This window comes from Electrophorus electricus, chromosome 15, assembly GCF_013358815.1.
Source record: "Electrophorus electricus isolate fEleEle1 chromosome 15, fEleEle1.pri, whole genome shotgun sequence".
NCBI lineage: Eukaryota > Metazoa > Chordata > Actinopteri > Gymnotiformes > Gymnotidae > Electrophorus > Electrophorus electricus.
Window position 1 is genome coordinate 7,063,907 of NC_049549.1, and position 62,911 is coordinate 7,126,817.

General features: G+C 40.6%; 3 protein-coding genes across 6 annotated transcripts; 1 reads left to right on the top strand and 2 right to left on the bottom strand.

Annotated features, from left to right (window-relative positions):
* Window positions 1-342: 342 nt before the first annotated feature.
* Window positions 343-4,927, bottom strand: msl2a (MSL complex subunit 2a). The gene is made up of 2 exons (XM_027008604.2): window positions 3,770-4,927; window positions 343-3,657 (listed from the first exon to the last, which is right to left on the bottom strand). The coding sequence occupies exons 1-2, from the start codon at window positions 3,909-3,911 to the stop codon at window positions 2,177-2,179; spliced, it is 1,623 nt and encodes a 540-aa protein (XP_026864405.2). The 5' UTR covers window positions 3,912-4,927; the 3' UTR covers window positions 343-2,176.
* Window positions 4,928-5,155: 228 nt separating this feature from the next.
* On the top strand, window positions 5,156-15,636 carry pccb (propionyl-CoA carboxylase subunit beta). 2 transcript variants are annotated; one of them, XM_027008541.2, is made up of 15 exons: window positions 5,156-5,418; window positions 5,525-5,644; window positions 8,098-8,166; window positions 8,277-8,333; window positions 8,791-8,904; window positions 8,994-9,104; window positions 9,644-9,752; window positions 11,068-11,188; window positions 11,615-11,696; window positions 11,789-11,912; window positions 12,162-12,269; window positions 12,457-12,557; window positions 13,935-14,033; window positions 14,960-15,059; window positions 15,333-15,636. In XM_027008541.2, exons 1-15 carry the CDS (start codon window positions 5,179-5,181, stop codon window positions 15,452-15,454), a joined length of 1,677 nt encoding a protein of 558 aa, XP_026864342.2. In that variant the 5' UTR covers window positions 5,156-5,178; the 3' UTR covers window positions 15,455-15,636. The 2 variants fall into 2 exon arrangements, with proteins under 2 accessions (XP_026864342.2, XP_026864343.2); XM_027008542.2 differs by lacking the exon at window positions 8,098-8,166.
* A 102-nt stretch (window positions 15,637-15,738) lies between these two features.
* Window positions 15,739-52,261, bottom strand: stag1a (stromal antigen 1a). 3 transcript variants are annotated; one of them, XM_027008540.2, is made up of 34 exons: window positions 52,118-52,261; window positions 28,723-28,880; window positions 28,147-28,255; window positions 27,382-27,525; window positions 27,016-27,112; window positions 26,552-26,628; window positions 26,059-26,092; window positions 25,543-25,694; window positions 25,249-25,322; window positions 25,032-25,155; window positions 24,844-24,942; window positions 24,682-24,761; window positions 24,469-24,576; window positions 24,261-24,375; window positions 23,957-24,074; window positions 23,470-23,573; window positions 23,274-23,366; window positions 23,094-23,183; window positions 22,740-22,943; window positions 22,388-22,458; window positions 22,201-22,288; window positions 21,742-21,822; window positions 21,475-21,567; window positions 21,208-21,382; window positions 20,879-21,018; window positions 20,384-20,485; window positions 20,016-20,164; window positions 19,081-19,209; window positions 18,499-18,701; window positions 17,985-18,222; window positions 17,727-17,840; window positions 17,265-17,379; window positions 16,999-17,079; window positions 15,739-16,813 (listed from the first exon to the last, which is right to left on the bottom strand). In XM_027008540.2, the coding sequence occupies exons 2-34, from the start codon at window positions 28,749-28,751 to the stop codon at window positions 16,790-16,792; spliced, it is 3,654 nt and encodes a 1,217-aa protein (XP_026864341.2). In that variant the 5' UTR covers window positions 28,752-28,880; window positions 52,118-52,261; the 3' UTR covers window positions 15,739-16,789. The 3 variants fall into 3 exon arrangements, with proteins under 3 accessions (XP_026864341.2, XP_026864339.2, XP_026864340.2); XM_027008538.2 differs by having other exon boundaries at window positions 26,059-26,263; XM_027008539.2 differs by lacking the exon at window positions 19,081-19,209 and having other exon boundaries at window positions 26,059-26,263.
* Between the last annotated feature and the right edge of the window lie 10,650 nt (window positions 52,262-62,911).

The following is a 62,911-nucleotide window of genomic DNA, read 5'->3' on the forward strand; positions in this document are numbered from 1 at the left end:
CCAGTTAGTCAGTTTTACCAGAACTGTCAGTTTATCTTTTACTCACTCAAACACAAATGGCTCACTGAATGTAGCAAGAATAGCAACCTCCATTTTAGGAGATGCCGCAACTCCTTTCACCACTCCATAGTTTTGTTTTGTTTTTTTAATCACAAAAAGCCCACATTGCTTTGTGTTACGGAAATTTCCATTTCTATTGTCACATTGGACCAATTATTGGCCAGATATTAAAGCAATAATACCCTTGAGTTGTAGTTGTGGATAACTGCAGCTAAGTAAAATTAATGCTGTCTGAACTTGGTTCTATATTCTCAGTGTAATAAAAAGGAGCCAGACACACACTTGAAAAACAAGAAATAAAAAACTATAATTTATTTTTGGAGCATTCCATAATTTTCAATAAAGGTGGCAGTGAATAAATGAACATCAGGTTCCATGTAATTAGAAAAAAATCAAGTAATGAGTTCAAGTAATGACCAAACAAAAAAGTAAAAGAAGAATGAAACAATGCTAGTTTCCTAACTAACTGTGTTTTATAGTGGCCTAAGATCTACCTAAAAGAATATTTTCAATATTTGGTCAAAGCACTACTGATAGTGTTTCATACATAAGGTTGAGACTTAACCTACCCTGTCTATGTATAATACTGAACAGCACAGTGTAACAGTAACATCTCAGCATCTGGTCACTGAACAGGAATTGCAACTGCAGGACATGATCAGAGTGAACAAACTTCAATATAGTGAGGTGATCAAGGTGCTTATGTCCAAACAGGTTTAAATACTCAAACTTGAGGAGAAAAAAAAAGAGATTTTTAATCATAAATCACACTAGCATTGATTGTGATTCATGTATTGCTTAAAAATAAGCATCTGAGAAATATTCACTGGCAACAAAACAGCAAAATGAATACTCCAGTATTTGCAACCATAAAGTGTGTCTACATTCCTACATTTGCCTGCATTCAGGCATTTGTGACATCATGCTGGCAATGTGGTGAGGTGGTTCAAACCAGCTCAACCATCATGTCACAGAGAGGAGTCTGCCATGAATTAGCTTATCATACGATTTGCTGTCAATAGACATAAAGCTGACAATGGAGGAGGATTATACAACACAAGACCATGTCTTCTCTACGTGAAGGCTCCAACTATTAACTTCCTGGAAATCTGGAACAAAAGGCCTTATGTCCTCTATGTGACAATTCCAGAACACATGGCCATGTATTTGCTACCTGACAACCCCCTGGGTTTGGAACATCATTAGGATTGATGTTCCTTATGTTCAAACCCCTTACATTATACAGAAAAAATTTCTTTCTCCTCATTACATTAATAACCAGGGTACATTTACCGGAATAGGGTCATTTTATAATATGAAATCTGACCATTTTTAAGGTAAATAATTGTATTGCTCTTTTGCATTTTCTGCAGTAAATCTGACTTTATCCCAACAGTTCTGGAGACTGACAGAACTGGCTTTACTGAGTATAAGTGCTAGATTTCAGATAACTTTTTGCATCCTACATTTTTTCACAGTAAAATTTACCCATGACAGACAAACCAGCTGGAAAACCAGTGAATGTCATCACTTCTTTTTATGAAACAAACAAAAAAACATTTGATAGTCTTAATTCTAAAAACCTGCAGGTATTAAGAATTTTCTAAAAACAGATTGTTACTCTCCTAGTGATTAAGTGTTCAATTATTAAATGATTAAAAAAATCTTTAAATGGCAGTATGACTAGATACTGGGGAGTAGTTATGAATTTATGAAAACTGTTGGACTCCTGGCCAAACAAAAATACTGGCTTTTTAAACTGTTTTATCATCACTATAAAATCACTGAAACAGATCAAGAGAATTAATGTCTAATAATACAACTAACAACCACTTTTTTGACTGCCACCTGGAGAAAAAAAAAAGTTCATTCCTTTTCACACTTGTTCAAAATTTAAAAACAAGAATGAATAAAAGAATGCAATTAGCAACCACCTTCACATGCTCAGTACAGTACAGTTGTGAGTATGACAGTTACAGGCTACAACAGCCTGACAAATGAAAGGTTGGAAAAATCAAAATCAGTTAAGCGGAATATGGACATGACCATAGCTGCCCAATTGCTACCCCCATCCTGTATAAGACAGACACTGTTTCAGTAGGGACAGCCTTTAACACTAAAAATGCATTTCAATGGGCTCTTTAAAGTTGGCTTCCTTCTCTGGGCTGCCGGAAAGGAAGGATGCCATGGGTGAGGCTGCTGACAGGCTGAGTACACCTGCCGCACTGCCAGCACTCATCACTGAAATGCTGGTGAGGTTGATGCCCAGTGTCAGCCGGGTCTGCTCCAGGGCTTTCTCCGGCACAGCAAACGCCTCCAGCTTTTTCTCACCGTTTGCCATGTAGGAGTTCTGGCAACCGCGGCAGATGCAGTCTTGGCAGGCCTTACGGTTGGAGTAGCATGGACAACGCTGGCCCCTGCAGGTAAGGACACTTGGGTTCTGAGTGGCTCTGCCACACTTGCAGCCTTTCTTTTCTTGGGACTTTTTGTACACCACTTTGGTAGGATTCCCAGGCACAACCCTGTCCTTGGCCTTAACCTTGGCCTTAGGGGCTCCAAATTTAGACTTTGATGGCACCTTTTTAGTGCCAACATCTGTGTTCTTCTGAATGTTCTTAGTGGAGTCCAGCAGTGTCCTGCTGGCCTCCAGAACTCCACCGTTGGGCACTGACATGGGTGGACACTGCTCTCGGGGTACAGTCGCTACCTGTGGAGGCACGGTGGCAGCCACGCAGGGTTTCTGCATGAAGCAGGCAATGGGCAGAGGCTGCAGCATCTCGCTGTCACTCTCTGATCGCGAGCGCTTCCGGCACAGCCGTACCTTCCTGTGAGCTGGGGCCAGGCAGGTGATGCCCGTCTGAGGCTGCTGTGGGTGAGCAAGCGGCAGGGCGCCACTGGTCACACTCTGGGAGTCCTGCTCACACAACTGGGCTGCGATGCAGCTCACACTGACGAATGCTTGCGACTTGGCCTTTGCACAACTGGACTTCAGGCTGCCAAGAACCTCCTCCTTACTGGGGAGGACAGGGCTGGTGGTAGCAGCCTGTCTCATGCTGCCATCTGAGATGTTTGATGTTTGCTGTGGTGTAGCCAGATCACCACTGCCAGGGGTTGCTTCTGGACTGCATGAGACTAATTCAGACTTCTCATTCTTGAAAGAGGGCACACCTTTCATGTGCTGGCCCGAAGACACACCACTGGAATCAGTCTGTCTTAGGCAGCTTGCCAATGTTTTAGGCTGAGGACTGTCTGTAGGACAGCCCTGCTGTGGGAAAATTATCCTGGGCTCTTCCAACACACCAGACTCCATGTGCTCCTCTTTCACACCCAGCACCTCATCCAACATGCACATTACTTCGTCATAGCCTCTGACTCGTGATGCTGTCTGTTCAGCTGTTGTGAATGCTGCAATGTATTCGCACAGACTTCTGTAGCAGTCCACTAGAACCTTGAGCTGCTTGTTCTCTTCAAACTGCTGGGGGTTCCTGCAGCAGCTGCATGGTGGCTTCAGCTTTAGCATTTTGCCTTTACAGTCTCTGCAGACACAGTGCTGGCAAGCAGAACTGCATGAGACCAAAGGATCGTGGAGCAAATTGCCTGTTAATGAGAGGCATGCCAGGGAGACATTTTAATAGCTATCCATCAAAAGACAAAATTCTGGTAAATGTTAAAATGCATGCAATATATTACATTTGTTAGGGCTACCTACCACAGACAAGACAGGAGAGGGAGTCTCTGAAGAAAGGCAAGACGTTAAACAGATCTCCGTAAGATTCTGGGGCTTGTGGATCACACTGAAGCACTGCACGACACGCAGACACATACAGCGCGGTAGCGTTCACTGGGTTCATTTTGCGCGGTATAACAGAACGAAAGAGCAGATTTGGTGATTAAAGAGAACGTTGGTGTGTATCTTCGTGTAGAACGAGATTCCCAGTGTACAGTGATGCCGATAATGCATTCAACCTGGCTTGATCCCACACCTCGAACGATGTGCACAAGAAAATCCAAGCATGATTTACTGGCTGCAAAGGCAGTTGGAATCGTTTACTGACTAACATATTAACGTTTAATATTTGCTATTAGTAATAGGGTGTGTAAACTCCCACTTCTCGTATATTCTGAGTGTTACTTCTGTCAATGATCAAAATGCATCTCTGGTTTAAAATGTGCAGCTAGCCTAGCCAAAACAGGAAATACAAATTTACAATCCAAACAAACAAAAAAGCGTCGCGTGTTCTCTAGCTAGGTAACCTAGCTAGCCAGCCAATATATACAATGGAGCTACGTAACGCCCAAACGGATACTATATATACATATATCTTCTCTTAAATATGATTCGAAGTCATTTATTGCTGCAGTAGCTAAAATAGTATAAGCTAGCTAACGTTAGCGTTATATATTACTGGATCGATAGACCCGCAGCACGTAGGGAAAGCTTGATGGCTGGCTAACGTTAGCTAGCTAGCAAGTACTATCGCATAAGGTTTAGCCTAGCAACAATATTGTTGGCCACAATGTTAACCTTTTCCTTTTTGTTTAACCTGACAGGCATCTGTTCTGTGGAAAGGTGTGTTACAAATGTTATTGATATATCCGCACTTTCAAATATCCAGCTCGTTCAGCAAGGGTTAAGCTGCCATTCCGTTGGTTATCAATTCCATAGATACTAGTGACTTTCGCACGAGCATGAAAAACGAGAGCATTTCAAAAGAGAAGTGTTAGCTATGATGTTTACTGCCCCTGGTGGCTAATACCATGAACTCACCAACCACAACCTAGCTTAGCTTTAGAAAGCGAAAGCCAGTTGTGTCTTTCAGCGTAAATATGACCATAGATACTTTAAACGGAGCTGATGCATCAGTTAATAACAATTGATATTGTTGGCGTCTAATTAATTTAATACATGCTTCGTTGGCGTAGCCGATTCATACGAGCGAGCTAGCTCGCAGTACTTGGTATTTAGATAACATACGTAAACTGCAGTCTCTAGCACATCTTTGATTGGTTCCCTTAATAACGCCCCCACAAAAAGCATTAATGATTGGCTGTAAAAGCCTGGTAGCTTGTGATTGGTTCAGATGCATTACGTCCGTGTGTCCTCCTCGGTGCATAGCAATGGCGACCTATACCCTTGTACGAAGTAGCAGGTTTTTAGCAGGCATCAAATGCCCCTTTACTTCACTAGTCCATGTTACGAAAGGTACTGTTGCTACTGCTGTTATAGGATCTAGACTGCTACACAATTCACGATGGTATTCTATTAGTCACCTCTCTGTGCAAGACAGAATCGAAGAGAAACGCAGGGCTGCGCTGGTGGGAGGTGGACAGAAGAGAATAGACGCACAGCATAAAAGGGTAATCTAAACTAAACCAAAATCTAAACCCGTACACAGCATCGACCGTTCAATTCAGAAACTATTAACTGGATTTTTGAGTAATTTTAGTAATGAAACTTTCGCAGGGTAAACTAACCGCTCGAGAAAGAATCGATCTGTTAATGGACCCCGAATCCTTCGTTGAATATGACATGTTTGTTGAACATCGCTGTGCTGACTTTGGGATGGAGGCGGATCACAACAAGGTAGACTTACGTGGTGTTCTCCTAATTTTAACGTGTGAAGCAAACATTTGATGTGGCCATTTTTGCTCAGCTGTGAGTGATCTGGCATTGCTGTGTACAGTCATGGCAAAAAGTTGAGTTTGACAGATTTGGGATTTCACAAAGTTTACTGCCCACTTTAAAAAAAAAATGCTTTTGTCAGATGTTTATGGTATAGTGAAGTACAATACTATCATACGTTTAACCTTTATTGACAAATGCATCCAGTTTAAGCGAAGACATTTATAGTGTTGACCCTTCTTTAAGACTTCTGCAAGTCACCTTGGCATGCTGGATATCAGCTTGTGGGCAAAATCTTGACAGATGGCAACTCATTCTTGCCTAATCAGTGCTTGGAGTTGGTCAGTTTCTGCATTTGTTTGTCCACTGTTTGAGGATTGACCACAGGTTCTCAGTGGGATTGAAATCCGGGAAGTTTCCTAGCCATGGACTCAAAACGTCAATGTTTTGTTCACAGAACCACTTGATCACTTTTGCCTTGGTGCTTGTCATGCTGAAAAAAGCATTGTTCAGCACCAAATTGCACCTGGATTGTTGGGAGAAGTTGCTCTTGGAGGTTGATACCATTCCTTATTCATGGTAGTGTTCTTAGGCAAAATTGAGTAAACCCACTCCCTTGGATGAGAAGCAACCCCACCTAAGAATGGTCTCAGGATGCCTCACTGTTGGCATGACAAGCTGAGTGCTACCACGAATCCTTTCTTCTCCAGACAATCCTTTGTCCAGATGTCCCAAACAGTGTGAAGGGGGCTTCATCAAAGAAAAATAACTTTACCCCAATCCTCTGCAGTCCAATCCCTATACTTCCTGCACAATGTTAGTCTGTCCTTGATGTTTTTCTTGGAGAGAAGTGGCTTCATTGCTGCCCTTCTTGACACCAAGCCATCCTCCCAAAGCCTTCGCCTCTCTGTACATGCAGATGCCTTCTGCCATTCCTGAGCAAGCTCTGCACTGGTGATGACCCAATTCTGTAGCTGCATCCTCTTCAGGAGATGGTCTTGGTGTTAGCTTCAGGGTGCCTAGGAAAGTCAAGCATTCTTAACTGCAATTGAACTTCTCTCCTTGATGTTCTTGATTCAATAAATGGTTGATTTAGGTGTTATCTTATAAGCAGCAATGTCCTTGTCTGTGAAGCCATTTTGATGCACATATTTCCTTGGAGGTAACCATGGTTAACAGAAGAAAGCATCAACCACCACCACCCTTTTAAAGCAACCAGTCTGCTCTTCTAATCAGTATGACAGAGTGATATCAGCTGCCTTGTTCTCGTTAACACTTTCTCCTGAACGAGATCATCACTGAAATGATGTTAGCAGACCATTTTGTGGCAAGGCTGAAATGCAGTGGCTGGAATGCAGTAATTCTTGTGATTAAGTTAATTTTCATGGCAAGGAATGACATTGCAATTCATCTGATCACTCTTCAGAATCTAGAGTTAATGCAAATTGCCACCATATAAAAACTGAAGCAGCAAATTCTGTGAAAACCAAAATTTGTGCTAGTCTCAAAAACGTTTGGCCATGACTGTATTTCAATATAACAAGCAGACCTGGTATGGTTACTTAAAAAATGTGTGTGTGTGTGTGTGTGTGTATATGTGTGTGTATATATATATATATATATATATATATCTCTAGTGTGTGTGTGTGTGTGTGTGTGTGCAACCTATTCAAAGCATTACTATATTAAAGTAACACAATCTGATTACTTTGTGTTACTTTTGGATTGTTATCCCATTTAACTGCCAAAGTTTGGGAAAACTGGTCCCCTGCAGTATGGCCACATAAAGCTCCCATAAGTATTTGTTCTGTGTAGACTCATGAACAACTTATCAGATATGTAAAGTTCTGATTATAAATGTCTCTTTCTGGCAGTGCAACACTGATCAGAAGGCCATTTGCTGTACAATGTCAAAATTTGACATTCTTGTCAAATTAGGCTCTACCATTATAAACTTTCTAGATAGATATAGAATGTTTTGGAATCAGTGAGAACAAAGGTCCTCATACAGAACATATGGTTGGAATATATAAATTAAAACACAATAAGAGATCATGCACTCATTTAAAAATTTTGCTGAAATTGAATGGTTCTTGAATCCCACCCATTTTAACTAAACTGTACACAGGAGTTTATCATATGATAATGACTGCAGGACATAACATGAGAGAAATTCAGAGTGAATGACTGACTTTCTGAGCTTCAGTAGCATAAACTGATTACAAAGAAATCATTTAAGCAAGATAACTTTTGCTTAACATGCATAATGTCATATGAAACACATCCAAGACTCAGAAGATACCCTGGGCTGAACAAAATGAATGGGGCACATTTTAAACCTTTAAGATGCTAGCTGTTGAACTTTAAAAAACAAAAAAAACAAAACATTTTGTTGACATTGTACCTGGGTGCAGTATCCAGGTGACAGTGTGGTAACAGGACAGGGCAGAATCAATGGAAGACTGGCGTACGTTTTCAGTCAGGTGTGTATCTGTATCTGCACTACACATTTCCTCTGTACATGCAGTTTTTTGTTTTTGAGATTAACTGATGTCATGGGATGAAGCCTGTCATGTCTGTTCTTTCATTTCAGGACTTCACTGTGTTTGGAGGCAGTTTGTCTGGAGCCCATGCTCAGAAGATTTGCAAGGTGAGCTCTGATCAACTGCAGGTCCTGGTTTCAATATAAGCTGTGCTTTGTGCTGGCCCAGAGCAGAGGCACCAAAGACATAACAGTGTTATCTTTGGTTGTAAAGTGTGGCTGGATCCTTTCTCACTTGTGATTGTGCAGCCAATCAGGCATCTACATTGTCACACTTTAAAACAGTCTGACAGAAAAATGCAGTGACCTTTCAGCAGACGCCTGCTAAAAGTGTCTTTCACTAAGGTGGCAGAAAAGGAAGAAAAATCTATAAATTGTTTTTTTTTTTTTAAGTGATTCAAGTTAAACATCTAAATTCTGAAATGGCAGTCAATGAAGTTTGACTCATGTTCATGTCCCAATATTTTTTTTCCCTGTCAGTCTATTAGTTCATTACTTAATCAGCTACACGTCAGCTCAGATTTTTCTGATGTGTGTTGTAGTAAAGTTTAGTTTTGATTGGTAGATTATGGATCAGGCGATGATGGTGGGAGCTCCTGTTATCGGTCTCAACGACTCAGGTGGTGCCCGTATCCAGGAAGGGGTAGAGTCTCTCGCAGGTTATGCAGACATCTTCTTAGTAAGTGGAATGACTCAAACATACTGTGTAGCTGAACAGAAGTGTGCAAGGTGTGATCTTGACCTCTCATTTCCCTTTTTGTATCCCAGCGGAACGTGATGGCTTCAGGTGTAGTCCCACAGATTTCTCTCATCATGGGCCCGTGTGCAGGTGGAGCTGTGTACTCACCTGCACTAACAGACTTCACCTTCATGGTTAAGGTAAAAGGTCATATTGAAGGTGACATTAGCTGATGGCCGTGTTCATACACAGTCTTGCCTTGATAGCCTGTGAAGAGAAAAGATAAACACAGTTGTTTTGTAAATACAAGGAGAACTGAACATTAAGGTTTAAGGTTAAATTTATTTGCAGAACTTAAAAGAATTTAATCTAAACACACAACAAAACTTTTAGAATATCTCTTTATAGTGGTAGATATAGATTAAAAATATAATTATCATGGTTTATCAGGAATATATGAAATTTTTGTTTTATTAATATTAATTAATACTTAAAGTTTTTTTTATATAACTGCCTTTAGACCCATGATCAGTTGGGGTATTTTCTTGGGCCAAATGTACAATTCTTCTTCTTCTTCTTTGTCTTTTTCTTCTTAGTATTACACTTTATTATTATTATTATTATTATTATTAGTAGTAGTAGTAGTAGTAGTAGTAGTAGTAGTAGTAGTAGTAGTAGTAGTAGTATTATTAATAAATATATTGTTATATATTGTTAAATTAACTGAATTTTTTGTCAGGACACATCATACCTCTTCATCACAGGACCTGATGTGGTGAAGTCAGTCACTAATGAGGATGTGACACAGGAGGAGCTGGGTGGAGCAAGGACCCACACTGCTGTGTCTGGCAAGTATTCTGCCCAACAGGGCTTCATGTTAGTGGTAGGAATAATTAGTGTGAGCTCATTAACATAATTTCAGCTTTTTACAGGGCAAAGTTTTGTTTTGTTTTCTTTTTAACAACAAGCAGTTTGTGACTGAGATGAGAGACATTTTAATAAATGGTTTCATTGGACCTGCTCCTCTTTTACCTTAAGGAAAATGGATACAGTAGTATGCGAATGTTTGGGAACCAATGGTCAAATTACACATTTTGTTGTTGGTGGTTTTATTACTGAGAAGTAGTAAACAGCCTCTCTAGCTAATTAAACATAAAACACAACATTTTCGGCAAATCATAATGCAGTTACTCTTTCATAACATAGAAAAAGAACCTTCTTCCAGGTTCTTGACCATTAGGTGGAAGTTTTGATTTGCCTTTCTTACCAGTATTCAAGTTCTCTCTTTGTCCGTGTGGACACTGATTACTTTCAGATCTTTAGAGAGTTGCTTCGAAGAGTGGTTGCTGAGTGTTAGCAAATGGTTTAAAGAGTTAGAGAATCTGTAAAGCTTGGAAATTGTTTTCCACTAAATGTTACTGTATAATTTATGATATGCATGAAACCTAATTTCATAATCAAGGTCTGAGACCTTGTCAAAAGAAAAGTGAGTCTTGGGTGGTTATTTTTATTATTATTATTATTATTAGTTGCATTTATATAGCGCCTTTCTCAAACTCAAAGTCGCTTTAAAATGTTTGTTTTTTTTTAACACACTTACACACCTGATGAGAAGCGGCAGCCAATTTGCGCACAGCGTACTCTCGATCAGAAACCACAGCCTCACAGGTTGTCCAAACATTTGCCCAGGCCACATTGATGATTTTGAATTTATGTTATAAAAGACAGAGGAACTGTGTATTAGTATTTCCTAAAATATTGTGATTTTTGTTTGACTAGCAAAAGAGGCTACTACTTCTCAATTACAAAAACGCCAAAATGTGTAATTTGCCCATGGGTGCCTCAATCATGTACGTCATATATGTAGACCTATATGCTGGTCATCCCTAAAACCTGTACAAAAGAGCAAAATTTAGCTATAATGACCCCAAACTTTGGTGTTCTGTCCTTGACACCTGTTCACAAAATTTGCGCTATTAAAATTAATCTCAAGATGCATAGGTTTTTCTTTGTCTTTTTATTTAATAGTTGATTTTACATTTTTGTATGTTTTTAATTTTTTTTACTGTTTTAAATGTAATGTTTTAAAAAGTGCTATAGAGAACTTTTATTCGTAATACTTTATAATTAACGGGAACACGTCTGTCCCTCTGTGTCTGTTAGGTGTGGCTCATAGGGCCTTTGAGAATGATGTTGATGCTCTGCTGAATCTCAGAAACTTTTTCAACTTCCTTCCACTGAGTAACAAAGACCCAGCACCTGTTACTGAGTGTCATGATCCCAGGTAAAGGGACTGGCTACTGGTGTACTTTTTATAAATCCAATACTGTTAGGAGGACATCTAAAGCTTCCTTGGGTTTGTGAAAGCCACTATATAAATGTATTATTATTATTATTATTATTATTATTATTATTATTATTATTATTATTATTATTATTATTGTGTGTTCATATGTTGATCCACCAGTCTTAGAAGGATATGTTAGGATGTATTTGTTAATCCATGGTCATGTGAATCCCTCAGGAGTCACATTGTATTAGTATTTCTTTCAGTCCTGCACTGCAATAAAATTGATTATGCACCCTTTGTGAAGGAGGAGGGAGTCATTATTTAACTTGCGAGGCTTTATGCAGTTAATTAATTGACAGTCTTTTTCCTGGACTTGTCTATCACTCTGCTGTTAACTGTTGTCCACTCTTGTGTTCTTAGCGATCGTCTGGTCCCTGGGCTCGACACCCTGGTCCCCTTTGAAAGCACAAAGGCATATGACATGCTGGACATCATTCACGGTGTATGTTTGCCTTACTTGTAGATAGGTGTGATGTTTAAACCTTGTACATTTGAATGCAGAGCTGCTATCGTGCCTGTCTATCTGTCTCACAGATAGTGGATGAAAGGGATTTTTTTGAAATCATGCCAAACTATGCCAAGAACATTGTGGTGGGCTTTGCCAGGATGAATGGTCGTACTGTTGGCATTGTGGGAAACCAGCCAAAAGTTGCATCAGGTACAGGTGCTGCTTACTGCAGAGCCTGCTCCCACACCTTGCTCCCACACCTTACTCAGTAATTCCTCTATACTGATATAGCCCATTCCAGCATTACTAATAATTACTAATGTAATCCTGGGATGGAGCTACAATTTAATGGTCTAAATTCACTTTTTTTACCTATTATTTTGCATTTTCTTCCTGTCTCACCATGTCTACCCCTGGCATTCTCTGTCTGTCTGTTCTTACTGTCATTGAAACATTGAGGCTGCTTGGACATCAACTCTTCAGTAAAGGGCGCACGGTTCGTCAGGTTTTGTGATGCTTTTAACATTCCCATCATCACTTTTGTGGATGTTCCTGGATTCCTCCCAGGTAAGAAAAGAGCAAAACCTATTACATGCTTTTAAAATTTTTTTGAAATCTTTTTAAATGGCTTTAATGTCTCATTATGAACATCTTCATGATGGTGTTCTCCTTGCATGCCACAGTCACACACTTCTAATGGCCTAAATTAAATTGCTCGTTTACACATTTTCATTAGCATTCTGTGACTCTGCAGGCACTGCTCAGGAATATGGAGGCATTATCAGGCACGGAGCCAAACTGCTTTTTGCTTTTGCAGAGGCAACAGTTCCTAAAATTACTGTAATCACGAGAAAGGTAAGGGACATAGTTGGGTGCATACGCACACACGCATACACTATTGGTAAGCATGCATACACAGAAGTTTTAGAACACCCACATTTTTCTAGTTGTCATTGACCTTCAAGTAATCCAAGTCTTATTAATAACCTGAAATGGTACGATTGTACGAGGTAAACTGTCAAAGGATAAAAATTTTTTTAAAATAAACTGAAAGCTGAGATGTACAAAAATTGCATTTTAAGGGAGCGAGTCACTGGTGAACAATGTACAGATTTTCTGTACCAATGTAAGTAAATTAAGCTTTGAAAATTGATGAAAACAATTCCTACAAGTCTCCCAACCTTTGCTGTTTAACTTACAAACCCTCTGTCTATATAAAAGCATTGTTGGAACAGACTGTTACTCCACTATCTAGGGCAGGTTTTAGATGTTGTTGGACTGCAGTATGTAGTATATTGCTACTGTAATTCAGAAAAACTAAGTAATTAACAAGGGAAGCCATTATAAAGAAGTACAGGTCTTTCCTTTTAAAGAAACTGCAAATAAGCCAGCATGTTGGTGAGTGGTTTCCCACACCATCAAAACACACTTGGAGGAAAAAAAAAATTAGTTGTATCCAATTCCTTCCCATCAGGTTAGTCTCCCCGGACACATAGCAGCTACCAGTCAGGGAGGGCGAGGGCTGTCATATGCTTTCTCCAACTGCACATCACATCTTTTCGAGTTGTGGCTCATGCAGCATCCGGGGGTAGAGTAACACTTTTGCCAATCATAGTTGTGTGACGGTGCTATCCTTCAATGTCACTGTAATGGACAGCAGCGAGAGTATACCACCCCTCCCTCACTGAGAGCATTTGTTTTCTGAGACTCTTGGCCATAGAGAGCTGTGGCATTATTACAGGACCACACTTTTCTGTTGCAAATCTCAATTTCAACTGTGAAGCGAAGACTTCAAGCTGCAGGTTTGAAGAAGCATGAAGATGGCAATAAAAAAGAAAAAAAGAGACTTGCCTAGGCCATGCAGCACTGCCAGTGAACTGCTGAAGGATGGAAAGTCTTCTAGACCAATGAATCAAAATTTTAAATCTTCTGTTCATCACAAACAGGTGAAAGGATGACTCCTCAATTTGTGAGCCCCACTGTCAAGCACAAAGGAGAAAGTGTGATGTTTTGTTGTATCCAGAGTTGGCAATGGACAAAGAATGACTGGCACCCTGAACGAACAGGATTAGCACAGTATTTTGCATTGTTAATCAAAGTCCATGATTTCTTTTTTTCCCCTCAGATCGTCTTTGTTCTATACTTTAGTTTCAGCGTACACCGAGACATCTAACACTTTTGAATGATAGTGTATGTATGTGGTTGTTAGCTGAATCCCGTTGATCCCTGCAGGCTTATGGAGGAGCATATGATGTGATGAGCTCCAAACACTTGCGAGGAGATGTAAATTATGCCTGGCCATCAGCTGAAGTGGCAGTGATGGGTGCCAAGGTAAAGCCGTTCAACTTCTGCTCCCTCCACCCTCTAAATGATTGTTTCCTCCAAATTGTAAATTAAAGGTGCCAAAGAATGCATTTGTGCAGTTTTTTAAATTGTTCGCTGATGTCTACATAGAAGATATGTGACCTTGAATGACCATTATTGGTAATGCATGGTGCATTTGCCAGAGGGGTGATTGAACCACTGCCCCACACACTATATCTAAGCAACTGAAGTACTTAGCTTCTCAATTATATTGATGAAATATAAATTAGGAATTTACATGACAATGGGAAACTGGCAGGAGAATAAAATTAATCTCCATGTGACTAGGTTATCATACTATTTAGTTAGCTTTGTTTGGAGCTTCCTAGTAGCCAATATTACCTATACTAGCTCGTTTTCAATTTTGAAAACAACAACGTTGTCGGCTCACTGAAACTTTGTGTAACTGGCACAAAATGGATAATAGCATGACTAGCTACTTACAGGTTGCAGTTGTGATTGTGATGCCATTAAAGTTGAAACTGCCCCTCTTCAGTGTGAAACACAGAGCGAATCTTATGTCAGTGTTCTCCAAAAGTAATGTTTTTCCTTATCCATTCTACAATACCAAAGCTATGGTTTCAGAGTTTCACTTTGAAGAGTGTGTTCCAAAAGAAGTGTTTTCAGTGGTGAAAGGAAATGACTTGAAACACAGACAAGTCATTGTATATTTGGAAAAAGATTTAGGCCAGTTGCTGTTACCAAGTTAGCCTTGAAGCCTAAGTGCAAAAATGAAAACCATGCCAGAGACATCACACACCAAACATGTTCTGGATGATGTACTATAAATGGATAATTGTGTGCATTCCATTTTTTTTTGCTGTAGCATTCTTTAAATAAAACAGTGGAAAAGCTGTACAATGTGATTACCATGTTTCTGACTCTCTTCCCAGGGTGCTGTGCAGATCATTTTCAGGGGTAAGGAGAACCAGGCAGAGGCAGAGGCTGAGTATGTGGAGACGTTTGCCAATCCCTTCCCCGCTGCTGTCAGAGGTACGACCGACACACAGGCTTGTGTGTCTCCTCCCCTAGCATGCTATTATGATGCAGGAGCCTTTGGAAGTGTGTGAATGTGAGAGTGAGAGTAAGTGTAAGGGGGAAGAAGAAGAGAGAAAGAAACTATGAAAATGATGACAGGGAAGGATATTTTTATGCACAATTGGACATGTCAGCATGAGTGTACAGGTGCTGTAGTCAGTAGCAGCAGGTATGGATGATTTCAGCGGGTGAGGGCAGTGACATATATAAACTTTTTTTTCCCCTCAGGCTTTGTGGATGACATCATCCAGCCATCTACCACCCGTAAGAGGATCTGCCGAGACCTGGAGGTGCTGGCTAGCAAAAAACAGACTAATCCCTGGAAAAAGCATGCCAACATTCCCTTGTAAATCGCAACCCTAGATTCTCTTTACTGATATCCTGAAAACATTGTACATTTTCATAAATCATAATGAGAAAAAAAAATCATATCATGAATTTTTCACTGTGCCTTACTCAAAATATGATCGTTGGGTACACATGTAATAATGTACAGTATGTGTTATTGCAATAAACACTCCAAAAGTCAGTATCCAAGTTTTTTAAACTGGGTTTTCATAAATGTGCAGGAGTAAAAATAGTTTCCCTTTGAATTAACATCACATCAGCTCTAAGTTGTACAAAAGAACACTGTATATACCAAAATATACAATTTACAGGTAAATACCTAAAAGTATATAGAATATACAGAGTATAGAAAAGTGCTTAATTTTGTAACTATTTTGTAGCTAGTCTGATATGATGTGTAATTTGTTGACAGTATATGTCTCATAAGACAGACAAATAAAGCACAAGGTATTACACTGGAAATTAATTCTGTTATACCCACATGATATGTTTTATTTGCCTGGTGGAATGATATTACAGGGCTTCATCATTCCAGGCCAGACAACATTAAAATCCTTCCTCCGTTTGGCAAAAATATGTTCAAACAGATTCGTATAAACTTGTGACAAAAATGTAACTTTCTTACATCAACAAGAACTGACAGCAGGGGTTTACAGAAAACCAAAGTACACAATGTAATGCATTTTGAAAAGTTATAAGAAAGAGAAATGCATCTTGATCTTTGAATATTTACATGACCATGTAATTTTGAACCAAATCTACCCATGTATACAGGGATGACCAGAAAGGTAGGTTACTGCAGTGGGAAACTAAAACATTTTGAGAAGTGATTAGTGACGTGACATACTACTGATTTCAATAATTTACATGGCAGAATGGGTTTGGTGATGCAACAGACAACTACAATAAGGTCTGATTGCACCAGGGATCTTAAGAGGATAGTTGAAACAGACCTGTAGGTGTGTGATATGACTCCAGCATGAAGAAAACTGAACCACAATATAAACAAACCCCAATATGACTGGACTGAGACAAAGTAGGAAATTTACCACTTAAACTAATTGGATCCTCCAAAACATCACAGGATCATGGTCATCCACAGTGGAGTACAAACACTCTCCGAGCAGATGAATTAAATGGATTGCATTAAAACTACAGCACTTTTAAATGGGCATTGCCTTTACTTGTTGGTTAAAACTTGTCTTCCTGTTTGAAATCCAACATGGCAGAAAGACCAGGTTCTGCTGCAGGAAATGAACACCAGGGCTTTAAGACAGAGGTTTGTGTGTGTCCTTGGTGGCAAGAGCCCTTGCAGGAGAGTATATTTGATATGCATTTCAGAACATAGGCATCGTAAAACCCTGGGAGAAAAAATACACGAATTAGAAAATGTTACCTTTCCAAACTAAGCTATTTTTATTTAAATTAATGTATATTGCAGAAATCCACTTGAACAGATCCCCTGAGGGATTGAAATTAAACCATGCTGAGGAAATAATTTTAGAGAGGCTCCATAACATAGGATAACATCTCTATAACATCTTACCGATTCATCCTCTATCATGCCGGCAGATTCGAAGAAGTCAGGTCTCAGTTCAACCCTCTCACGCCGATTCCGAGATGGAGGCTGGCAACATAGGACCACAATATATCAACCAGGATTCACAGAATATCAATCAGTCAGTCATACCAGGATTCACAGAATATTAACTAGTCAGTCATACCAGGAGTCAGTCACAAATAAACTTTACTACATACTCAGAAAATCAGAGTTTTGGCAGAATAATTAACAAAAACTAAAGCAGAACAGACCAGGTCAATGACTATTGTGTCCTCAAATTCTTCATTCATGTCTTCTAGCTGTCCGTGAGATGACATCATGACATCCTCAAAAATGGGCTCAGCATCATCTTCCATCATACCTCTTCTACACACACAACACATGCAGCCCATCTTATCACATAACGCACCATCTGTTACTAAAAAAAGCTTCAATAAACATTTAGTTTTAATGTGCAATCATATGCCATATTTTCCTACTTCTATCCAAATTATATTAAAATAATAATTCACCAATAAAATATAATAATAAAACATACTATTACTACTAGTAATAATAATAATTTCTCACATGTATACTGCCTTACTTTTTTGTTTTGTTTTAATTTTTTTTTGCTTTTCTTCCACCCCTTTTCATATCTTATACTATTTTCTGATTGGGGGCATCACTCATGGGTGTGGCAGTGTGTGTGATGGAAGGGGAATGTTAGTTACACTGTGTGCCGAACTGCTCCACTCCTGGACTTCATGTAGTTCACAGCTGTGTGCTCCTTCCTGTTCAGCTCCTCCGGTTTGTGTTGACCAAGCCAAGACATCTGCATTTGTGTACTACGAGAGATAGGATAGTGAGAGTGACTATTAGATATAGAGAGACAGAGACATCTGATATGTCTGTATTTTGGTAGTTTGGCTATTAAAGTTAAATACTGTCTTATAAAGCAGGTGCTGAGCTCATGCTGATTCTTTCATTACCCGTGGACGTAGTCAGGCTCGGGGCTGTGCTCAGACTCCTGCTCTGGAGTGTGATCAGGGACGTGGCCAGGGACATGGTCGAGGGCATGTTGTGGTTTCTCTCGCAGTACTGTGGATGTGAGCTTGGTTGCGGGAAGCACTGTGGATGTGAACTGGGGTGGGGGCAGCACTGTGGATGTGAGCTGGGTGAGTGGCAGCTGGTCACCTCTCATCACCCATAAGCTCTCCACACTCTCCTCTGAAAAATCATAACCCACCCCAACATGGCACAAAACACAAAATATTCATGAATACTAAATATTCATGAAGACTGAATGTTCATGAATACTGAACTTGATATTGACCTTTTTTTGCAATGATGCCAAAGCAGAGCATGACATACTATTATAATACTTTATTTTAAATCTCTATTTATTAAGTGTCATCTAGAGCACATCATTAGAACCATGAACTTATTAAACTGGCTGCAGGTTATAGTAAAACTCGTAATGACAGAGACCTCCATGTCTCTCACCCTCTGTGCGTTTCTTGTGTACCAGGGGCCGGCCCTTCTTGCTGCGGAGTGAGCCCGTCTTGCTGCTACCACCGCTGGTGATGGACAGACGGTCGTCATCGCCACCCGTCAGCAGTGAGTTGCGGTAGGATATGAGAGGCAGCCACACATCCTCCCGCCTCTGTGCCATCTGCTCTGACAGGAATTTCTCCAGGTACGAGTGGCTGAACACACCAGGCACACAGATTGACACACACACGGCAAGAACTTACGTGGCATTTGTAGTGTCTGCATTTTTACTGACAGGTATACAGCATACTGCAAGAATCTTCTTTACAAAGAGCAAAATACAATGGAATCAAATCATATCTATTATTCGTGGTCTGGGTGATCTTTCTATATATAGGTGGGTCATTTTTGATAGCTAAACCGCTTGTGCATACTGTAGGTAAGATGTATAGAATACCACTTGCACAACTACATCAAAACTAGCAGAGAATGAATTTTATCTGCAAATACTAACTAAATCCTGGCACAGTACAGACGCACACAGAGAGATGCACAAACATGCACACTTGCACATGAAACAGCTGAGAAATGTACACTGTTTTTTTGTCTTGCCGAAGCAGCTTAGAGGAAAATTCACAGAGGACTTCCAGGAAGGCCAGATTCAGGGGTGGGTAGTCAGGACCTTTTGGGTTCTGGTACTTGAAGGCAAACTCAATACCATCCCTGAGAAAAGCAAAGAGGGCTACAGTAACCTCAATGTCAGGGCAATACAGTACAGCACCCCACAACACTGTAAAACACAACACAACACAGCTCACTGCAGCACAATATTACATAAACTATGCATAACGGTTATGAAGAAGACTGCACAAGGGCATGATAAATTGGGAGAGTACACCTTGTTATTGGTCACTGTTCTTCCCCTTGGTGTGAAGCCACAGTGTTACAGTTCACAGCTCTGTTCTGAGCTCGTTCACTTATATCATCCCTCTCGCACCCTTATATCCTCCAACTCTGGTCTTCTTATTGTCTCTCAAAATCGAAACTTAACTTTGGGTGGCAAATCCTTTAGTGTTGTTTCTCCTAAACATTGGAATGCTCACCATAACTGCTATATTGTCTTCCATCAAAATTCATCTTAAAACATACCTCTTTACTATGCTTTATTCTTCCTAGTTCTTTTTCCACTCAATGTAAAGCATCCTTGGGTTTGTGAAAGGCACTATATAAATCTAGCTTATTATTACTATAATTATTGTTGATCTACACACTGACCATCGGGACTCTGTGTGGAAAACAAGAATGTGTGTAGTGTTGTGGTTCTCTAGCTGGAGCTGGAGAGCACTGCTTTCTTGCACAGGGAATTCTGCTTTCCTACACTGGGAATTCTGATTTTCTATGCTGGTAATTCTGCTTTCCTACATTGGGAACTCTTCTTTCCTGCACTGGGAATTCTGCTTTCCTGTGTTGGGATCTCTGCTTTCCTGTACTGTATTTCCTCCACTGAGAGCCATTTGTACCCATCTTACTTATGTAGTGTGGCCACGGCCTCCCTGGTCTTGATCTGGTCGAGGCCAAAGGTTAGGGCAAAGCGTCGTGCCAGCTCCTTAATGCCGGTGACAGGTGAAGACGTGTGGTCCAGACATGGGCCCTGCTCCGGGACCAGCTCATTAAAGAGCTATGGCACACAAGCAAAGATGAAGTCTTTACTAAAAACTCCAGCAAAAAAGAATTAAACAACAGGCTCCACAAACTGTCATGTGAATCTGTGACTCAGTAGGATCAACATTAAGCAGTTTTATCAATGAAATCACTGGAAATAAATAAAACAATGATGAGGAAATCTAGCAGAAGAAGAAGAAGAAGAAGAAGAAGCCAACTCTGTGCACACAGATACCTGCTGCAGACTCAGGATGAGCGTCTTGGCACACAAGATCTTGTCCATTTGTCTTGTCTTGCTTAGTGTCTCCTTAATAATGTCTCCATAGTCATTGCAGTACTGAAGGCAGTTTAACAACAACTGATTACAGACTCATTATAGCTGTATCATACTAGCTGTTTCTTGGCTGATGAATTTATTTAATTCTACACCATGCTATGTGATCTTGGATTATTTATTTTATATCAGTAGCATGCTATGTGATCTTGGATTATTTATTTTATATCAGTAGCATGCTATGTGATCTTGGATTATTTATTTTATATCAGTAGCATGCTATGTGATCTTGGATTATTTATTTTATATCAGTAGCATGCTATGTGATCTTGGATTATTTATTTTATATCGGTAGCATGCTATGTGATCTTGGATTATTTATTTTATATCAGTAGCATGCTATGTGATCTGGGATTATTTATTTTATATCAGTAGCATGCTATATGAGCTTGGCACCTTCATGTAGTGCTTGAAGATGTCTGCAGCTGCGGGCATGTCTACAATGTCGTAGATTATGAGTTTGCTGAAGGCAGCCAGCAGGTTCCTTCTCTTGTGTAAAGCCTCAATCTTGTTGGCTTCATCTTCCTCATCACCCTCTGTGAACAAGCAGTACCATTTGTTTAGTGGCTTCTTCTACAAAACAAGAATCTGGGTCACATACTGGCATAAGCCAGCTAAGAAAAGAGGTGCCTCTTAGTTAAACGATTATTGTTCTTCCTTGAACTCATCTGTACCTGAGATACCTGAGACTATGGCCTATGGAATTATGAGCCTAAGACACTTACCCATGCTCTGGTTCTCATCATCCTGCTCGATGAAGACATGGTCCAGGACGAAGCTAAGCAGCTCATTTTGCAGTGTGGCATCTGGATTGAAGACAAGCGGATGCAGCGCCTCCCTGCTCCCCGCAGTTAGCTGGTGACTGTACACCATCAGCAGGTCACACAGCAGCATGAAGGCCTGGAGGAAGAGGGGGTGGAAGACGCTATGATGTCCATGGCAGTGCAGTGTTTCAGACATCCGCTTGGACCAGCAGCACCTCTGCTGCTCACCTGTTCTTTAACCAGCGTGTTGACATTGGATAAACACTGCTGACACACGAACAGAAAAGATTTGATCACTCTTCTAAGTGCTGCTAGATCATCCTGAGAGAAAGGAAAAACAAAAATAAATAAATTATGAAGTTGCTGTAGCCATGAATATTTTATTATCTTCTGTTTCTCAGGTGTATATACTGCTGTTCAACCACCAAATCACGTTTGCAAAACAAGAACTAATATAAAAAAAGACTTTTATTCTGGCAGAAGGGTGGGATAAACCTTAGATGGGGAGCCTTCTGTGATCTTCACCAGCTGCCACAGGATTGAGTAATGGGAGCACTGAAGAGCCTGAACTGCAATCTACAGTACAGACAATGTAGCAAAGACAAAATGAAACGGACAACATGGAGCAGACTATACATGCTAGAGAATACTGGTCAGAAGCCATCAGCTAGATACAGCAAGTTTAGCAAGTTTCAAGGATCAGGGATGACACTCCTCCCTGATCCTTGGTTAAGACATACTACATCCCTCCAAGCTAAATATGGGTAGTTATATATGTCCTGAATAAGATCTTATTGACCAGCAATTGGAATCATTGTGAAAACTGTAGCTGGAATTGCAGAGTTGTCAATGTAGCTTTCAAGTTATTAAGTGGTTGGTATTTGCCTGAATTAGCATGCTGGTTTGCTCAGGTGGACGTGTATGCATTACTTGAACAAAATCAAACTTTTGTACCTGTTCTGGCATTGACCCCTGTTCTATACCTGCTCTTAACAGCCGGTAACAGTTCCGAAACAGGTCCCACCTGGTCAGATCGTGGGCACTAGCAGATAAATACAGTACAAAACATCAAATATCTCACACAATTCAGCTTGCAATTGTGGATAACAATTGAAAGGCTCAGAGAAAACCTGGGACCCACTTGTGAAAAGCAGTGAGTCTCTTGAGGTTGGACAGAACATTGTAAATGTCATCATCATCTGCGTCATCCCCCTGTAGGTAAGACAGGTGCAGGAAAGAAACAAGTGTTGGAGCAAAACACAGACACACACACACACACACACTCTACATGAATTTACACTCATGACATGACTGTGATAATCTGGCTGTTAAAAGCAAGATTTTAATTAGCTTGTTCTAAAGCGTCCTCCTTTGTTCAGTCTACTTATTTCAATTATCATATTTACTGCCAAAGCAAATACTGCATATATGTGTAAGAATATGTTCTGTTATGTGTGTGTGTATGTGTGTGTGTGCATGGAAATCCATGTAACCTCCTGCAGCAGGTCCTCCACTGCATGACTGAAGCGATCTGTCATCTCGTCGATGAGCTGGCTGCGGGCAATGCCTACACGGTTCATGATTGTGAACTCCTCACTGCACAGGATGCTGTAGGTCTTACTACATGCCTCCAGCACATCTGCTTCCGTGTGCTTTTCCACCACAAACCTGATCTGCTTCAGCAGACCGTCCAGGTGCTGTGCAAACACGCACACACATATATGCACACACACGCATGCAAACACAAGGTGCTGGTGAAACTTTGACCAATGTCCTATGTTAGTGTTTAACAAATGTTATTGGTTAACATTAAATGTGTCAAGTCTTGTGATTGAAGCTTTTCTGACCTTCTCCATCCTCCCAGCACTATAAACTTCCAGATCGAAGAACTGGGGAATCTGTAGCAGGTTGGCCACCTTCTCAGATTCAGCCTGGTACTACACAAAGCACACACAAGTGTTATTTAAATCGCACACCAAATGTAGCTAAAGAACAGAGACAGCATATGACCTTGAATCAGATCTTACCTTTGACAGTAGCATTGGGAGAGCCATGATAAAGTGCTCTGTGAGCTTGTTCTTGTCATCAATCTGTGTCTTCCTCTCTTTGGCAGTCAGCACCTACACACCATCAAGATTAAAAAGATCAAGACCAAGATCCAGCAGAATTGGGAGTACGACTGATCAACACCCCCAGTGTGATGAGAGGTGCATGTGGGCTGACCCGTTTGCCTGCTCCCCTGCCCACGGGTGGATGGGCCTCTGCAGCTTGGCGAATGGTGCAGACGATGACCTCGATCAGAGCACTCTCCTGTCTGTCTGACAGAACTGCAAATAGGGTGAGACACATTGAAGTGGTCTGACAGAAGGTGATGTGTGAGGAGAGAGTATGATAATCAGTGTACGTTCTGTCCACTCTGCAATAGTGTAGCAATATGCAGAAGTATTTATGTAACTGAATATAACAGGGTTCTCCCTGCTGTACAAGTTCAAGATGAGTATAGGAGTAAGGGATAGTGTAATACCAGTGCAGTAGTACAATAAATTATCATACCCTGCCTGCTGTAAAAGTATAAGTGTAGCAGTAGGGGCTATTGTAGTACGAGTGTAGTAGTATACTGAATGATCATACACTCCCTGCTGTAAATGAATGAGTGTAGCAGTAGGGGCTAGTGTAGTATGAGTGCAGTAATACTACTGAATGATCATACTCTCCTCTCCCTGCGTAGGCTCCTCCAGCAGCAGCTCAGTCATACACTCCCAGTCCTTCAGCAGCTCCTGAGAACACTCCCACAGGCTGTCCACCAGATATGCAGCATGCTCGTGGAGCTGAACACGTAAACAGAATCGAAAAAAATCGATTCTGCAGTTATGCTATTATGTGTTCATTTATGGAGGTTGCAGATTAAGTTTGTGATCTCAGTATGATGAATGTATGACATAAGTGTGAAAGGTGGGTATGGTAAGTATGCATCTGTCTATGAGTGTGTTTGTAAGTTTGTGGTTTGTGTGTACCTCACTCTCCAGGAAAAAGAGCACTAACATCCTGATGAGGCTCCCGTTTGGACTGCACCTCCCCCTGCGTTTTGCCAGAGCCTCCTCAACCTGGGGGTCATGTCTGCTGAACAATCTATACACGCACACACACACACACACACACACACACACATTATAGGGTGGTACTGAGCCAAGGGGAGGAAGGGAGGGAGGGAGGCTAACATACTTGCTGTGGAGGAACTCTCCTGCTGCGACTGCCATGGGTCTGTGTGCAGAATACACCAGGTGATACACATTCTCACAGTCCTCATTGGACAGCGCATCCTTACTGTCACTGCAAACACACACATACACAGAATATGTCATCCAAGAGAAGGGAAGGATAAAGCCAGAAGTTCAGCTGTGTGTCTGCCTATCTGCCTGTGACACTGTAACTCACTGCAGAATTAGGGTGACTAATCTGATTGCCTCCACTGCCACATCAAATTCTTTATCTAGTGTCATCGACACTATCCGGTCCTGTGGGAAGGTATAACATTACAATCAAGCACACACAAAGGGATGGACAATTCCGATGGGTACAAATGACACTTTTCATCACCTTAAAACGGTTTGTGAATAGCTCCAGCTTTGGAAAGAGCTCCTGGTTGGTGTAGAGGCTCTGTAAGGCTCTCAAGCATTTCAAACGTACTTCACCTTGCTGTGAGGACAGCAAAGAAGATTACTCATCTGAAAGAAGCACAGGTCAGAGTAAAAGCTCATGGAGATATGGTTTTGTGGGATGCATACCCGGTCATGTAAAGTCCACCCTACATACTTAAGGTAACTGTCGTTGAGGAAGGCATCACTGTACATTTTCATCCACACTCCAATCTCCTCAATGCAGATGGCTCTGATTTCAGCAATCGCATCCCTTCATGTCACACACAAGATCCAGGGACTAGCTCATGATTATGCAGTTACACTGAGTATGCAATTAGTGTGCTGCTCTGTAAAGCTAATGGACCTGTAACGATGAACAAATATTCCCTTGAAGATTGAGTTCATCATGTTTTCAATTTCATCTTGGTTTTCTTGGAGCTGCAGACATGAGACAAATACACATTTAGAAGTTACTAAAGTTACTAATTGCATGTTATTCTGGTGGTGATAAGAGCATTTTTGTTGGTTTCCATGAAGCAAAGGAAAGCTTGATTTACAGAAGCTTAAAATAAGTCTCTATTTTCAGTGTGTGCTGGGAGCAGTGTAAGGGTGGAGGTGCAGGGGGGTGGAGTACTGCTGGGGGCTCACTATACCACACCTCCTTCCTTTTCTGCAGTAGCAGCTCAAGCTTCTCGTTGGCTCGCTTGCCAATTATTTTGTTGCGCTCGACCTCATACTGTCTCTGGGCGTTGTCTTGGTGGATGCTAAGGTTCAGTGCCACACTCACAACAGCTGTCATCAGCTTCATCGCTGAAAATCAGGAAACACAAGAGAAAAAGATGTCTTTTGATCACCAGCCTAAAATATTATCATAAACAAAAAAGATATGTTCAGAAGCCATGTAAAGCATGAACAGGTCATTGTTGACCTATATGATCAATATCATTAATATTTTGACTACCATGTGATGATTAAACCACAATCCACTGTGAACCTCTAGGGGGGTCAGTTTAAGAACCTCTACATACATCCATGTCCATCTGAACCTAGTCCAGCTCAGCTCCACCCACACCAACTAGCCTCTGCCTAGCCTAACTCAGCTTTGTACAGTCTAGCTCAGTTCTGTTCAACTTATGCATGCCTCCACCCATCACAGCACAGCAGTGCTGGTTACCTGCGAGGGTGCTGGTGTGTCGGAATGCTCGGACCTGTGAGTCAGAGAGGCCGGTCAACAGTGAGATGACTGTGTCCATCATGTACTCATCATAGATAATGCTGTACTGGCACTGCCGAACCAGAACCGCGATGAACTCGCAAAAATTGTACCGGAACTTCTTCCACACTGGGCCAGATATGGTGAGGGGGTAATCCCCACTGTCCTTTTGAGCACAAAGAGGGATGTGACAGTGATAACTACTTATTACTGCTTATTATTAATTATTTTCTGAAAACCTATATTACAGCAGCTTTTTCCCACAAACTGAAAAATGACCATCATTCAGCTCTTGAAATCAAAATGCTCACATTTTTGAAAGAAGAGGTGAAACACAGTGTTAAACACAAATGCTATTCAGTCTCTCATAAAAGGTTTAGAGAAGTGTTGACATTAAAAACTATTGGCACAGGAAGCTGTGACAGCCATGTTAACACATCGTGTTGGTAAATACCTCATCAAACTCCTCTGTCATTTTATGGATGATCTCTGCATTTTGCATGTTGCGAAACATTTCAATTCTCACAGCACCTTTAAAGAAAACAGAAAAAGATTTCATTGCAGATCAAAAAGGAAAACTGCTTTATCATTGTCACATCTCAACCTAGCAATCTATCTTATCGCCTGCCTCATCGTCACTCTTTCATAAATACTTAATGCTGGCACACATCTGTTTCCAAGCTAAGCTCCTTCTAGAACCATGTATAGCCCAGGGTGATTCTTAGGGACTTTGCAAAATTTTGCTTTGGGTTTCATTGCAATTCTGAATGTTTCTGTCTGAATGTTTCTGTCTACTGTTTGTTATTCATGATGCCTGCATGTTTGTGTGTGTCAATGTAATAAAAGCATTCATTTGGATCCAAGTCTCCTGGCTGCCGTACAATCACTATTGCTCCTAAATGAGTGTGTCATTTGTACCTTTACAGCCAGAACACTGAATGAAGAAGTTGATGAGGTCCAGGAGGGCAAGATCCCGGTCCAGCTTATAAGATTCTATCCAGTCATCCACAACTGACTGTAAGAAACATATTCAAGAAAAGGTGAGACAGGAGACAGAATCATTTTACTTTTATAAGACTCTATCCAGTCATCCACCACAGACTGTAAGAAACATATTCAAGAAAAGGTGAGACACAAGACAGAATCATTTTAGTCTTACAAAGCACACTGCACTATTTTGTAGTTAGAGCAAAGTAATATACATAATATACATACAATATGGCAAGATGTTTTTGATATCAGTGCTGTAATGTGGGTGTATAACTCCTAACCCTAGTCCAGTACCTGCATGGCACTCTTTCCTTGTTTGACCACCTCAAACAGGGTGACGGGATTCCCCTCCCCATTCTGCTCGACGGCTCCACTGGCCTTGCGCCCCATCAACACCCCCACTGGGCACTTCTGCTTGCGTGCTTTCTTACTAGGTGCCTGTCGTTGATATTGAGGCAAAAACATAACACTTGTGTGATGAGAATACAAAACTATAAATACAGCGTTTTACAGGGCAATACAGGGTTTAAACGAAATTTCTATCTTTTTTTCTAAATAAATAAATAAATAAATATAAAGGAGTGAAAGAAGAAGAAAAAGCTATATTTGCAGTTTGTTAAAATTATTTTGGCAGTTCTATGAAATGTTTGTTTCTAAAGTAAAATCACAAACACAAAATGAATTCTCATTAGCTTTCATGACACAGGATATTTCGGTAAAACTGCTTTTAGAAACTCTTTGTATAATTTTAGAAACTCTTTTAGAAACTCTTTGTATAATTAAATCATCCATAACCTGAGATATAATATTATGTGATATTACATAAATGTTATTACGCTTGAGGCAATGCAAAATAATTTTAAGTTAAATGTAGTACTATGATCAGTGGAAGCCAGAGTCAGGTCAGGTTACTTTACTTTAAAAGGACCATACACATAAGAAAATCTGAAGTGTTGGAAAACGCTGAAATTTCAAGAGAAAATTAAATGTTCTTTTAACATTGTTGCAGTTGACAACAGGGTGGTGTCTTGCAAGGGTGCCATTCAGTATCTAACGTACCAGCAGTCTACCTGGCTTCCCTCTCTTTTTCTTGGTCCTGCCACCTCCGGAGTGGTCGAGCTCACTCAAAACGACTGCCTCCCCAGGGCCAGGCTCACCGCAGGAGTCCCTGTGCAACAGCATGACACACTTCATAGTTTGCGCTTTCCACAGCATGGTTGGATCAGTCTGGAGCTGAAGGTGTTCTGCTGTTTAGTTAGCCCTGGAGGGGATGAGAGGAACTGTCCATGATTAGCATCAGTTTTACCACAATCCTCTTATGTACTGAGAAGTCAGGAGAGAATGGTGGCAAAACTGCAACAAATCATGCAAAATTCTTCTCATTCCCTCCATGGCTAGTTTACGCATGCAGACATGCATAAATAACAAAGTGCAAAAGAATCCCCTCTCAAAACACAAAGGAACCATGATATTATGAACACACATTTGAAGGAAATGTGTCAGTGCTCCATAAGATCACCCGTATTCATATATATATATATCGCTCTCTCTGTGATATTTGCAGGGCATTATCTAGTGGTAACAGTGCCTGATTTTAAGTAGCTGAGGATATGATATAGTAGAAGTGCCACTCACAGCAGAACAGGCAGCTCTGAGGTGATCATGGTGGCAGTGTAGTGGGTCGTGTGTTACTTGGACAACACTGCAGTGAGTGATGGGAGGTTTGGGGGTCGGGGATGAAAGCTTGGATCTTTCACAATCTCTTTGAAAGTTTCCTCAACATGGATACAGGTCTAGAACACAAAGAAAAGTTGAAATTACTTCAATTCAGTTTAATTCAGTTCAGTTTTATTGTTGTCACACACAAGGAAGGTTCAGTTTTGTTTTTAGAAGGGCTGCTCAACATTCCAGGCTAATAAGATAATTTACATTCACATTTCACACTTTTAGAACTAATGCTATTAGTGTGATTTTATTGACATTGTACGAATTGTTAAAATGTTTTCTCCAAATCTCATTTTCTAAGTAATACCTTTAAAAATTCAGCATCTTCTTACACCGAGGAGAAAGTAAAGACCTGAACCAATCTAAATTATTTAGTGATATCCACATGTTCATATACTGTATATGAGAAACAAAATATTTTTTTTTATATTTTCCATGATTAGAAATTTCAGAATGAAGACTCAAACTGTACTTGTCATAAACTTGTTGTTGAGTTTGTGTAGTTCTGCACATGCCCAGAAGGGGCAGTGTGGACCATAAAGTACAGTTACCAACCATCAGTAAGTCATTTCGTTTCATGCTATAAGAGCTACCATTCTATTCAAAAGCTACCACTTTGTACATCATTAAAATGATCAGTTAATTTAAATCTAAGGGTAATATTTTAGTTCAACCATAAATATATATTTGGGCTGGCCTACTGCCCACATGTTGTGTGGTACAGTTTAGTTTATTCAGAACAGGACTTAACAGTAGGGGGCAAGCTGAGAAAGTTTTCATTCAAATGCTTCTCTCATGTGAGAACTGGTTGGGGAGAGATTGAGAGAAGTAAAACATTCAGTTAAAACAAAATCAAAATAATAAACAATCAAATATAAAATACAAACAAATTTACTATTTTAAGGATTTAAAAAAATGTAAGTTAAGAGGTAAGTTATAGTAAAAAAAAAACTAATTATTAAAAGTCCAAAAAGTACAATTTATCTCAGACACTGTGAATACGCCAGTTTGAATGGACTTAATATGTGTATAGTCTTAAAATGTGTTTAAAATTAATATAAACAAATCAGTATGCCACTTTGAACTAGCTTAATATACATGTAGTTTTAGTCAACTACAAACTAAACTAATAATGTAAAACCCTGCTGATTTCAAGTGAGTCTCTAGAGATTGAAAGGTTGAGATGCATCTTTCCTGCCTGCCACTTAATTGTCAAAAAGTCTGTTACGATGTAAACGCACACACACACACACACACACACACACACACACAAACATATAATGCAGGACTAATTCACAGACAAGTTATGTGCACTAGCAAGCATGTGTCTAAGACGGACAGACTACACACACAATGGCAGAAGCTGTCTCTTCCATTCATTTGACCATTCTGATTTGCTGCCTCCAATTCCCCAGGAGGAAAAACAAAAAACATGCACACACAGCTCCTCTTTATCTTGCACCATGACCCTCCCCCACTCCACTTCCACCCTGCCTCAGACTGTGGCCCCAGAGCTCCAAAACCATGATCAATTACACCATGTTGTTCCTTTCACACACACGCACACACACACACACACACACACACACACACACACACACACACACACACACACACACACACACACACACACACAGAGCAAAAGAGGCAAGTGAGAGAGAGAGAGCGAGAGAGAGAGAGAGAGAGAGAGAGAGAGAGAGAGAGAGATTCACCTACCAGACGACTCACCAGGCTAGTGATAAATTAACTCTATGAGAGCTGTGAACCAATAAAAAATTACTTGCTGTATAAACTAAGACTGCTCTAACCAGCAATTACATTTTCAGAAATGAAAACAGAAGCTATGGTAGTTTTACTTTGAGGTTTTAAAAATCACTACTTTGAAAGTCTTACACATTCTTTAAAGAGAAAAACTCCATATTTACTAAATATAGGGAATAGTAATTTCAGTATGTGTGTGTATTTGTGTGTGTCTGTTTGTCACTGGTTCATATTGATTCATGGCTACTGTCACTGAACCTAATCTGACAGTGACATTATGAGCCCATTATGTCACTCACTACATCTTAAAAGGTCAAAACCAATGAGAGTACCCTGCACTCTGATCACGTGACTGTAAAATCTGTGTTGTCTACATTGTTCTTTTTTTTCCCCATAACCTGAACTATGCAACATGGTAATGGCTGTTAAGAGTACTGGAAGAGAACAGTGTAGGCTGATGGGGTTGGAGTATTGGAGTTGTGCTGGTGTTGGGTGGTTGGGTAGCAGCCTTGGTGACTGTGAATATAGGAGAGGTATAGAGAGTATGCACTGACACTTGCACTTTCCTGCGGGAATATGCCCCCTCAGACTGAGTGGCAAAACATTCTGCAACTTAGCTGCATTTATTAGGGGAAACCAGGAATGAAACAAGTGATTGTCTGCTTAAATTAAATGTAGTTGGATTGACCGTGATCCATTCAAATGACCAAAGTACCAGTGATCCATGGACAACAACATTTGTCCAGGAATCAGGATTCCTGACATTTATATGTACCTGAATTCTGAATTTGATGCTTGACTTGTAATTGGAAGAATACTGGTTCAAGCCCCACCACTGCTAAGTTGCTGTTGTTGGGCCCCTGAGCAAGGCCCTTAAGTTGTACTCAGGCATAATTGTAAGTTGAATTGGATAAAAGCATCAGATAAATGTAAATTTATTTATTACATGTTCTATTTGGAAAATTGTAAGCTAGCAAGTACTCCTTTGTTCGAAGCTAACACTGTCATTATGTTTGTGCAAGTAAAACAATCTGTCTTCAAAGGTTATCAATATATCTGTCATTCTAAATACAAATTCTTATGGTCATTGTGACCTGGGGGTAATACTGGTGGAGTGTGTTGGATACCTGTCCTGACAGGAGACAGAAGGTGGTTTCAACCAGATTTTGATACATTAATTATTTGCTAAATGTGTCTAGGCACCCAATTTGATAAGGTCTAGGTATGAGTATTATACTCTCTATGGAGAGCTATATGGCTTCCAAACTCATAAGAGGAAATTTCAGCAACCATTTGCTAAAGTCCAGTCTGTACCAATTAAATTCTTCAAAAGAATGCAAAAATCTGCTGAATGCACAGAACAAAACAAAAGTGTTAAACCTCATTTCACAGCTCTTCCCTACAGCACAGTCCCTACCGAAAACACAGCCAATCCAGACTACAGTAAATCACCTTATTTTTACCAAACATCTGTGAGCTGTACATTTGACTTTTATTCAGGAATTGGTGAGTGTTCTGATATATTTTTCTGGCGTGGGTTACAAGCTAGTGAATTTCACTGTATGCTAGTAAAGGACATCCAAACAATAAATTACTTGCTGACTTTAAAAGGCTATAAGTAATAAAAAAATCCACTCATTTTTGGTGAGATACACGTGTTTATGTACTTTTATCAAGTGAATCTAGATGCTTTGTATGTAGTAGTTAATTTATGCATAGCGTACATAGGTCAGTTTTTTAAAGGATTTACTGGAGTCTGATGCCACTGATGGCATCCAAGAGAAGAGATTGCATGCAGATTGAAGACACTTTTCCAAACAGGGTGGACTGAGAAAACACACACAAGCTAGTGGACAAACTACACATTGATCATTTATTGGACAATTGGACATTGGACAGTTTTTATTGTTGTTCATGTACAAATAACTGTGATTTAAATTGAAATTTGCACCAAAGTTTTCCCCTAGGGCCTGGGGATATATTTGAATGGCACTTCTAATCCTTTATTTCTTTGTGTTTCTTTATGTTGTAAATTCTGGTAGTTTAGAGGAAAAAGAGATATAATGCATTGACAATTTTAATTTCTTCAAATTTAAACCTGGTTTCTGATGTCATTATTATTAGTTCACCATCTACTCCTCTTCAGTCCTAACAGGAGCCCATTTGGCACAACACTATAATGTAAGGCTTAAAATACTAACCTGCATTGGTGATTAATCCTGGTTGAGTTCTAGGCTAACAACTTTTTACTTTTGTGTGACAGTGTGCGTTTTTGGCAACCCACGGCTAGCCTTTTCTGATCATCTGAAAAAGATCCTGTAAAACTGAACATTATATACTGCAGCAGCTGCAGCATTATCATTGTGGGGGTCATTTCTTTCATAGATTCACTGACAATGGCAAACACACACACACAGGGAGAGTCACATCTCTTTACAGCCTAATCTCCTCTGTATGTATGTGCCACAGCTTTCTAGACTCTCATCTCTCTTTCCCACCATCCAGCCAATCAAATCAAACCTGCAGTTTATGACCTACAAGAGTTACCATGGTAACGCCTGTCTTCTAGAATACATGTTGCGCATGTTAAGTACTATGTAATAAAAAGAACATGTGCAAACACATTTTCTTGCCTCTTATAAACACACGTTTTTGATCTGTTGGTCATAGCAGCTGGCAAAAAAAAAAGAAAAAGCACAAGAGGTTTGAGACAATGTGCTACAGTGCTTTCATAGTGTATTGTGATTATTAAACCAGCCAGAGTGCTGCAGAGCTTTGCAGGCAAAGACCAACAAGTTCAGATATTAATTTAGATAATCAAATAATTAATAGATAGGATGGTTAAATGCTGTTCACTACTGTGTTTTTAATTTTTATTTAAATATCTTTATTTCGCACTTTCATTACATGAGTAGTTTCTTTATGCTTCTTTGCTTACTTGTTGTTAGATCTTAGGACTTACTGAATTAGATTTTTTTATATAAGTAACAAAGATTGTAATTATCTGAATTCACATGAATATGAAAAATCAGTGATTTGCAGCCTGAAAGCTCACTGCCTGTGGGGTCACTGGATTTCAATATTTCTTCCAGCTATTCCATATACAAGCTGTCAGAACCAGTTTCAGGGTCAGGATATTTGCAATGTGTTGTAGGCAATGTGTGTACCTCATTACATCCAGTCACACCCAAAAACAGATGGATGAGTTTGTTTTACCAGGGGTTAAATGGTGCCTTTGAATCTCTGATTCCAGAAGGACTCTCAGCAAAGAATTAATTGAGTGTGAAGGGGGTCTGGTGCAGCAGTAGCATTGATCTGCTTGCAGTGGAACTGCACTAAGAAAGATGGAGGACTTGTTGTTTAGATTGTTATGTAGGTTAGGTTTTTTCACCTTAAACTTGATGATAAATCTTTACAGCATCTTGTTGAATGAACAAAACAGAAATGATTTTTTTTTCCACAACTTTGACACCTCTAAGATTATAGTTAAAAAACTGGGGCAATATCAAATAACATATGCTGCTATGTAAAAAATCAAGGCATAACTGAGCCATAAATAGTATGATCTTTCCTAGTTGATCAGTTTTTCTGTGCTTGATAGTGAAAATTAATGCACTGTGGTTGAGGATGCTTATGTCTTAGTGACAGGGATGGATAGTGGGTTGCGTCAAACATATTTGAGGTAGAGGGAAATTCTGAGCATTAAAGGATCCTGAAGAAGTTGAGGAAAAAGTGGGCTTCAAAAGGATTGAGCAAATGTCTTGAGAATGTGAAGTCAGAATAGCAGAATGTCTGCTGTCATAATAAGGCAGCAAGGTGGCAAGTGTGGCACTTATCACCTCTCTCTCCTGCATGAGTAGGGGGATTTTAGGATAGGAAGAAATGGGCTGCCTTTGCTAAAGTATAGGAAATCCACCCATGCCTGGAAATTAAGTTTCAATGTCTCTACATGGCAGTGCTGTGCATCACCTTGCCTGATGGATAAACAAAAGTTTGAAGATCTACATTGGCATCGGACAAATATTTTAAGTGTTTTTTTGTTTGTTTGTTTTGTTTTTTTCTTTCTCCACCAGTCCTGACTGTCAATAAAGGCCATCACTCTTGTTCCTGAGTAACGCTCCCACCCAATCTAATCTAACCCTCATATTACAGGTATACTTAGAAATGCTGTAGAATTGAAGGTCTCCCTTTCACAAATTATTTCCTTTTCTGCCTGACCATCTCTGTCCCTGCTGCTTTTGCCATTCTGCAATCATTATGTTACAGTAGGTTACACCTGGATTTGAAGACCTGTATAAAGTTAACTTTGCCCCTTTGTCGAGCTGAATCCAAGAAGATTGTGAACGCTGTTCAGTGCTCAATTTATCTCAAGTCAGATCTGTAAAAATTAATGTTCTTCCACAGTTCTCCTACTTATTCCAGTGCATTCCATTTTTCCTCGTTCAGACCTTTTTCCATAAAGGGGATAGCCTGATCTTTGCTAGTTTGGAATAAGAAGGTTCTTAGGCTGCATACACAACATTTTCAAAGGCCTAGGCCACTTGGAGTGATGGCACTACCAAATATCAGGTTTTAATATTGGGCTGCCAATATTAGGATTTGGCTTCAATATGAGGTATTTGATACTCACCCAGTGTGGCTGATTATATAGGCAAACCTGTAGGCTCTAGTATACTCTCCTATTAATGACTTCATTTCTTCCTATATAAAGAATGTGATCTGGGTTCAGTTTAAGCACCATTTTGGTCTGCAATATTTTTCTACTTATGCCCCACTAGCAGCTAATCATGTGTTTCCTCCTTCCCTAGCAGAGTGTACTTTCTTACTGTGGTCAAATTTTGTGAACCTGGCAATCCAAGTATTCCCAGATGTGCTTCACTGGATTGAGATCAGGAGAGTTAACTGGCCAGGGAAGAACACCAAAGTCATTGTCATGCTCCTGAAACCACTGACTTGGGGCATAATCCTGTTGATAGTTACCATTATCATCAGGAAAGAATGTCACATGTACAAGTGCACATGATCTGCTAATACTGCAATGTACCTGTTGGTGGCACTCAATATGCAAGAAGTTCATTCCTGGTAAACCTTCACTACAGCAACTCTAGAACATCTCGTGAAGTTAACAGTTTTCAAGAACCTACCACTCTTTGCCCAGTACCCAATTATCAAGCCCTTTTGGACATCAGTCAAATTACATCCTTTGCCTATGACAATCGTATTGCACTCCGCTACAATTGATTGGTATGCTCACTTATTTATATGTGCAGCAAACACTGTCATGAGTTCATTCCAAACCAAGGGTGGTCATAATATTTTTATATAACTATGACTATTGATAATGTTTTAGTATTCTTTAAGCAACTCTCAGAGAGATTTTTACTTCACATTTTCAGATATTAACAGGTCCATTTACATTAACATTTACGGCATTTAGCAGATGCTCTTATCCAGAGCGACTTACAAAAGTGCTTTGTCATCCTAGCCAGTATGGTAGGTTAGAGTCCAATATACAAATGATCACGAATACTGTAGAAATATAGGCATCACTGCTTATGCCTAGAAGTACAAAATAAAATAAGGTCTATCTTAAACAATAAGTGCAATAAACAATAGGTCCATAGCTTTACCACTTTCCCCGTGTTTCATATATATATTGTATTACATATTCAGTAGTGAGTACAGACTGGAGGTGAGGAGTGGAGCAAGATAAAGGTAAAGATGTGGGGTGCTGTCTGCTAGGAATTGGGTCCTTCTCAGATTAACTGATTTCAACTTCCATCAAGGTAGGATAAAGAAAACTGGAAGATGCAAGATAGCTGCAAAACTGGTGTTGCTTAGTCGGTGCAAGATTTGTCATGGAGGAAATTGGGGATGTTTTGAAGTATAAGTAGACAGAAATAAGACAGGACATTCATGTGTGGTCTTTCTCCCAAAATTCTATATCTTTATTAAGCAACTGAGAGAATCTTTAAAAAAAAACAATTCTGTTCAAGCTCTTGCATCCAGTTTCATAATTCTGTGGTACATTTCAAAAATCTGTGACACATTCTTGACTTTCTATGGCAGAGGGACACTTTCAGTAGGACTATACACCTTGCCAAATAGTCACAGCAAGTTTTCTTGCTTCCCTGTCCTTCCCTGTCCCCAGATATTAATCCTATATAGCATCTCTGGGATGAGGTAAAATGGACTGTTCAGAGCATGTCATTATGTCCATCTGATCTGTGGCAACTGTGAGAAACTATCCTTTCGGTATGGGCCAAGATTCCTGCAACTCCTAGTGGAATCTATGCCAAATTGCTATGGTTCTGAAAGCCAAAGGATGTCCAATGTGCTACTGGATGGGTGTCTCTAATAAAATGTATATTGTGATTGCAAAATTATTTGCAGTACATTAAAAACAGGACAGTTAATCATTGTGACATGGTTGAAGACTGACCAGCATTATTTTTGCCAAAATTATTTGATCTTTCAAATCACACACACAACACTAATAGAATGTGTGAGCTGGGTCAGAATGCTAATACACGTGCTAAAAATTATTTGTGATTAGCTAGAGAGCATTTTCATCTAATAATATGTGTTGCTAAAATATACAGATTCATAGAACCTGTGCTATGCCACATAAATGTCCAACATGATATTTAATTCCTGTTTATAAAATCATGCAGTGGATCATCCAATCCACATTAGCTTCTTATCAAGAAATTTACTACTGGACAATTCAGGTGGTATTTTTTGCAAAGCAGTGTGATGAATTAGATTTTTGGTATGAATTACAATGCAAATAAGGAGAACACAGCACCATATAGACTGCAAAGGCTCAAATTTGTTGGCAAATCACATTTATGCACACATTATCGTGGTTGTTTGCTGTTAATGTCACATTAAATCTGCTAATATGGTTTAGGAATTAAAGGTAAATCATATATTGTAATGCCTTCCACTGCAGTATGTTTTTGTAAAAGGTACTCTGTTCAAATAAGTAGCAGAGCCAAAGTTGGCTTATAGGATGTGTCAGAGTTGGTTGCTTCATACAGAGGGCACAATTCACCTATAGGAGATGACTGTCATGGAAGGTTTACTCATTACTCACTAAGAAGGGACTGACTGATTGGAAGGAAGTTTACAGGCACGCAAAGAGAGACAGAAACAGAAAGGACAAACAGACTATATACATGGACACTTAATTAGCATAATGCCTACAGCTTTTATATATATATATATATATATATATATATATATATATATATATATATATATATATATATATATATATAATTTTTTATTTTTATTTTTTTTTTTTTTTTTTTTTTTTTGTGTGTGTGTGTATGTGAATTTCTTTTTCATATGGCCTAAACCTTGTGCTATTGCTGTGTCTGGAGGTCAGCCTTAGCCACTGGGTTTTGTGCATGTTTTAACAAGCCTAAACGAACAATCATATTTCATTCTCTACTGTAAAATACACATGATTTTTCCATTTATCCTCCAGCCCAGGCTCATCCTTCAAGGAAAGATCCTTAGAGCACATTTTCCACTGGACTTAGGCATCACATTTAACCCTTCAGTATTCTAAAGTTCTATTTGCATAGTGCCTTTTACAATAGATAATTCCTTAAAGAAACTTTAAAGAATGGGTAGACAGGTACTGAGAAAGACAAGGGTGACAAGGACAGGAATAAACTTCTTGGGCTGGTATGAACATTGGGAACCCTGAGACTCAAAAGGGGAGTCCATCTCTCAATGGGTAATGCTGGATAGTGGAATTCTAATCATAGATCAAGTTCAAGTTCGGTTTATTCGTCACATACATAGTCATACACAGTATAACGCGCAGTGAAATGGTGGAGAGTGCTCTGTCCAAACTGAGGAAGAGAAACAGGGGTGCATAGAGAAAATATATATATGCAGATAAATATATATATTCTATGTATGTACAAAAATATATTAACAATGTATGTACAATATATGTATATTATGATTATATACATAATGTACAATGTATATGGTTGGGTATATATGTACACAATCTACAGAATGTACAGATCCATTTTGTATAATAACATATCTACAGTTGTTGTGTAACAGGGTAATTGAGTATAAATCTATATATACAGATGTACAGATTAGATTAGACCACTGATCAGTTTTGAAAGTCTTTATGTGATCTTCAGAGCTGAATGTGCTGAGCATGTGAATTATACCAGCACATAGACTGTCAATCTGTAGTGCTCATGATGTAGGCATGTTTTACTCATTGACTAGAAGACTTCACTATAGATCACAAAAGTGGAGGTTTTGATCATTTTTTTTGGTTGAGTAGTATTTGCACTGTTCAAATGATCAAGGATGACTGTGCCTGCATAGTGTTAAATTACGTTGCTCTTGCTAAAAAGACTAACCTAAAATACAGTATCACCCTTTTGCCCAACTGCAATAAGGTGTAAAAAGATTCTTCACTTCACGTGTATTATATAGGCACAATAAGATGCATCAGAGACCTTTCATATTGGCAAATTATGCTGTTAGGTGTATTAAACTGTTTTGGACAATGTGTTTGTACTCAAATTAACTATGTGAAGCGACTATCATTAAGTTTCAGTTTTAACTGCTGGACCAATAGGTGCAGTATAGTGTAAGCACACCAGTGAAACAGGAGAGGACTGCTGTTTCTCTAGCATAAATACAACTTCATTATTCAGTCACACATGACAACATTCTAATCACTATTACTCTTTGCTTGACCTCCTGTCTCACACACAGGGCAGCTGTGGCTCAGTAAATGGGACTACAGTAACTGATTCTGATGAGGCATTTCCTCTGGGGCTTAGCCTTTTAACAGCCTGGCTATAGATGTTAATGTAAAATAATGAATCTGCTGCTCTTCCTCTAAATCTACATCATCTTGCCTAGATGAATATGTCTACTTCATTCCCTCAGCACTAAATTCACAAAAGCTGGAGCTCTGGAGCTTGTTCACTCATTCAACAGCAAAACTCAATTTTGTGTGTTTCAGGCCTAATGTGTACTTGAATGAACAAAATATGGAACACTGCAAACAGGAAATCCTCATCTCATACCTGACCTGCTTCAGAAGAATAATGTTTAATAGCTGGCTTGCTTTCAGTCTGGCTAACTTACACTTGCACTAAAAATCCTCCACTTGCTTACTAGATTCACTGCCCACACACTTTCTTAAGGAAATTCTACCTGAAGTCACAGTAAGGTAAGGAGGCAGACACGTGTGGTGAAAAGCGAGTTTTATTAGGGGCAAATCCAGAGTCGTAGTGGATGGAGTAGTCCAGGGTCATTGAGCCAATACGTAGAGTACTAGAATACATGATAAACTAAAAACAAAGCACACGAAGGCAAACAGGGGAAGGCTATAACAGAGACTAGGGAATAACACACAGATATAAGGAAAAACAAACAGGCCTTCTAACACAGCCAAACAAACAATCATACAACCAAACATTCATTCAATGAACAGCCAAGACACAGGGAACAAGACAGGATTTAAAAACATTAACTTAACAAGACTAGAAACGAGGAACAGGTGAAAGTAATGAGGGGCATGGAAAACCAAATGAGGGGTGGAGAAAATGAAACAAAGGAATGGACCAAAAACACACAAGACAGGGAGGGAAATCATGGAATACGGAAGCTGGGAGGGACTAACCATGACACATAGCATATATATTTTGATTTATAGTATATTTTTAGAATACAGTTTATTTTGCAATTACTATAAACATACAATTTTAATGGTTAAATTAAATGGTTATTCTCGCATTTATAGGCATACTTTAATTTCAGTACTTTAATGTACTTTTATGATGAGCGGAAGCGGAGTCACACGCAGGTAAAGATTCAATCATTTTAATGAAATCGCAATGGGGAGATCCAAAAACAATCCAGATCCAATACCAGAAACAGCAGATGAGATGGCAGAAAAAACAAGGACCACAACAACCAGATAGGTACAATGAAATGGCTTAATAATGCTATGCACAATGCTGAGCAAGACTTCGCAAAGATTAACAGACACAGGTAGGTTTAAAACATTAAGGGTAACTGGACACAGGTGACACTAACACGCTGGGAATAGGGAAAGGACTGGGGGATTATGAGGAATGTAGTTCTCTTGGGGCAGGATGGAAGCCATAGACGTGTGTAAAGGGAATACTATGTGCTTCAGTGATTCACATACATTCAGCACTATCCTGTTCCCTAGAAAAAATGTTTATGTAAGCAAAGAACTTTAAGGGAGTGAGACCGTAGATTAGATAAGCAGGAAGATGTCTCTCGTTTTATTGCCTGCAATCACTTTATTGCCTGCAATCACTTTATTGCCTGCAATCGCTTTATTGCCTGCAATTAAGAGATGACAGTCAAGCAAGATTCTTACCAGCCGGCCTGAAAGAGATAAGCAACGCTTCTGTGATTGGTCAAGGCATACAGTTAGAATTGTATATCAAGCAATGCTCTGTATGACTCGGGGCTTCTCTTGGTAGTGAGCCCCACACTCTGTGGAATCTTTCTTTTCTATTAAAACCTTTTTTACTTATTATCCACATCTGACTCCCCGTTTCATTGAATTTCCACCACAGAATTTGGCGTTGTCGGCAGGATCAGCGAGAGGCACCATGCGGAGCAGCGGTGACTAAACTTCGAGGACGCTCCTCAGAGAGAGAACTGAGCTGGAGAAAGAGGGAAACCCACAAGAATATGGGAAAGTACCTAACCAGGGAGTGACGTCCCGCTTGACTCCGGTGGTGTGCTCCGCCTGATCTAACGAACAGAAAGTAAGTGGTGAAGTTCAGTAATTTAATCCTAGAAGAAAGTGACATAGTGATCCGCCTGAGTCTACCCTGGGGTGGGTCTGTAAAGTAGCATAGTACATGAGATACTAGGGCTTAAAAATAGGGTCTAGAGGACTCCGGAGTCTGGGACTCCGCCAGCCTAAGAGAATAGGCACACTGAGTAGACGTACTAGTGTAAGAAATAGGCCCGGGCCGACAGAACACCCCGTAGGGAAAGGAGTGGACTCAGTATACTAGCACGATTTGCTGGAGCGGAACTAATCCATATCGGGGGTAGATGGTGTGGATAATAAGATAAGAATAGGAAAATTGTAGAGAGTAGGTAAGTTTCCTTTGTTCTTTTGTTGCCTGGATCCAAGAAAAAAAATAAAAATAAAATAAAAAATTGGTTATTATTATTATTATTATTATTATTATTATTATTATTATTATTATTATTATTATGGGTGCGGGCAACAGTAAGGAGTATGAGTTCAGTAAGGACAAGTTCTCCAGTAGCCTACTCTTTCAAATGAATAAGGACTACGGGGAACATGTAAACAAACATGTCCCATTTTGGATTAAATATTACGGTTTTAATGTCTCAGGGACTCTAAGTGTTGCATACCTGTTAAAATTAATTGAAAGAGTTAAGGTTAAGCCTAGGGAAGCTGATAAGAAAGCGCGGAAATATTTTGATGAGAACAGTGAAGACATGCTGGAAAAGGCAAAAATGTGGTTAGAAGAAGCTGAGAAAAGGCAGAAGCAGCAGGTAGGACATAGAAAAGGTAATAATGAAGTGTCTCAGTGTGTTTCTTTAGCTGATCCTGACCTCGATGCCGCCCCGCCGAGAGCCCCCCAGCTGATTCAGCAACCACAAGCGCTAGCAAATCCACCTCCTTATCCGCAACCAGGAACTTCATTAACACCAAAGCCGTCTCCATATGACGAATTAAGACGACAACTGGAGGCAATAACCTCACCAGTGGCTCATCGCACTCGAAGTCACACCACTATAAAGCCATCTGCAGAGCCTGAGGTAGACTATGCCCCACAGTTCCCGATGGTGGAAGTGTCAGGACCTGAGGGAGTGATTATGGTCCACCGTCACTGGACTGCAGACGACATCATGAAAGCGGCTGATGGCCTGAGCAAGCCAGGTGACATCGGCGGACGACGCTTCGGACAAGAACTGATGGCATTCGTGCAGTCCTGCAGACCAACACAGGCTGAACTGAGACGGTTATTGATGATTCGACTCGGACCACAGTATAACCGCATTGATAGAAACTGGGTGGATGGAGATGTCCGTCTCCACCTGCCTGAGTGGAATGCACCGCCCCAAGGCCAACCTGACCTGAATGGCCCATACAGAGAGATGATGAGGACTCATCGAAAGGGTGGAAACAGCCTATCCAACCACCATCAACACCGATGTGATAGCATCATGCAAACAGAAAGATGACGAACCCGTCGCTGACTTTCTCGTCCGTCTGACGCGTGTCCACACTGACCATTGTGGAATTGACACACCAGCACAACGAGCAGCAGGACCTGGAGAAGTAGGTGCATGGGAAGCTCATTTGAGAAACAGCTTCCTAATGAATATGAGAAAAGACATCAGCGATCTCATTAGAAAAAAACTGCATAGGCTACAGCAGAGCTCCCCTATCTACTATTGAGGAGCATGCCAAGCATCATGAGACAATCCTGGGGAAGAAAGACGCCAGACGAGAGCGTCAACGAGCAGATACCACACACCAAGCGATGCTGACAATGCTCCAGATGGTGGGAGATCAAGGAGAAGGCCGCGGACGAGGAAGTAGTCGTGGCAGGGGACGTGGTCGCGGAAGAGGCAGAGGCAGAGGAAGAGGAAAAGGAGGAAAAATTGATTGGATGAAAGAGCAGGAATGCTACAACTGTGGAAAGCTTGGACATTTTGCCAGAAACTGTCCGGAGGAGGATAACTCGTATGACGGGGGCACAGATCAGGATCCCACAATCCACGAGTGACGGGCGGTGGAGAGGCAGGACAGCAGCGGACCACTGAGTGAAGACAGCAAAAGGGAAGTGACAAATTTAAATTACCAACTATTACAGCAGATTAGTAAAGGGCCAAGAGGCCTCCCCGAGGTAACTGTGAAAGTAGAGGGAAAAAATGTTAGGTTTTTGGTTGACAGTGGTGCCACCCACTCAGTGTTAAAAGAAGGATTAATAGAATGTAGAATGAGACAAGGATATGGGATAACAGTAATTGGAGTGGGAGGTCATCCCATTGATGAAAGGATGTCCGAGCCTCTCCGATGTAGTTTAGGGAAAAGCCAATTTAAACATAGTTTTTTGATATCAGAAACCTGTCCAATTAATTTGTTAGCTAGAGATTTAATGTGTAAACTTGGGTGCACAATTAGCAGCAACCCAGAGGGGTTGTTTGTTACGTGGGAAACACCTACACAGGGAGTCCAGCTAGAGGCAGGAGCCCCTTTGTACGTGTATGAATTGCAGTGCACTGCGGGGGAAGTACTAACACATTTTATGACTGAAGTTACTAACACGCTACCTGGTGAGCTGACAGTTAAACAAAGTGATTCTATTCACTGTACAATGAAGGTCCATGAGGGATGTGACGTTGATTTTGAACAGAAATTTGACTTAGGAGGCAGCGACAGTTTGATTATCACAGCCATAGCGTGGGACTGCGAGTGGGCTGCGGGAGTGGTGCAGCTCTCAGCTAAACAGAAATCTTTATATTCAATCTCACATGCAACACCTCATGTGTCGCTGGCTAGCGCACATGTTGACCCAGACTGGCAGAGAGTAGGGTTGTGGACAAAACGCGTGTTGAGCGCAACTGATTGGATAAAAGAACCCCAGTGTAAAATTATGTACAGCCCAAGCATAGAAGTGTGGAAAATGCCAGCCCCGTATAGGCTAAATAGCAGAAGGGGGGTCGAGCTTGTAAGTCCAAATATAGTAATTATGGCAGCCTCTGTTACCCTCTCAGAGGAAGAGGAAGAGGAACTGAAAACAGTTCCTGCAGGGTTATGGGCACAGGGAAAAAATGATGTGGGCTTAATAAAAGGATGTGAGCCTGTCCACATCACCCCAAAATCTGATTACAGACCACGCCAGCACCAATACCCTCTAAAACCAGAGGCAGTGGAGGGCATCAGGCCTGTGTTCCAATCATTAAAACAAGCAGGAGTTATCGTACCATGCCCAGACTCACCAGTACGTACTCCAATTTTCCCAGTTAAGAAGCCAGGGAGAGATGAATGGAGATTTGTGCAGGATTTGCAGGCTGTCAACGCGGCAGTACACCCTAGAGCCCCAGAAGTTCCAAACCCGCACACTATTCTCTCTCAGATCCCACCAGACAGTAAGTGGTTCAGTGTAGTTGATTTGGCCAACGCTTTCTTTAGCGTACCTGTGCACAAGGATAGCCAATTTTGGTTTGCTTTCACTTTTGAAGGAAAGCCATACACATTCACGAGATTGTGTCAAGGGTATTGTGAATCACCAACCATTTACAATGCCGCCTTACATCGAAGCCTAGAGGCTTTAGAACTCCCTAAGGGAATAGCCTTGCTGCAATATGTTGATGATCTTTTGATTTGTGGGAGAACACGAGAAGCGTGTAAACAAGCCACGGTGGCACTGCTACATCATTTAGCAGGGGAAGGCCATAAGGCATCCAAATCCAAATTACAGTTCTGTAAGCAGCAAGTGCATTTTTTAGGACATGACATCACTGAGCAAACGCGCATGCTGACTAAAGACCGAGTGAATGCCATTTTGACTATACCAAAGCCCATGACGAAAAAACAACTGTTGTCCTTTTTAGGAATGTGTTCCTATTGTAGGACATTCATACCATCCTATGCAGAACATGAGGGACCACTCAGAGATATAATACCGACAAAAGGGTCAAATTCCTCACAGCCGGAATGGACACCGGAAGCTGAGGCGGCCTTCACAACACTGAAACAGCTGTTACAAGTCATGCCAGCGTTAGGCATTCCCGACCCAAACAAACCATTTGAACAGACAGTGGATGTTAAAGGGCAATATATGACAAGTGTATTGACACAAAAACATGGGGACAAACAAAGGCCGGTGGCCTACTTCTCAGGAAAATTAGATACAGTCGCAGCAGGCCTACCTTTATGTGTAAGAGCTGTGGCAGCCGCCGAGAAGGCACTAGTGGCTTCCAGAGACATAGTAGGCTACGCTAAGCTTACCCTACATGTGCCTCATGCAGTGTCAAGAATACTGCAAGATCAAAAAGTGGCACATTTGTCCACTCAGCGATGGCTTAGGTACCACACTGCCTTATTAGACATGCCAAATGTTACTGTGAAACGATGCACAACTCTAAATCCCTCCACTCTATTGCCTACAGAGGAGGAAGGAGAGCCCCATGACTGTCAACAGGTGTTAGAAATTGCAACATCTCCCAGAATAGATTTAAAGGAGGAACCAATATTTAATGCGGACCTGGAATTTTTTGTGGACGGTTCAGCTAAACGTGACTCTCAAGGCACTAATCGAGCAGCATATGCTGTTGTGTCACACACAGAAGTGGTGAAAGCAGAACCACTCCCATCTAATTACTCAGCGCAGGCAGCTGAACTTGCTGCACTCATACAGGCGTGTAAACTAGCACAAGACAAGACCGTGAACGTCTGGACCGATTCCCGGTACGCGTGGGGAGTAGCACATGACTTTGGGGCCATTTGGAGACATCGCAACTTTCTCACCAGCTCAGGAGCAAAGATAAAGAATCACCACCTAGTAGCAGAGCTGTTGGAAGCAATTCAACTACCAAAGGAAGTAGCAATTATAAAGTGCGCTGCACACACTAAGGCGGATGACGCCGTATCAAAAGGGAATGCTTATGCGGATAAAGTAGCTCAACTCACAGCGTTACAACCGCTCCATACACAAATGGCACAAGCAGATACCGAAACCAGAATATCTACTAAAGATATCCAAAAACAAGCCACTCCACAAGATTATGTGAAATGGAAAAAAGGGGGGTGTAAACAAATAGGCGGGATATGGGTACACCCAGATATGAACAAACCCTGTCTCCCCACAGCTTATATGAAAGGACTAATTGAGATTGCTCATGGGAGGAGTCACATGAGCAAAGGGGGGATAGTGGAGAGTATAACGAGACATTGGTATGCACCAGGAATAAACACACACACCCAAAATTTTTGTTCCCGATGCTTGGTATGTGCACAAAACACACCACACCGAGACAATCATACCAAACACGCACCCGCCGGACACCTGCCGCCTAGTGAGCCATTTCAACATTGGCAAATAGATTTTGTAGAACTAACACCAGCTGAAGGAAAGAGGTACATGCTTGTGTGTGTGCATGTTTAGCAAGTGGGTGGAGGCCTTCCCAACGGGAAAACAAGATAGTGATGCAGTAGCAAAAGCGCTACTGAGAGAAATTATTCCCCGGTGGGGGTTACCACAACGAGTGTCCAGTGACAATGGGACACCCTTCGTACACGAAGGACTAAAAGCTCTGACTAAATACCTAGGGGTAGATATGAGAAAACACTGCAGCTATCACCCTGCTAGTGCAGGGGCAGTAGAACGGACAAACGGCACCATTAAAGGAGGTCTAGCTAAATTAACGCAGGAAACAGGCATGAATTGGGTAAAATGCCTTCCCCTCGTCCTGTGGCAATGCCGAACCAGACCGCAGGCACGAACAGGCTTATCAGCTTTTGAGATAGTGTTTGGACGGCCTCCCAACACGGGGATAGGACCGCCCGACTGGGATACTAACCTGATCAATGAATCACTTTTGCAGTATTGTGTGTCTCTGCACAAATCTCTCTCCCATGTGTCTAAGCAGGTGAAGGCAGTCCTTCCCGAGGTGACGAATACTCCACTCCACACCCACCAACCAGGTGATTGGGTGCTGATAAAGGACTTCAGAAGGAAGCGGTGGAACCAGCCCAGGTGGAGAGGACCATTCCAAGTGCTACTGACGACTAACACCGCCGTCAAGACCGACGGAAGAGCGACATGGGTGCATCACACGCATTGTAAAAAGGCACCAGAAACGCCACCGCAGGACTAGCAAGATGCAGCACCTCCTGTGGATCAGCCTGATACTATCACGCATCAGTGTCATTACATCTAAAGATTGGTGTATACAGAAGTATGGAGGAGTAGAATTGGACTATATGGTGGGCAGTTCTACTGCATGGACTTTTGACTTATGTGACGTAATTAATTGTGCAGGAAAGAATTCATCATATCACAGATATGATACATACTTATGTTGGGATAAGGATAACTTCCATGTTTTTGCCATAACTGAAGATTTTAGTTAATGATTGTATGAGAATCAAAGGGGGGAAATGTAAAGGAAATACTATGTGCTTCAGTGATTCACATACATTCAGCACTATCCTGTTCCCTAGGAAAAATGTTTATGTAAGCAAAGAACTTTAAGGGAGTGAGACCGTAGATTAGATAAGCAGGAAGATGTCTCTCGCTTTATTGCCTGCAATCGCTTTATTGCTTGCAATCGCTTTATTGCCTGCAATTAAGGGATGACAGTCAAGCAAGATTCTTACCAGCCGGCCTGAAAGAGATAAGCAACGCTTCTGTGATTGGTCAAGGCATACAGTTAGAATTGTATATCAAGCAATGCTCTGTATGACTCGGGGCTTCTCTTGGTAGTGAGCCCCACACTCTGTGGAATCTTTCTTTTCTATTAAAACCTTTTTTACTTATTATCCACATCTGACTCCCCGTTTCATTGAATTTCCACCACACACCACAACGTGACATTTAATAGTTGAATACAAAAAAAGACAAACTGCTAATTATAGTTACTTGTATAACAACTAATCAGCTAAAAGTTCATGACTGTGACAGGTCTAGCAACAGGGTATGGTGGCAGGCAGGATGGGAAAAACAGCCCTTGTGTACCTCAGAAAACCCTGGATTGACTCAGCAGATGTCACCACCATTGCCACCAGAAGGGTTGCTGTCACCCAGTACACTCTCCATTCCATGAATGCAACTATATTAGGTTGGGTTGCACTAGCTGTTCAGCTTCTCTCATAGTCCTCCCATATGTTGAACTAGGGTGGCATCTGAGATTACTTGTCCTTGTTGTTATCATCCTCTTTCTCTTGTTGTCTTGCAACCTTGGCTTTGCTAAGATCCATTATTTCAAATCCCTATTTGTTGACCAAGCAATTCCTCTCAGTGTGTTAACAATTTGGAGGCTTAGTATTTGCACCTGGAGAAAGTTGTGCTTTTTGAGTTTAGGCTGTGTTGACTTGAGTTAATTTTAATGACATCATGTGTTTGCTGAATTAACACAGTGAATGAATTAATATAGTGCAATTAATTATTTCTTTGGCCACTTTTGTGAAAGTGTAACGTAGCTGCTGGCCTGCGTGCTGCAGGGCGTGTGGCAGGATGCACAGACTTCCTCATTCGTGCAGAACATTTATTGACATTACACATTTAAGACAACAGTGGCACTCACATATAACACACACAATGAACATAACTATACACTTAACATTAAACGATAAACACCTACACTTTGACATGGGACAAACTAACTTTACGGCTACACAGATCTTATTAAACACACGTAGCGACAATGACCAACAATGGGAGCACACACGGACAGGGGTTTAAACAGACGTAAGACATTAACACTAAATCCTGTGCACGTGTGTGCAATTCCGGGGGGGGGGGTGCGTACAACATAAATAAACACAGTACATGTGGATCCCCGTGCACAGTTTTGCAACTGAGTAATTTTAGCAAATGAGAAAAACTGTTAAACATCTAACAAAGAGATCTGCAATGTTAACTGCTATACACAGAAGAGAATGTATAAACAGGAGAGGGCAGAGACACAGTAAAGAAAAGTAAGAGGAAGTTGCCTAAAAATAAATCAACTCAAATTAAATTTGTTGACTGTCATCAATCATGATTTGAGAGTGAGAGACAGATGCAGCCCAGTATGTTCTGTCTCACCTTGGCCTCTATTTATAGAACGTTTACAAATCAAATCAGGTACTGTGAATGTTCTACTGTTGCACTTCCTGTATAAAATCTTACATAATGTACCGTTGTGATCACACTAGATATGCATTGTGTCAAAACACTGCCCATATTTGTTTCCTTGACACTCTGACACTTATTCCAGAGCAAGTGATCCAAATGTCCAGCAAAAAGAGATATTCACCATATTTACCAATTTTTTCAATACAATAGAGATTTCTTTCCTTGTAGCATTGGAAAGTGTGTGATTGCAGTTCTCATAAGCAGGACTCTACTTCAAGCCATGAAGAAGGATGGTGTGATAATGGTGTAGACTGCCAGGGCTGGATAAGACATTTATCATTTTTTCAATGTTGTTTTGCTGGAGTGAACATTTTCACTGATGTTAATGAAATATTGTGGCCAAACAAAAAAGAAAGGAATGATTCTGAATAGAATTCATTTATTAGAATTTTTCAACAATTAGACATTTTGTCTTTTCTGAATGAGTTTGTTTTAATTGCATGATACTGTATATATGTCATGACTGGCCTCTCCCTAGTGTCCTATTGTCATGGTTTCCCTGTCTCATGTCACTGGTTCATTTTCTCCATTATTGTTCCAGTCCTTGTTTTCATTTTCACCTTATTTGTATCACCTGTGCAATGTTACTAGCCATTCTTTGCGAATCCTAGCCTCCATGTTATTCCTAGTCCCTGTTTGTCATCGTCTGTTTTACTTATTATGTATTCCTGTACTCTGCAAATTGGCTCATTGATACTAGACTGTACTACCAACTCTGACTATGGATTTGCCCTAAATAAAGCTCGCTCTTCTCAGTGTATAAGTCTGCCTCGTGATCACTCCACTTTACAATATATTTATTAATAGATTATATTGTTTATTTTGGACATTTTTGTAAGCTTTAATTGTTTCTTCTGTAAATACCACAAAAGTAGACTAAAGTAAACAGTAAATTTATTTGCAATTTCTGTTGTCTCTTATTCTACATAAATAACAAATGTGTTCTCAGTTTTTCTATACAGGGTTACCATTACAGTTGTTATGCAATTTCATATGGTCATAAAATCATATGGTTTCATTCTTGCTGAACATTTCATTTCGGGAACACTGTCCTGTTAAAGGGGAATTCCACTGATTTTTCCAACTTAACAAATCTAGTAAAACGTGTTAAGAGTTTATGCACAAATGTGTCTATGGAGTTTGTAATTCCTGTGAAATGTGTTTAGGCTTTGGTAATTACATAGAGTAATATAGAAGAACAAAGTAACAAATTACATACTTTTGTTCACAATAGAATATAAAATATATTTAAAAGTGTAACTTTTGAGAAATATGTTTTTTGCAGAGCAGATACTATATTCCAAAAATGTGTGTAAGCAAATGAGAAAAATGCATTTTGCTCTTTTTTCTAGGAAGCAAACCCACATGGGTTGTGCCCACTTACCAGGTACACACGTTACACTGAGCACTGTTGTTAGCATGATGCACAGCCATCAAGCTTAACTAGATCCCCAATTATTGGCTTGAGCAACCTGATCGTTTTTGGTGCAGAAAATGTATTTTGCGACTATAGTATGATGGTGGCTTTCCAGGATGTTGACTGCAAAACAGCCAAGGCTGATGTCCATAAGAAATATCTCTATTCATTTTACTGTAATCATAACAAACATTATACTGTAGTAATACAAGTTACACTAACCTGTAGTAAAAATGTTATTGAAAGTAATAATAGTTAGAATAGCATGCAGTAATAACTATGCTTAATTACCCTGCAAAATAGCACTGTACATTACTCGGCAGTAACAACTGTTTCGTGACCCTACTGTAATTATGCAACATTATCCATCAGCCTGGTTGCGTGAGTTGTAGTGATTCAGGACAAACTGCAGATAAACAGCCTTTGCATGCCTCCCCCACATACTCACTAAATCTCCAAAATCAAAACCACACAGATAAACATGATACATCTCACCCCATCGGTGTTCACTTGCTTTATTTATATTAGGATTAAATTAGCCTCAAATGGTCACTAATTATGCCAACTGTAGACTCTCTCTTCACGAAAACACAAGTAAAACAAGTAGAAAAGACATTTAAAGGTTTCCTTCTTTGTACTTATCTGGTAAGTACTGCTAAGAGTTACATATTTACTGAATGTTCATGAATATACTTTAGAGATTAGCTCATGACATCACTTAAAAACAAATGAATCATAGCTAACATTCAAGACATACGAATCCAGCTATTTTCGTGTTATAACCATTAGGTTAGTGTTATAGCGAATATATTAGCTAGTACATTGCAACAAAGCACATTGCAGCACTACTTATAGACATGGCATAAGATTCCTGCATCAGAGCCCCTTCTTGTGTTCAACGGGGTAAATATCCTGTGCTTCTGTAGGATAACAGTCACATTCCACGGGTAAATGGAATACCTTTCAACGTGACCAAGTGCTGTAGAACACAAGTCGTGCAAGCTGGCCTCACATGAATATCTTGCGATAGCTCATACTGTTATCTTAGAATAAGACACGTTCTCCCTGACCAGCTTTTATGCAGCCACCCATCCCCCATCGACGTGGCTTTTTCCACTGTCCTCCATCTTTAATCTGAACCTCGGGTATCTTTCTCAGCATTTAACTATTAGAAAAAAAGAACGTAGCTCACCTTTCATGGCCATGATCTCATCGATTATTATCCCTGTGTTTCAAAATTCGATCAAACTTTTGTTATGTATATATATATATATTTTAAATTGAAATATGGACCATGTGCGGAACAGCACCTTGCAAAAGAGTAGCAATCCTAAACCGCCATCTGGTGGCATTTTCTTTCATTCAATTGCGCATATAGATATCAGATCCACAGTGCCCTCTGGCGGACACAATTGCTAACAACAGAAAGGTCCATAGGGGCCTGAGCCAGACTATTGCAAGGCCAGGTCTGTGATGCACGCAAAGTGTAATTGTGATGATTGTGTTAGCTAATTACTTTTTGTTATCTGGATACTTTCCTTACCATAAATAAGATGTGATAAGATAAAATAATGGAATTCAATAACCCATTTAAATTAATTGCAAAAACCAAATATTCACTTTCAAGGTAAGATGACCAAACCTAGAGAACAAGGCTATGTGTCCGATCAGTTGTCTAAATATAATCAGAAATTGTAAATATTAAGAAGCGAATTGCTTTAAAATATATAGCATCGGAATAATCGATGGTTATCCATAGCCAGCATAGCGAGAATAGCCAATCCTTTCATAAGACATACCTGAAATAGGTTGTTGTATTCTAAGTGTTGTATTCTAAGTATTTGATTGGTGCAATACACAGTTCACTACATTTGCAGTAAATAGAGATTAAGTTATGTTTAACCAAGAATATCCCTTTAAAATTGAGTTGCATTTAGCCGAGAATAACCCTTTTGTCACGGTACACTCCCCACAACCCTGGTCCACGTGGTACGTCCCCACCACATGGCTCAATGTTAGGTTATTGTTGCCATTGTCTTTGCATTTGTGTCCCCATGTTCCTCATGTACAGCATTCACATGTTTCCACACTTACCTTGATAGCATGTTATGTGTTGCACCTGCCCCTTGTTAACCGCCTCATTTGTACATGTATTTAAACCCCTGTTTACATCCGTGCTTCATTCACTGTTTTTATACCATTGTTTTTGTTTCATTTTTGTTTACATATTAAAACGTTTGTTTTCTGTGACTCCGCGTCCTGTTCCCCCTTGCATCATACCTTTAAGATTACATTACACTGGCCCAGTTTGGTTATGATCCAGGGACTCTACTGGAAGCAATGACAAACTTGCAGTCATGTGCTTGGAAATATTTGGTGCGTTATCATGCATCCATTAGGAGCTTCAACAACAATTAGATAAGCAATTGTTCGATCAATTAGATTGTTATTATTATTATTATTATTATTATTATTATTATTATTAGCAACAATTACAAATTCTTCAGTAGGTATCAGAAAGCCTAACATGTTATAAAACCTTACTCACACCATAACATTGTCTCCACTGGCCTGTACTGCCAGTAAACACAATGGGATCATGGATTGATGTTGCTTGTGTCAAATTCTGGTCCTTTTTTCAACATGATGGAACCTCAATTTGTCTGACCAGTCAACTTTTCATCATTTTGGTTTTGATTTTAATGTGCCTACCGCACACTGGTATTCTTGTTCCTTGTTTCTGAAAACAGTACCTGACATGGTCTTTGGTTAATCTAGCCAGTTTAGGACTGAAAAGTCTGAAAAGTAGTTTTCTGAGATGACCAGTGTAAATCTGGTTGTGGTTCGCCTGGTTGTGGTTTATCTATTTGCTTGCAAAATTCTTGCCATTCTCCTTTGGCATTTTCTTTAAACCCTTAAAATACTTAGAGATGAAAAGCCCAGAATGAGAATAATTTTGGAGATGCTATAACTGGCACACCAAGCCCCACACACTATCAAATCATATAGTGTGTCTGCCTTGTTTCAATCACACACATGCTGCAGGTTGGACTGTACAATTTGTCTGATGAAGAGCACGCACAGTAGGCTTGGGTGACTGGCCAATTATGATGTCTACAAGGAAACATAGGCCAAAAAAAGTGTTGTTGTTTTTTTTTTAAATCACTTACACTTAGAATTACATTATTTGATGTCTCAAACTCTCAGACATTGTAAAGTATTGCCTCTAGATTCTCTAAGCATACCAAGTATTATTTTTGATTATCTTCCTGTGTTACCATACCCTGATTTTGTATTCCACGTTGTCAACTTTTGCCTGCCCATTTTTTGGATTTACAGCCTGGTTTTTTGGATTGCTCTTCTGGTTTTGACACGGACTGTTTTATCTCTATGATTTGGATTTCCCTTTACTATGCTCTTTTGGTTTTGACCCTAGATTATTCTGCTACCACTGAATTGTACACTAATAAAGTTCCTGTTTTATATCCGCAAGCGTTTGATTCTGCCTGGCTTGTCACAGAATACTTTGCTTACATGCAGACAGCAGATTCGGAAGCCTTGAAGGAGGCTCTTACGAACCAGGGTCAGTTACTCAACCAACACCAGCAGGTGCTTGAGGGCTTCATGCGGTCAATGGACACGATCGCCAAACAACAGGTGGATCAATAGACACAAATGTCTGAACTTGGGCAGTGTCTCAGAGAACTTACCTCCAGGCTACAAATGATGACTACCTCTACCCGGTTCACCCCAGCACCAGTATCCGTTGCTGCTGCTGCCATCAGTACTCAACCTTCCTTCCCCGTGAGTAAACCCGAGAAATACGATGGCTCCCCTGAAAGATGTCGGGGTTTCCTACTACAATGCTCTATATATTTCAATAGTATTCCACCCAGTTCTAGCCAAGAAAAGATTTCGTTCCTTACCTCTCGTCTGTCAGAGAAGGCACTAGATTGGGCTACTGCAATCTTGGAGAGTGTACAAAAATCATAATTTGAGGAGTTTATCGTTCAATTTAAGGCTTTTTTTGATCAACCACATGAAGGAAGAGCATGTGGGGAATTGCTCACTAAACTACACCAAGGCAACCATTCCGTAGCTGATTATACACGTGAGTTCCGCACTGTAGCTGCTGGTAGCGGGTGAAACAATGCAGCTTTAATGGTCACTTTTTGAAATGGTCTTAATTCGGAGGTATTGTATGAGCTAGCTTGCTGGGACGATAAGATCAATTTGGATCAATTCATTGCTCTTGCCATCTGCCCAGATCGTTATCCTCAGGAACAAAGACCACGGAGAACCAGTAGTACTCGCTCCACCTACCCCCATCCCAGTATGTAGATCAGTATGTACATCCCAGATCAGAGCCTAGACAAGAACACATGGTGGAGCCAATACAATGTGATTCCTCTCACTTAACTGAGGAGGAGAGGCAGCGCTGGTTCCAAGAGGGTCTGTTTCTATACTGTGGTTCATCAGGTCATCTTGTCAGGCAGTGTCATCATAGAGGCATAGAGGAGTCATAGAGGAGGCATGACTCCCACACCACAAACTCAGGTAATGGTCTTGCCTAAGCTGAGGATGATAGCTAAGTCATTTATATTGCCTGTCTATGTTGGATCTCACACTCCGTCCTCTATTTTTACAGCCCTAGTTGACTCTGGGGCAGAGGGCAACTTCATACATGCCCATCTGGTGCAATAATTGGATATCCCAGTAGAGCCTTTAGCCAAGACCCTTCGCCTGGCTGCTCTGGATAGATCACCCATACGAGCTGGTTCCATATCTCTCCACACTGCACCTGTAAAACTCACCACCAGCGCACTACACTCCGAACTCATCTCGTTTCTTGTCCTAAAAGACTCATCATTCCCAGTTATTCTGGACCTACCTTGGCTTGAACAACATAACCCAAGTATATCATGGCCCCAAAATGAGAACTCAGTGGTTGGCTCAATGTCAGAAGGACTGTTTGACCTTACCCGTGATTAAACAATGATAGAGAGTCCTGCTGACGACCAAGCCTTTTCCCCTGCTCAAGAATATCAGGACCTCGCTAGCATATTCAGTAAAAAGAAAGTTACCATGTTACCCCCTCACCTTTCCTATGATTGCTCCATCGAACTCCTGGAGGGAGCTGTATTACCCAAGGCCTGCATCTATCCTCTCTCCCAAGGGGAGGAGAAAGCCATGGAGCAGCATATAGAAGAGACACTTCGGCAAGGCTTCATTCAGCCTTCCACTTCCCCCCTGGCAACAGGCTTCTTCTTTGTAAAGAAGAGGGGTGGTGGCCTTCGCTTCTGCATCAATTACCATAATCTAAATCAGATCTCCAAGAAATATGCATACTGGCTACCGCTCATCCCTGTCGCCTTGGCACAGCTACGAGAGGCAAATTCTTCACCAAATTAGACCTCCATAGTGCTTACAACCATATACGTATCAAGAAGGGAGATGAGTGAAAGACTGCCTTCGTTACCACTAGGGGTTACTGAGTACAAAGTGATGCCATATGGTCTCAGTGTAGCCCCGTCTGTGTTTCAAGCCTTTATCGTCCTTCGAGAAGAAATCGGGAGATTTGTGATTGCATATATGACATCCTCATCCACTCACCTGATCTTCGGACCCACGTATGATATGTGAGATCTGTGCTGAAGACTCTTCTTGAGAATGGACTTTATGTGAAGGGGAGAAATGCGAGTTCCATACTACTACTTCTACTACTTTCCTGGGATATGTAGACAACCATGGGGTAATCACAACGGATGACAAAAAGATTGAAGCCATCCTCCATTGGCCAGTACCTACTACGATCAAGAGGCTCCAGAGCTTCCTAGGTTTTGCAAACTTTTATTGCCGCTTCATCAGAAACTTTAGCAGTTATATCGGCCCCCTCAAATCTCTCCTTAAAGGAGCATCAAGCAAGCTTGGTTGGAATCAAGTGGCTGAGAAGGCATTCATCTGATTAAAGGCCTTCACCACTTCTCCCATCCTTAAACACCCTGATCTGACAATCCCGTTTGTAGTAGAAGCTTCAAACATCCGTGTAGAAGCTGTACTCTCTGAGTCATAATGAAACCAAACTATATCCGATGGCGTATTACTCCCGAAAACTATCCCCAGCGGAGCAAAACTATAGTATAGGAGAACGTGAACTGTTGGCCATTAAACTAGCCTTGGAGGAGCGGAGGCATTGGCTAGAGGGGGCTAACCATCCATTTTTAGTTATCACTGACCATCGGAATCTGGAATATATGCATGCGGTTAAACAACTGAACCCCGGTCAAGCCTGTTGGACGTTATTCTTTTCAAGGTTTAACTTCAAGGTTATGTATCATCAAGGAACTCGCAATATGAAAGCTGATGCCCTGTCCCATATTCATGTAGGGGAGAATGAGGAGAGATCAGGCGATAAAGAAACCATCTTACCTACCTGGGTGCACCTGGCATCTATACGAAGGGAAATAGATGAAGAGCTCAAACAAGCCACACAAAGTACTGTCACCCAAACAGAATGTCTGGCAGGCAAACGTTACACACCTGCCTCTTGTCGGGACCGTTTGATAACCTGGGCTCATTCCTCCCTCGCTACGGGCCATCCGGGGGAGAAATGTACTCGTCAGCTCCTGGCTAACCGGTATTGATGTATGACAAGTGACATTGACCGATATGTTTCACCATGTTCTATCTGCAGCCAGAGCAAGACTCCTAAGCCTGTCACTGCAAGAAAACTCATGACTGAAAGATCTTGGTCTCACATCGACTTGGATTTCATCACTGACCTCCCTTGTTCCGAAGGTAATATTACAATCCTTACTGTAGTGGATAGATTCTCTAGAAGTGTGAGGTTCACACATTTCATCCATTTTTAGTCAATGTTTTAAAATGTAAATGCATGCTCACATGGAAAAAAACACTGCCATGAATTGATTTTGATACTGGTTATAGACTACATTTTACAAAATAAAAACAACATTATTGTAAGTATTATTTTTAAGTGCCACAATGAAAGACGTGTAAAAGTATCTTTTGGTATTTAAATGTATTGTCATGATCAGTCTCTTCCATGTTCCATGTTTTCCTTGTCATGTGTTTAGTTCCATTCCATAGTTTCGTTTTGTCCTCACATTGATTGCGTACACCTAGCCCTTGTTTCGAGTTCATGTATTTAAACCCTGTTGTGAGCCTTGGTCATGGCTGTTCATTGTTTCATTGTTTGTTTAACTGTTTGAAAGTTGTTTCTTTGTATTCCTTGACTGTGTGTTTATCTTAGCCTTCGTGTTTCCTAGTCCTGAGTGTTTCCTTGCCTTAGTTATAGCCTGCTTCCCTAGTTTGCCTTTGTGTGTTTTTGTTTTGTAATGTTTCCTCGTACTCTCCGTGTTGGCTCTGTGACCCTGGACCGTATAAATGACTCTGATTTTGGATTTGCCTCTATTAAATCTTGCTCCTCTCAGCACATGCGTCCGCCTCCTTACCACTCAACTTTACATGTATAATGTAACTTTAATGTACAGAATCAAAATAACCAATTACATAAAAAGGGAAAATAGCTGATATGTTTTCTTATGTGTCAAACTCCTGAAAAGGCATTCATCAGTTCACCAGCTCAAGTTGTAAGTAATAAATATAGGGATGCTGGAATCATTCACCCTGTGCAACAAGGAAACAAATGGGTGCGGCAATCTTGTTACTTTTGTGTTTGAGCTTCTGGTTTAGCGATAACGATTGTTTATAGTTGTTATGAACACTAGGACACAGGTAGATATGGATCCAATTGTGGGAGAGTTTATTAGAATCAACAAACAGGTGGGGGCTGTGTGAGGAGTTGGTGGGATCGGTGTCAGTAACCGGGAGATCGCAATGCAGAGTCATCAGTCAAATCCAAGGTCCGAACCGATAGGCAGAGTCCAGAGTGATCTGAAGGGCTAGAAGCGAGGCGTAGTCTAGGAAGGAAGCTGAGTTCGGTAGCCAGGAAAAAGAACAGGGGAAGAGAATGGTATGCATACTAGGAGAGCATTACTTTGCAAAGTGGACTAGGAGAATAGGAGGCTATAAAGGAAGCAGATTGATATAAACAGGTGTTGCCTATTAGTACTCAGGTGAGGGTGATCTAGGCCTGGGTGTGCTAAGACTGGTGGGCTGGGTCAAAACCGTCACAGAACCCCCTCCCCATCTGACGGGTGGCTCTAGAAGACCGAGACCGATTCCCCCCTTGGCTGGCCCCGGCCTCTCGGACCACAATTGATCATGTACTGTAGTACACCCTGATGCCTGCAGGAACTCACACACTAAATAGGCAGGCTGGCCATCTACATCCAGAGTAGCAGAAGTAACCGGTAGAATCTGCAGAGAAAGGGCTATAATAAACAAGTTTTAGCAATGAGACATAAAATGTTAGATTGATGCAATAATGTGAAGGGAGCTGCACACGATAGGAAACCGGGTTGACCCACCTGAGTACCTTAAAAGGATCGATGTAAGAGGGGCTTAATTTGCAGCAAGAGGACCCCAATTTCATGTTACAAGTGGACACCCATACTCTCTGACCCAGACAAAACATATGTGCAGGACGATGGCAGTGGTTCGCAAATATCAGTTGTAAGCGGATGGCAGAGCTTCTTTGAACATGTGCCGCCTCCCAGGTCTTGGCACTGTTGTTGAACCAGTAATCCAGTACAGGCAGGTCAGTAGGAGTGTCCCATTGGAAGAAGGCTGGCTGAAAACAATAAACACGCTGAAAGGGAGTTAGTTGTGTGGATGAGTGCTTGAGTGAATTGTGAACATATTCTGCCTAAGGAAGGTATTGAGACCATTCGGTGTGAGTTGTACTGTATTGCTGGAGGAAGCATCCCAATTCCTAGTTTGTCCTCTCTGCCTCCCTGTTGGACTGAGGATGATGACCTGAGGAAAGACTGGCAATGATATTAAGATTCTTGCAGAATTGTCTCCAATACTGAGAAGTAAATTGGGATCCTCTATCAGACACTATGTCTTCAGGTAAACTGAAAACTTTGAAAACAAAAGTAAATGTTGTCAATGGTCACCTTGGCTGTGTCAGGGTTGGTCAGCCAGTTAGCAGGGGAGACACGCCCACCCCTGCTAGGGACTTCACTTCGCACCTGCCCCGTTTACAATCCCCTGATTACTTATTGCTTTCATCTATTTCCCATTCACTCCCTACTCTATTTCTACTCTCAGATCCGAGGAGACAGAGCTGCACATTAGCTGGCCTATTATGTCAAGACAAGCCACGCATAAGTGATTATCTAGAGGAGGACTAGCCCCTCCACTCTTTGTATTTGAGATTCCGTGTTCCCATTGTGGATTTCCGATGGGAAATAAAGAATAAAGATTAACTCTCAGCTGACCTGCCTCTCGCTTCCATCTACCCGCCGACGTCACAGGCTGTAGGGAGAGAGGGAAAGGAATCAGTCAGCACATCTTGGAAAACCTGTCTACCACCACCATGATCACGGTTACCCTCTGAGACAGGTAGGTCCATTATGAAATCCACAGGGAGATGAGACCAGGGACACTTGGGAACATGCAAGGGATGGAGCTCGTCAGTAGTGAGAGCACAGAGTGCAGATTTGAGTGCATATTGGACAGGACATGACAATGTCATCAGCCAGGGACTCCCACCAATACTTCTTAGAGAGCAGGTTGGTTGTACGCATAATCCCTGGGTGTCCCATACAAGTTCAAGTTCAAGTTCAAGTTCGGTTTATTCGTCACATACATAGTCATACACAGTATAACTCGCAGTGAAATGGTGGAGAGTGCTCTGTCGAAACTGAGGAAAGGAAAAAGGGGTGCATAGAGAAAAATGTATATATGCAAGATAAATATATATACTCTATGTATGTACAAAATATATTAGCAATGTATGTACAATATATGTATATTATGATTATATACACAATGCCATACACAATGACATTTGTGCCCATCTCACAACATCACCTCTCAGAACTGTGGGTACATATTGTCTCCCTGGGGGCTTTCCACTGGGCCAGGATCCTTGCACAGAGATTCCTCTAACTCTTGCTGAAAAGCCCATCATATGGGAGCCAGGAAACAGTGTTCTGGCAAGATGTTCTCTGATCTCTAGTCTTTCCTCCTTTTCATACAAGCAAGAAAGTGCATCAGCCTTCTTGTTCTTTGAGCCAGGTATGTACATGGCCTTGAAAGTATTCATACCCCTTGAACTTTTCACATTTTTTTGTAACACCTACAAACTTAAATGTATTTTATTGGGATTTTATGTGATAAATGAACACAAAGTAACAAGTAATTGTGAAGTGAAAAGGAAACGATACATGGTTTTCAATTTTTTTAATAAATAAAAATCTGGAAATTGTATCCCCAGCAAAGTGACTATTCTGGAGTCTAAAAACTTCCAGCTGTGACAGAATCTACGAGATTTGAAAAAGCTTCTGAAATGCAACAGGTACAACAGCTGGATTAAACACGGCCACTCTTGAAAATCTTTCTTCAGAAGGAGATGATTGCTGACTGCTAGTGAGTCTCTGAATGGTACATTCTGTTGGGATAATTCAGAGATGGTACCTTCTTGCTCCGTGAGCTTAGCTTGCAACTACAATGGATCCATTATAAGTTAACATTCATTTTCAAATGTTCCAGTGGAGTATGGAGGGAAAATGTATTATTGCAGTATCAGGATTCCCTGTCCTTTTTGACCCATCCCTGACTGATTAACTAACAATTAACAATTTAATCATTCTCCAAGTTTTAACAATTACAGGCAATAACAATGCCTGAAGAAAAGTTGCAGAGATTGTTGGTGTCTTTGGTTGGCTTTGAAAATTATTAACATATCATTATATTAGACAAGTGAGCCTTTGTTAGCCTATATTCTGCTCAGTTGCTAGTTTAGTTAATGTTATGAAGTTCAGTCAAACTTTCAGTTTCAATTAGATGATGCTGGGAACGCACTGTGCCTGCCCACTGAGGAGGTGAGCGAAAGAGAAAGTATCTGCTCATACCACCATAAAAGGTTACATTGAATAACTTACGAAAATATAAGACACAGAGTGCTGCTGCATGGCAAAAATGGGCTTTAGGCAAAGTTAACAATCCCTCAACTCTAGCAGCACATCCCTCGTAGTGGGGCCAATGGGTGATGTTATGCTGAAATAGCTGAGCTTCGACTCTCCCACTAGAGTATAGTATCCGTCAGGTGTGCTGCTTTCCATTACTGTACCCAACCTTATTTTAAACATAGTTAATGACAATCCAGAATCTCGCTACCACAACAGATGCACAATCACATCAGCTAATGCACTTAGCTTTATTGAAAATTTCCAAGGTTTATCAACTTTTTTTGGGATATTCACAAACCCTACAGAACTTGATTAAATGACTGAATGGCTATAATCAGCATTTCACTACACAATTAATGATGTTGCTCATTTATTGAGAAAAAATATTAGTACCATGGTATAAGTATCACAATCATTCTTCAAAACAGAAAACACAAAATCTAGAATGCAAATGGTGCCAAACTAAACTATGAAGGTGGTATAGAAGGAGTGAGAAGTAAGTGTTGCTCAGAAGAGTCTTACATGCATACAGGGAAATGATGTCAGAGAACATATAAAAACTTAACTAAACAAGAGAAACAAAGTGAAACATGAAATATAACACAGTATCATTTGGAGTAAATTAAAATACTAAATTACAACATTAAACAACAACAATAACATCAACAATAACTGACAACCAGGGGGCTATTCAACAAAGCAGGATTTCTCAGTTTAGCCAAATAACTTAAGCCCAATTTCAATACTGGCCAACATAGAAGTTGAGGGACATTCCTATTGGATGCTCCTCAACTTTGAGCTTACTTGACTAGACTGAAATCCTGTTTTGTGGACTATTGAACTCACTGAACTAACTAGCATGGACAGACCACAAATTGAAATTGTTCAGATCACAGTTCATTGTGGTTTGTACTCTACATGAA

Coding starts and splice junctions, on each gene's coding strand:
- msl2a (XM_027008604.2), bottom strand. CDS start 3,911: ATGAACCCAGTGAACGCTACCGCGCTGTATGTGTCTGCGTGTCGTGCA. Junction 3,658..3,769: donor CCTCTCCTGTCTTGTCTGTG/GTAGGTAGCCCT, acceptor TCTCATTAACAG/GCAATTTGCTCCACGATCCT.
- pccb (XM_027008541.2), top strand. CDS start 5,179: ATGGCGACCTATACCCTTGTACGAAGTAGCAGGTTTTTAGCAGGCATC. Junction 12,270..12,456: donor TGTTCCTGGATTCCTCCCAG/GTAAGAAAAGAG, acceptor GTGACTCTGCAG/GCACTGCTCAGGAATATGGA. Junction 15,060..15,332: donor CTTCCCCGCTGCTGTCAGAG/GTACGACCGACA, acceptor TTTTCCCCTCAG/GCTTTGTGGATGACATCATC.
- stag1a (XM_027008538.2), bottom strand. CDS start 28,751: ATGATCACCTCAGAGCTGCCTGTTCTGCT. Junction 24,943..25,031: donor GGTGGACTTTACATGACCGG/GTATGCATCCCA, acceptor CTGTCCTCACAG/CAAGGTGAAGTACGTTTGAA. Junction 22,289..22,387: donor AGACTCACTGCTTTTCACAA/GTGGGTCCCAGG, acceptor TTTATCTGCTAG/TGCCCACGATCTGACCAGGT.